The sequence below is a fragment of the Pelobates fuscus genome, chromosome 5 (genome assembly GCF_036172605.1).
Source record: "Pelobates fuscus isolate aPelFus1 chromosome 5, aPelFus1.pri, whole genome shotgun sequence".
Taxonomy (NCBI): Eukaryota; Metazoa; Chordata; class Amphibia; order Anura; family Pelobatidae; genus Pelobates; species Pelobates fuscus.
Window position 1 is genome coordinate 32,213,090 of NC_086321.1, and position 72,089 is coordinate 32,285,178.

The window sequence follows — 72,089 nt, forward strand, 5'->3', positions numbered from 1 at the left end:
GAGTCCCGATCGGTGATCCAATAAAGAATCTCTTCCTTCCTGAAGAAACCTGTGTCCATCTCTCTGTGCTTGGCTTCCGTCAGTTTCTCCGGTATCACCAGGACATCTTTTTGTTATTTTGATTTACCATTAGGGTTTAGTAGTCTCCATAGTTTTAAAAATCCTTTTTTTTATTGATAAATGCTAATCCGGTTTTATATTCTGGAAATGCTTTTGCAAAGTATAAAGATTTATTTAACATGTAATTTGAAGGTGAATAGACTATTAATGATATTGAAAGTTTTTAAAGTACATACTTGGCTTCGCAATGCCTTCACCAATGTAGTGTGGCCGTCTTTTCATGTTTCCTCGCATTTCTTGCTTTAATGCCAGCATATAATTCATATCATCCCCACTGTGAAGCGGAAAAGGTCTGAACTCTACAGTCTAAAAATAGATTACATAGACTCATCATCCATAAGGTTAATCTAACATTTTGATTTTCCATTATTACCAAAGTTCGGGATCAGATTTAACAGTGTCCATCATCCAAAAAAGGAAGCACATTGTTGTGGTCACATTACCAACAGTCTGTATGCACTATCCCCGGTAACTAAACCAGGCGTGCAAAGCTTGTTGCATCATACCCAAAAAGACATGAGGTTTCAACTAAGTACTGAATTAAGGGTCTGAATACTTAACCCCTTAAGGACCAAACTTCTGGAATAAAAGGGAATCATGACATGTCACACATGTCATGTGTCCTTAAGGGGTTAAAGGACCACTATAGGCACCCAGACCACTTCAGCTTAATGAAGTGGTCTGGGTGCCAGGTCCATCTAGAATTAACCCTTTCTGCTGTAAACAGAGCAGTTTCAGAGAAACTGCTGTGTTTACAAATGGGTTAATCCAGCCTCTAGTGGCTGTCTCATTGACAGCCGCTAGAGGCGCTTCCGCGCTTCTCACTGTGATTTTCACAGTGAGAAGACGCCAGCGTCCATAGGAAAGCATTGAGAATGCTTTTCCTATGGACTGGCTGAATGCGTGCTCGGCTCATGCCGCGCATGCCCATTCAGCCGATGACGGGAAAGAAGGAGAAGATTCCCAAGGGAGCCCAGCGCTGGAAAAAAAGGAAAGGGATTAACCCCTTTCTCACCCTAGAGCCCGGCGGGAGGGGGGCCCAGAGGGTGAGGGGGACCCAAGGACCCTATAGAGCCAGGAAAACGAGTATGTTTTCCTGGCACTATAGTGGTCCTTTAAGTCAATGTGATATTTCATTTTTTTTCTTCTTGATACATTTGCAAAGTTTAAAAAAAAAAAAAAAATCTGTCTTTTGCGGTGTCATTATAGAATATGGAGTGTAGATGCATGAAAAAACAAACAAACAATAGTTTAAACAAATGTAGCATAAGGCTCCAACATTAAAAATGTGAAAAAAATGAATTTACAAATGATATATATATATACATACACACACATATATACACCCCCCCCCCCCCCCACCCCCCCACCCCCTCATTCTGTTATGCGAACAAATATTTGTGTGTTTCCAAAGACAAAGAAAAATAAACTAATTTGCTTACTGGAAATGTAGCTATAGGTTTTAGCTGACTCTCTGGCAGAGATTCTCCTTTTGAGAAGCCAATTGCTTGAAGATCAAATGTAAAAGATGAACCTCTCCCCCTTCCCCTTCCAGCCATGTCTGAAACATGAAGAATGTAAAGCAGGGCAACTACTACACAAAACACAGTAATGAATCTACTATTTCAATAAAAAAGCAAGGGGTTGCAGCAAGCAATGATGATGTAAATACATGATAATTGGATTGAACGACTAAAAACTTCAATATCACTAGCCAGTGCTAGTATTATGATTTAATTTCTAACACTTGCAGGCACAGAGTTAAATCAGCCATACATACATACATGTGTGATATACGTAGATATTATTAGCCATACATACATACATACTTGTGTGATATACGTAGATATTATTAGCCATATATACATACATATTATTATTAGCCATATATACATACATATTATTATTAGCCATATATACATACATATTATTATTAGCCATATATACATACATGTGTGGTATACGTAGATATTATTAGCCATATATACATACATATTATTAGCCATATTTACATACATGTATGATATACGTAGATATTATTAGGCATATATGCATACATGTGTGATATACATACATAGTATTAGCCATATATACATACATGTGTCATATATGTAGATATTATTAGCCATATATACATACTTGTGTGATATCTGTAGAGATTATTAGCCATATATACATACATGTGTGATATACATACATGTGTGATATATGTAGATATTATTAGCCATATATACATACATGTGTGATATACATACATATTATTAGCCATATATACATTTAGTGAATGAACCCCTAAACAGTGAATTTAAAAACTAATTGCAACATTCTGTCCAACATGTTTTTTTTTAAGCTAAAATTTTGCAATATACTTTACCATTTACCACAATACACTGGTTAGTGAATAAGTCCTGAAACCTTCTCAAGCTTAAGGCTAAAGTCTTGACTAAATAATGAGCTTCTTATTATAGCATTTTACATATATGTTTTTTTATTAAAAGGTGATTTAAAGGGTTACTCCAACCCTTTTGCACCATCATTTTTTTTTTTATTATTTATGCTATTAAAGGAACACTATAAAAGTCATAAACACAAACCTGCCCCATAAGTGTTAAAAACACAATTTAGCCACTCACTATGCACGAAGACACCAAGCGTCATGTAAAAAGATATAGGAAAGAATTATACAATGGTTTTCTATGAGGGAATTCTTAATGCAAGTGCAACCATTGCTGCGCATGTGTCTTGGGTCTCTCCCACCAGCTGACGTCGGTGAGGGAGAAGTTGACGCGGAGCCTGAAACAGCGTAGAGGAAGGTCAGCGCTGGACTCAGGTAAGTGTCAGAAGGGTTTTTGACTCCTTCTGCACCATGGTAGGCTTTGATGAAGGGGGGCAGTATAGGGAGCCATAGTGCCAGGAAAACTATTTTGTTTTCCAGGCACTATAGTTTTCCTTAAACAACACTCTGGACATCCTCACGCTTTGCATGAGAACACCTAGCTTCAGTGATACAGTGATAATCCAATAGGAAAACATTGATTCAATGCTTTACTATGATCAAGTCTTAATCGCAGGGCTGTCCAACCTGCGGCCCCCCAGATGTTGCTGAACTACAACTCCCATGATTTCCTGTCTATCTGTTTCATTGAAAGAATCATGGGAGTTGTAGTTTGGCAACATCTGGGGGGCAGCAGGTTGGACAGGCCTGGATGTGATTGCATCGCTGGCCCCATATGCACATTATGTCACCCCCGTCGGATGACATCTGAGGAGACAGAGTGCCAACCCAGCGCCAAGGGACACCGGTGCTGGAATCGGGAGACTAAAGGGTTTTTAATCCTTTATGTGCCATGGGACCAGAGGGCACTATAATGTTACGAATACAACTTTGCAAAAATGACTGGAGAAAATTAGATATGTTTCTCAATCCGTTTTGTGAACGGCGAGCTACTGACTGACTTAAAGCATCAGCTGATCGGTGTCACTCTCCAGGGCTGTGCGAGGCTTCAATTTTTAAGAATCCAAGAGCAGCAGAAGGACAAGGGGCAGCAAAGCGAAATAACACTGGATACAAGGCGTGAATGGTTTAACCACTAAAAGTAAGCCAGTACCAGGGACCTCCTGGCACTATAACAACTTCATTTCAATTATGGTTTTATGGTACCCCTCAGAGTGTGCCTTTAAGAACCACCTCATACAGCCATGCATGATGATCAGTATTTTGTAGTGTTGAATTAAAAGTGCTGCCCTCTACAGTATGTAAAATACACGTGCAGCTTGAAGGAAATACGGTAAGTTCATTATTGCAGAAAGATTCTAAAAAGAATGTTTAAATTTAATTGTCTCCCTGCTGCATAGTATATTCATATCACTGACACGAAGAGGTGCCGTGTTCAAAAAAACATGGACGATGTGGCATGCCTTGATGTGCCAATGGCATTTAAACCAAATCTGTGTTTTTATTATATTACCCATAACCACTCACAGGTTACAGAGCAGACCTTTACTTCCTAAAACGTTCTCTAAATATATCTACTCTATTAAAAAAAATTATTTATACTTAACATTGAAGAGGAACACTGAAAAAAAAAGTCAAAATGTCTTATGTATGACAAACAAATTAGGCTCCAAAAAATTGTTTCTTACCTGCATTTACAAACTTCTTCAGCACTCAAACAATACAGCTGATTCCCATTTACTCCTGATGAAATTGTGTCTAACCTAAATCTATGCAGGTGATTAAGCCACACTATTGGTAATTGCAACTGTCATTGGTTAAAGCAGCCCAGCCATGTATTTGTTATAGCAATATACAAATATTTTTGTTACCTTAAAGACAAACAGGGTTTTTCCACTAACTTTATTTACTAATGTGAGAATTCAAAGAATTTAAAATTAAAAGTCAAAATAGCTGAATTAGAAAAAAAAATCTCTAAGTCACCTGTGCTTCAAGTTTGGCTACTTTAGCTTAAAATTTGAAATTCCTTTTGAATTCTCACTTGTGAGAATAATCGTGTAATTTGTAACCTCTAGGGAATTCAAAGTGAGGTTTAATTTTGGGCCACAACAGCTATTTTCTGCTAAAAGTTCACTTTGAATTCCTAAAAAGTTTGGGATAAAAAAAACACATATTTTTAATGCATTATATAGGTATGGGATTAAAATGCTTTCCCAAAAATTAAGTTAATAAAAGTCACATATCCCTCATACACCAGGATGAGACACTACAGTCACGAGCCGGTCATTCTAATTCTGAGACTGATTTTATCCCATAAACTCTTGTCAATCAAACGTTTGAATCCCAGTGCACAGTGTGATTACAGCCGCTATTCGTTTATGCACAGCCTGGTTCACGGTTTACTCTATGGAACTGTGTTTACTATCAGGAAAACCAAGGACTGTGCATGCGCAGTTTGTCCAGTGGGGAGAGACACCCTTCGTTATTCAGATTCAACGTTATCATCACCGTACAGTGTACATACAAAAAGACTATGAAACACAATTGTTATTGTGTGTGTGTGTGGCACATGCAGCGTGTACAATCTGGACAAAATATACTGGGAGATTGCACAAAACATTATTGCCAGCCCTGATACTCTGTTTTATAGCAGCAGCAATTTTTCAGATCATTGACACTATCAAACATAGGAGTGGGTTCAGGGTGTTATAAAAATATTGAGCTTAGACCGACTGTTTAAATCCCAATCACTGGTTTTGGAATATATTTATAGGAAGCAATACTGCAGTACGTTTCTGTAAATTCTATTATAAATTTGTGCTGACTATTCGCTATATTTGTTATTCTGTTCAGAGTGTCTGTCATTACTTATGCTTATGAGTCACAGCCAACTTATAAACGATTTATGGAACAAAAACACTAAATAATAATGCATTAGGGTCTATGTCACCTCTTACCGGAACATTTATGGAAAATAAATTCTATAGTAAAATCCTCACTATCGTGCAGGATGTGCCTATTAGAGAGCTAATTAATCAAACAGCACGGATGGTATTCCTATAAAAACAAGTTGCTCAGTGTCGTTTCTAGTATCTCACGCATCATGTTTTCCTGGATACAAATCACTTGTACATGCGGATGTGTAATATTTAATATTAACTGGCAGATTGCAAAAAAAAAACCCTAGCATGTAGTATTCATACGCTGCAAAGTACAAGTAACATTTTCACCCTATGCTTTTAATGCATGTCATAGATAATTGCATTGATAAAAATTGCAAAATATAAAAAAATGACAAATTTAACTTTTAATGTATTTCTTGGTGCACTGCTTAGTAGGACTGTTAGCAGCTGCCCTGAACCCTGTAACCCTATAAGAGAGCCCTGAATCTTGTATCCATATAATAGGGCCATGGATCCTGTATGACTATATAATACAGTAATACAGCCCAGGACCCTGTATAATACAGTAATACAGCCCTGGACCCTGTGTGACCATATAATACAGCCCTGCACCCTGTGTGACCATATAATACAGCCCTGCACCCTGTATGACCATATAATAGAGCCGTGTACCCTGTGTGACCATATAATACAGCCCTGGACCCAGTATGACCATATAATAGAGCCCTGCACCCTGTATGACCATATAATAGAGCCCTCCACCCTGTGTGACCATATAATACAGCCCTGCACCCTGTATGACCATATAATAGAGCCCTGTACCCTGTGTGACCATATAATACAGCCCTGGACCCAGTATGACCATATAATAGAGCCCTGCACCCTGTATGACCATATAATAGAGCCCTCCACCCTGTGTGACCATATAATACAGCCCTGCACCCTGTATGACCATATAATAGAGCCCTCCACCCTGTTTGACCATATAATACAACCCTGGACCCTGTATGACCATATAATACAGCCATGCACTATGTATGGCCATATAATACAGCACTGCACCCTATATGACCATATAATAGAGCCCTGCACCCTGTATGTCCATATAATACAGCCCTGGATCCTGTATGTCCATATAATACAGCCCTGGACCCTGTGTGACCATATAATACAGCCCTGCACCCTGTATGACCATATAATAGAGCCCTCCACCCTGTGTGACCATATAATACAGCCCTGCACCCTGTATGACCATATAATAGAGCCCTGGACCCAGTATGACCATATAATAGAGCCCTCTACCCTGTGTGACCATATAATACAGCCCTGCACCCTGTATGACCATATAATAGAGCCCTGTACCCTGTGTGACCATATAATACAGCCCTGGACCCAGTATGACCATATAATAGAGCCCTGCACCCTGTATGACCATATAATAGAGCCCTCCACCCTGTGTGACCATATAATACAGCCCTGCACCCTGTATGACCATATAATAGAGCCCTGTACCCTGTGTGACCATATAATACAGCCCTGCACCCTGTATGACCATATAATAGAGCCCTCCACCCTGTGTGACCATATAATACAACCCTGGACCCTGTATGACCAAATAATACAGCCCTGCACCCTGTATGACCATATAATAGAGTCCTGGACCCAGTATGACCATATAATAGAGCCCTGGACCCTGTGTGATCATATAATACAGCCCTGCACTTTGTGTGACGATATAATACAGCCCTGGGCCCTGTATGACCGTATAATACAGCCCTGCACAATGTATGGCCAGATAATACAGCCCTGCACCCTGTATGACCATATAATAGAGCCCTCCACCCTGTGTGACCATATAATACAGCCCTGCACCCTGTATGACCATATAATAGAGCCCTCCACCCTGTGTGACCATATAATACAGCCCTGAACCCAGTATGACCATATAATAGAGCCCTCCACCCTGTATGACCATATAATACAGCCCTGCACCCTGTATGACCATATAATAGAGCCCTGCACCCTGTGTGACCATATAATACAACCCTGGACCCTGTATGACCATATAATAGAGCCCTCCACCCTGTATGACCATATAATACAACCCTGGACCCTGTATGACCATATAATACAGCACTGAATCCTGTATGACAATATAATACAGCCCTGCACCCTGTATGACCATATAATAGAGCCCTGTTCCCTGTGTGACCATATAATACAGCCCTGCACTATGTATGACCATATAATACAACCCTGCACCCTGTGTGATCATATAATACAGCCCTGGATTATGTATGACCATATAATACAGCCCTGCACCCTGTATGACTATATAATACAGTAATAATGCACTATGTGTGACTATATAATACAGTAATAATGCAGTATGTATGACCATATAATACAGTAATAATGCACTATGTGTGACTATATTATGCAGTAATAATGCACTATGTGTGACCATATAATACAGTAATAATGCACTATGTGTGACCATATTATACAGTAATAATGCACTATGTGTGACCATATTATACAGTAATAATGCACTATGTGTGACTATATAATACAGTAATAATGCACTATGTGTGACTATATAATACAGTAATAATGCACTATGTGTGACCATATTATACAGTAATAATGCACTATGTGTGACCATATTATGCAGTAATAATGCACTGTGTTACCATATTATGCAGTAATAATGCACTGTGTGACCATATTATACAGTAATAATGCACTATGTGTGACCATTTAATACAGTAATAATGCACCATGTATGACCATATAATATAGTAATAATGCACTATGTGTGACTATATAATACAGTAATAATGCACTATGTGTGACCATATTATGCAGTAATAATGCACTATGTGTGACTATATAATACAGTAATAATGCACTATGTGTGACCATATTATGCAGTAATAATGCAGTATGTGTGACTATATAATACAGTAATAATGCACTATGTGTGACTATATTATGCAGTAATAATGCACTATGTGTGACTATATAATACAGTAATAATGCACTATGTGTGACTATATAATACAGTAATAATGCACTATGTGTGACCATATTATGCAGTAATAATGCAGTATGTGTGACTATATAATACAGTAATAATGCACTATGTGTGACCATATTATGCAGTAATAATGCAGTATGTGTGACTATATAATACAGTAATAATGCAGTATGTGTGACCATATAATACAGTAATAATGCACTATGTGTGACCATATAATACAGTAATAATGCACTATGTGTGACCATATAATACAGTAATAATGCACTATGTGTGACCATATTATGCAGTAATGATACCGGAGAAACTGACGGAAGCCAAGTACAGAGAGATGGACACAGGTTTCTTCAGGAAGGAAGAGATTCTTTATTGGATCACCGATCGGGACTCAGAGGGACTAATGTCACTAAAATACAGCAAGTTCTGAGCCCCGGACAATAGTGCAGGCTCCTTATATAGGCACATAACTCCTCCCATATTAAGCTCCACCCGCACATTCTCTTGACCAATCAATACAAATAAGAATTAACTTCCTGCTTGACCGCATGGCCTGTCCAGCACAATGGAGGAGGGGAATACTATATCCTGTATTCTTGCACATGCTCCGTACACTACTGATCGTATCTTGCCTCGTGCAACCAACTGATCGATACGTCAGCAAATGCACGTACACATGCCACGTGGTAATCTCGGCCTACTAAATTTATTTTTACCGAGATTCCACCACATTCCCCCTGTGGCAAACCTAGCCACTTCTGACTTATATGTATTGTAGGTTGTCCATAGGCTGAATGTATACTGTAAGTCTTTACCTGTGATAATGCTATGTTACAGCCGTTCGCATAATGGCCGCCGTACCCTACCCGCATACAAAGCATTCGTTGACGGAACATGGCTATCCCGGCCGTTCGCCGTACGAATGCGGGCTCCCCAGGTAGACCACACATTCACCAGTCGTGTGGCACCAAGTAACCGATTGCACCAATGTTGCAATCGGTAATTAAGGGCTCTCCTAGGTGGCCGCCGATCGGCTACCGACCATGCGGCGGTCGGCCATCTTGGATCCTTTGTCTCTGCAGCGGTGTTCGGTCGTCGAGAGCCTGGAACCGAAACGGCTACTCAATGATTCGAACACCGCTGGACTTCCAGAGCGTTTGGGAGTGCCGCGTTTAGTACATTATGTTCCCCATAAATGTTCGGTACTTTTAGACCGAACTCAATGTTTGAATGTATTTTGTGCGGCGTTCGGTTAGTTTAGCTGGGATCGGAGCGGTATTCTCACTAAATGTGCCCGCCGACCCCAGCTATCTACCGAACGGTCATTCGTCTAAAAGCGAGTAGTAATGTATAAAATATGGATTTCTGTATAAATTGTCGGTTTTGCTCCACGAGGGGATAATCCACTTAATCGTCCATTTTAGTGGGAGTATCCCTCTCGTGCAGCAATGCCTGTTGGGATAATTACAATGCCTGATGGGAGAAATCCCCTGTAATAACTGTAAGGAAACCCCTTGCACGGGGAACTGCATGAATACGGAAGTCTGTGAATAAAGCGAGTTAGTTGACTCCCAAACTGTGTTTCGTCCGGTTATTGGGAGGATGGGGAATATTGCCGTGCTTTCTGTCCTGACTGTGGATTTCCTGAAGATACCAACGGATATCGTGGACTAATATACTGCGTTCCGTTACAATTGGTGGCAAGCGACGGGATCCAAACCGTACAGCCGAAAAACGGAGTTCGTGTAACTGGAACTACCGAACGAGGAAAGCAAAGGCAATTCGTATGGAGATTGATTATACCATACTGAAACGACAGACTTTAAAGGAACTACTGGAAGCCAGAGGGAAAGTAGCCAGCAGCAAAACCCCAGCGACAATAATTGCCGAGCTGATGGAGGGAGACCAAGCCCGCAGCGCTACACCCCCAGTAGTTATGGAGGAAACGCTCTATGAAAGAGAGATGAGGACCAGGCTAGCGTTTTTGCCGCAACCGATATCAGATGCCATGTTGAATATGGTAATGGCAAATGTGCAGGAATATGTTATGGCACACAGCCCGCAACACACCCTGACTCGAACCGGGTCCAACACAGGGTCCCTCTACAACCCAGTAAAGCCCAAGATCCCGTACCAGGCCTTCAGGGCTTTTTGCGAGGAAAAGGACGAGATAGACGGGTACTTGCAGGACTTTGAAAGACTGTGTGATCTGCATGAGCTAGAACGGTCCGTATGGGTGCAACTGCTAGCAAGCAAACTAGCAGGTCGGGCAGCCGAAGCGTACCGTGCTGTACCCAGTGAGGACAGCAAAGACTATGCCAAAGTAAAACGCGCAATCTTGGAGAGGTATGCCATTACCCCAGAGGCATACCGGCGCAAGTTCCGACACTTACGCAAACCAGAGCGAGATTCGCACGCAGAATGGGCACACAAATTGGATCAAGCCTCCCAAGGGTGGATCCAGGCCAGCAACGCCACCACCATGGAGGAATTGCGCCAGCTGATGTTGCTGGAACAATTTTTAAATGGATTATCCCCGGAGACGCAAGAATGGGTGCGGGACAGGAAACCCCTCACCCTAACGGAAGCGGCTAGATTGGCCGATCAACACTTTGATGCCCGGAGACCCCAGGGACCTGTAGCCAAAAGCTACTCCCGACCCCCAGGACTACCTAGCGCTACACCACCTCTAGCGCCCACCGCTGCCCCGTTCCGTCCCTCACAAGGACAGATACCGCCACCTTCCAGATACAACGGGCGGGCCAACATCCAATGCCATTCCTGTAAACAATGGGGGCATATGGCAGAAGAATGCACCCAGAGAATGCACCCAGAATCGCAGCAGGCCCACCTGGAATCAGGGCCGTCCAAACCCCGCACCCAGGGCGGCTGCTCACCATTACCAGAGGGAACCCGCCACTCAGGATTTATGGAGTGTGCAGGCGGAGGAACCTCTGGGTATCTTACACGAAGTCATGTCGGTCCGAGCCACTGATAACCGGCAGCATCACCGACAACTGGTAACACTTGAGGGAAACGAAGTTCAGGGACTGCGGGATTCGGGAGCTACCTTAACCCTGATAGCCCCCCATTTGGTTTCGGAGGGCACGCATACCGGCGGATCTGTGGCTGTTCGGGTAGCCGGGGGAGCTGTATACCGACTACCCACGGCGAAAGTACATTTGAACTGGGGTGCGGGAGAGGGGACAGTAGAAGTGGGGCTAATGCAGAACTTACCAGCAGATGTTGTGCTAGGGAATGATTTGGGTCAGATGACCTCTGCCTTTGTTCCACAGGCCCCCTACCAGGAAGCCCATCCAGTAACCACACGGCAACAGGCGCGCACCACGGCTACACCGATACACTCTGAGGCTCAGGTAAGAGACCACGACCCCCACCCGACTTCCATATCCTGGGATACCCCGACTACCTTTATCACTGAAGTACAGACCGATCCCACTCTACAAGTCTATAGGGACCGGGCACAAGCTGACCAGGCCGGGCTAGAGGGGGAGCATTACACGTGGGAAAAAGAGTTATTGTACCGTATCACGGCCAAGGACGTGGGGGGGTCTGTCACCTTGACTAACAAACAGCTAGTGGTACCACGGAAGTATAGGCAGGAGCTGCTCAGAATTGCTCACGATATCCCCTTGTCAGGACACCTAGGGATGACCCGTACCCGGTACCGCCTAACGCACGCGTTTTTCTGGCCCGGAATCTCACAGGATGTACGACAATATTGCACCTCCTGCGACGTCTGCCAGAGAGTAGGTAAACGAGGGGATCGCCACAAGGCCAAATTATGCCCCCTTCCCATTATCGCCGAACCCTTCAGCAGGGTAGCAGTAGATATAGTAGGGCCCCTGCCAAAACACAGTCCCTCTGGGGAAAAGTACATTTTAACCGTGGTGGATTACGCCACCCGATATCCCGAAGCGGTAGCCCTCTCTAACATTCACGCTGAAACCGTGGCGGAAGCTCTAATAAAAGTATTTTCCCGGGTAGGGTTTCCCCAGGAAATAATATCCGACCGGGGCACCCAATTTACTGCTGAGGTTACCCAACAGATGTGGAAGGTGTGTGGCATTAAGCCAATAGTCAATTCAGCCTACCACCCCCAGTCCAATGGACTATGTGAACGATTCAATGGGACGCTGAAGCAGATGCTTCGGACGTTCGGGGAAACCCACAAAGACTGGGAGAGGTTCCTACCTCACCTGCTCTTTGCGTATAGAGAGGTTCCCCAAGAATCGACCGGGTTCTCCCCATTCGAACTATTGTTTGGGAGAAGAGTACGGGGACCCTTAAACTTGATTAGAGAGCACTGGGAGGGGGAGAGTACCGCTAGCGAAACCCCTATCGTATCGTATGTACTGGAGTTCCGAGACCGACTGGAGGCGCTAACCCAGGCTGTGCACACCAACCTCCAGGCGGCCCAACAACGTCAGCGGCGATGGTACGATAGGGGAGCCAGGGACCGCAGCTTTCAAGTGGGGCAGAAGGTTTTAATTTTAAAACCTGTCCGCACAGATAAGCTGCAGGCCATCTGGCAAGGCCCATACCAGGTAGTGGAGCAGCGATGCGACACTACCTATGTGATCGGCCCCTGCTCAGGGGTGGGGAAGAGACGCATGCTTCACGTCAACATGCTCAAACCCTACCACGAGCGGATAGAGGATGTGACGGCAATCTGTGCCTCCGCCATAGAAGATCAGGAGAACTTGCCACTACCTGATCTGCTAGAACAGGAAGAGCCGGTAGAGCCCTCCCGGGGAGTTCAACTGGGGGAGCGGCTAAGCCCTCGCGAGCGTGCCCAGATACAGGCGCTGATCGTAGCTAAAGGGGCTACGTTCTCCATTTACCTGGGTACACTCCGCTGGCCACCCACCGAGTTGAAACCCCGGGACAGCTACCTATGCGACAGGCACCATATAGGGTTCCGGAATCAGTCCGGACCCATATGAAGGCCGAGCTGGATGAAATGCTGCAGTTAGGGGTTATCGAACCCTCAGATAGCCCCTGGGCATCGCTGGTAGTCCTGGTGCCTAAAAAGGACGGCACGACCCGATTTTGCGTTGACTACCGGAGGCTGAATGACAAGACAGTGTCTGATGCCTACCCGATGCCCCGTATAGACGAACTGCTAGATAAGATGGCACGGGGTCAGTATCTCACTACCATTGACTTATGTAAGGGATACTGGCAGATTCCTTTAGCCGATGATGCCATCCCCAAGTCGGCGTTTGTCACCCCGTTTGGCCTGTACCAGTTCAAGGTCATGCCCTTCGGAATGAAAAACGCTCCGGCTACTTTTCAGCGGATGGTAGATCGGCTACTGGACGGCTTCCAGGACTATGCCTGTGCCTACCTGGACGACATAGCCATCTTCAGCCAGACCTGGGAAGATCACCTCCAACATATAGGGGCGATCCTAGACCGTATTGGGGAAGCCGGGTTAACGCTAAAACCAAGTAAGTGCCACGTAGGGATGGCCGAGGTGCAGTATCTAGGACACCGAGTAGGGTGTGGGCAGCAGAGACCCGAGCCAGCCAAAATTGAGGCCGTAGCTAAGTGGCCTACCCCCAGGACCAAAACCCAGGTGCTAGCGTTCCTAGGAACTGCAGGGTATTATAGGAAATTTGTACCCGACTACAGCACCCTGGCCAAACCCCTGACGGACCTGACCAAAAAGAACCTTCCTCGACTGGTTGTCTGGGCCCCAGAGTGTGAGCAGGCATTCCAACAGCTCAAGACCGCCCTAACTAATGCTCCTGTGTTAACGGCTCCTGATCCAACTAAAAGATTTCTTGTCCACACAGACGCTTCAATGTTTGGATTGGGGGCAGTGCTGAGCCAAGTGGGAGCCGATGGCGGAGAGCATCCCGTAGCATACTTAAGCCGCAAGTTATTACCCCGTGAAGTGAGCTACGCCGCCATTGAGAAAGAATGCCTGGCCGTGGTGTGGGCCCTTAAAAAGTTACAGCCGTATTTGTATGGACAACCTTTTTCCTTACTCACAGATCACAACCCGTTGGTGTGGCTAAACCGTGTATCTGGAGACAATGCCCGGCTGCTGCGCTGGAGTTTGGCACTGCAGCCCTTTGACTTTACCATCCACTACCGGCCAGGAAAACAAAACGGTAACGCCGACGGGTTATCCAGACAGACTGAATTAGAAAAATGATCTGTGAGTACTCCCCCGGACATCCCCAAGCCGATCCGTTGGGATCAGACTGTGTATGCCGGCTTGGTTCTGGGGGAGCATTGTGGCAAACCTAGCCACTTCTGACTTATATGTATTGTAGGTTGTCCATAGGCTGAATGTATACTGTAAGTCTTTACCTGTGATAATGCTATGTTACAGCCGTTCGCATAATGGCCGCCGTACCCTACCCGCATACAAAGCATTCGTTGACGGAACATGGCTATCCCGGCCGTTCGCCGTACGAATGCGGGCTCCCCAGGTAGACCACACATTCACCAGTCGTGTGGCACCAAGTAACCGATTGCACCAATGTTGCAATCGGTAATTAAGGGCTCTCCTAGGTGGCCGCCGATCGGCTACCGACCATGCGGCGGTCGGCCATCTTGGATCCTTTGTCTCTGCAGCGGTGTTCGGTCGTCGAGAGCCTGGAACCGAAACGGCTACTTAATGATTCGAACACCGCTAGACTTCCAGAGCGTTTGGGAGTGCCGCGTTTAGTACATTATGTTCCCCATAAATGTTCGGTACTTTTAGACCGAACTCAATGTTTGAATGTATTTTGTGCGGCGTTCGGTTAGTTTAGCTGGGATCGGAGCGGTATTCTCACTAAATGTGCCCGCCGACCCCAGCTATCTACCGAACGGTCATTCGTCTAAAAGCGAGTAGTAATGTATAAAATATGGATTTCTGAATAAATTGTCGGTTTTGCTCCACGAGGGGATAATCCACTTAATCGTCCATTTTAGTGGGAGTATCCCTCTCGTGCAGCAATGCCTGTTGGGATAATTACAATGCCTGATGGGAGAAATCCCCTGTAATAACTGTAAGGAAACCCCTTGCACGGGGAACTGCATAAATACGGAAGTCTGTGAATAAAGCGAGTTAGTTGACTCCCAAACTGTGTTTCGTCCGGTTATTGGGAGGATGGGGAATATTGCCGTGCTTTCTGTCCTGACTGTGGATTTCCTGAAGATACCAACGGATATCGTGGACTAATATACTGCGTTCCGTTACACCCCCCTTTGATGCCTCTTGATATTTCACAATTACTTGAGGCATCACTTAACCTTAGTTTGCATACACCGCAAGTTACCTTGAACCAGACCAGACTTATCTTATGATGTGAATCTTCAACACTCATCTTCCTGCATTGGTTCTCCCTGATCTAGAGCCTTATATTTATAAATTGCCATTATCTGTGCAGCAGCCTTCCTCTCTGCTATATTTTCTATCAGGCTTTGCACAGACCTAACTACTAAGGGTATAAGACACGGCAGGAGTAGACACAACATTAAAATCAGTAGGACTCCACCTACCACTGCCTTAAGCCCTCCAAACCACTCATACCAGCTACCAAACCAACTGCTTGGATTATACCCTTTCCATACCTGAGTAGGCACATGCGCTAGTTTAACCATATGGCTAGTAAGCTCAGCTATTGCTTGCCCTTCGTCATCTATTTGAAGACAGCAATTGCTCAGGTTAAACTTCCCACATACACCTCCCTCTACTGCCAAAAGGTAATCCAAGGCTAATCTATTTTGGTATACTGCTGTCCTCATCCTGGTATTATGCTTCGCTAGAAGATTGAGCGCTTGTGATGTCTCGTTAGTAATGATCTCAACCACCGCCTGTAATCGTATAATACGGTTGAGCATATAAATAGGGGTTCTATAACCAAAGGTACCATCCTCTGCCCACGTGGCTGGCCCATAGTAATCTATAATACGCTGGGGAGGCCATTCATTATCTTCCCAGGCGCCTATCTCTATGGGTCCCCTTTTCTTCCTATGATTCACATCATACACTTTAACACCTAAAGTCTCACCTGTTTCAATAGGTAACAAATAGAAGGATGGTTTGAGCATACCCAACACACATGTCCCTTCCCAGTCCTGTGGCAACTCCGAATAGGCTTTCTTACCACAGATCCAGTACAAATTTGCTGGGGCTCTCCAGGTAGATGTGATGGATAGGTCAAACCACACATCCTTTAAATTGGCGTATCTAGCAAACGGGTTAGATGGTTCTGAGACATTTGAAGCCGACCACCAAGTTGTATTCTTTGTATCATCATCATAAGCTTTTTGCCCTAGACAAGTTAATTCTCCTACAGAAGTATTATACATCATTCCTTTCCTTGCTATGCAAACATAACCTATGATGGAGGTCTTTAATCTCCACTCAGATTTACCTCTAACACTCATATGATAATCGGCTTGTGTAGATATTAATTGGTCAACTGCCTCAGAACCTTCAGAGATATGGAATCCCAGATATTTGACAGTTGGCAAACACAACTGAGCCTTCTTTCTAGACACCTTGTATCCTGCCTTCCAGAGAATGTGTAGTAGATCATGTGTTGCCTGCTGACATATTTCCTTTGTAACTGCTGCTATCAACAAGTCATCTACATATTGTAACAATACACACTCTCCTGGGATGGACTCGAAATCCAATAAATCTTGACTTAGAGCTGAACCAAATAGGGTAGGTGAATTTTTAAACCCTTGGGGCAGTCTTGTCCAGGTCATTTGGCGTTTTGAGCCCGTTACAGCGTTTTCCCATTGGAAAGCGAAGATACATTGACTTTCTGCGGCAATTCGGAGGCAAAAGAAGGCATCTTTGAGGTCTAAGACTGTAAAATAAGTAGCCCCGCCCGGAATTAAAGCAAGCAGGTTATATGGATTGGGTACAACTGGATGTATACTAACAACCACATCATTGACTGCTCTCAAGTCCTGCACAGGTCGATACTCATCTGTACCGGGCTTTTGAACAGGCAGCAATGGGGTGTTCCAGGGGGAAGTACAGAATTTTAGGATACCATACCGTATGAACTTATCCAGATAAGATTGGATGTTCTTCTTAGCCTTCTGCGGGATGTGATATTGTCTTAGGCTCACTGGATAGACCCCAAGTTTTAGTTTGATTTTAATAGGTGGAATATTGCGGGCCAGTCCTGGTGGGTTGTTCTCTGCCCAAACTCCTGGTATGTTGAATAAGGACTCATCACTCCTAGGGTTTTGGCTAGTCAACGCTGTATAAAGTCGCCACTCTTCTTCCTTTGGTACGGATAATGTCATAATACCTGAAGGTCCATTAAACTTTAAGGATGTTGTTCCATTTGGTAGGAACGTAATCTGCGCTTGTAACTTAGATAGCATATCACGTCCCAGCAATTGGACTGGACATTCAGGCATATAAAGGAATTGATGTTTTACTACGTGGCCTCCCAATGTACAGAGTCGACTTTTAAGAACCGTTTTTTCAGCACTTCTTCCAGTTGCTCCTATTACAGTAATAGTTCTTCCAGATGGAGGAGCAACTAGGTCAGTCACCACCGAATGTTCAGCACCAGTGTCGATTATGAACGCACTCCTTTTTCCCCCTATTGATACATCGACCATAGGCTCCGCTCGACTAAGGGGGATGGAGCCCGGTCGGTATCAATAGTCCTCCATGACCGTGTCAGCCAATCCTACAAAGTCCCTACCTTCTCTATCGCGGGACCTTTGCGCTGCTGGAAAATACCTATCTTCCCTAACACTTCCTCTGTTCCCATTGCTCCCTCTATTACCATTACTCCCTCCGGGGCCTCCTCTACCTCTCGCTCTGCCTCTAAAGTTTCCGTAACCTGCCCTGGGTTGGTCTCTCTCGTACTGCTCTCTTTGTGGACACTCGTTCCTCCAATGCCCTTCTTCCTTGCAATACGCGCACTGATTCCTACTCAAAGGCTCCCTATTCCATCTACTATCGCCTCTATCTGGGCCCCGTCTATCTACGCCTGCGATCGCTACCGCTAGCATATCAGCCTTTTTACGCATCTTGCGCTCTTCCTCTTTTTTACTTTCTGTTTCCCTATTCATATACACTTTATTCGCTACCTCCATTAGTTGGGTGATAGACATTCCTGCAAACCCTTCTAACTTCTGTAGCTTGCGCTTAATATCTCTGTAAGCTTGGCTGACAAAGGCGGAGTTCACCATTCGGGAATTATCTGCGTCTTCCGGATTAAAGGGGGTATACAAGCGGTATGCCTCCAATAATCGGTCATAAAAGACACTGGGCGCTTCATCACTTTTCTGAATCACCTCAACTGTCTTCGACATATTAATGGCTTTCTTCCCTCCGGCTTTCATGCCAGCAATTATAGCGTCTCTATAGGCTCTGAGTTGAACCATATCTGCGCCATTTACATTCCAGTCGGGATCGGTATTAGGGTAATGTGTTGCGGCCCATGCTGCTGGATTGGCTTGATTCAAAGCACGGGCTCTATCCTCTAGCGCTTTAATGGCCGCTTGATTAATCCTTGTCCTTTCCTCATTATTGAACAAAGTCATTAATAACTGCTGGCAATCAGCCCATGTCGGGTTATGTGTCTGAACTATCGAGGTGAACAGATCGGTCATAGCTTGTGGTTTCTCAGTGTACGAGGAATTGTGGGTCTTCCAATTCAAGAGATCGGTAGTCGTGAACGGGACATATACGAAGACTGGGTCAGCATGTGCCATTTGACCTGCGGCATCGATATAGGCTGACCCAGGATTCAGACGAAGAGGCATCTGATAATGTTTTAATTGTTGGGTACCGGTCAGTTGTCGGGTTAGTATGGGGCTACGTGGAGGGGCGTCAGTTAGAGGTTCCGGTCGGGGGGTAATAAAGCATGAGGATGTGGGAGCTTGGTTTTGGGAAAAGTTAGTAAATAGAACACTTCGAGCCGAGCTAGAAGAAGCTTGACCGGAAGTCTGAAGTGGCGCCAAATCAGGATATTCAGATCTAATGGGGGTTGGTTCTGGTTCCGGAAGGGGAGATTTAGTACGAGAGCGGGTGGATTCTGTACTGGAGGAGGAAGCGGAAGTGGATGGGGGCAATGGGGGAAGGGGTGCAGGACTTCCTGCATTCGCGTCACTTCCTCTTAAAGGAAAGTAAGGGGGCGGCAAAGGGATCTCGGACTCAGGGGGCGTGTCCAAAATGGGCCTAACACCAGTCCTAGTGGACAAACAAGTCCTAGCCACCATGAGGCGACATTGCTCCTCGTGGCATGTCTGAATCCATTTTGGCGAGTCATTTACGGCCTGTCTCCAACAATCAATATAAGGAAACTGCCCGTAAAGTTCAGGCCTACCCGATACAGCCACGTGTACGCGCTGTACCAGAGTTGGATCCAAACTGCCACGTGGCGGCCATGCCGCAACCAAAGTAGGCCACTCCCTAGTACACAAAGTGACCAAACGTACAGGAGACATTTTAACCCCAAAATCACATGTTTTGAATCCCTTTTTAAAATTCTTTACTATACAACCTAAGGGATCCGGAATCATTGACTCCGACGCGCCCATACTTATCAATGGAACGTCGTTGACAACGAATACTATGCACGCGTACTATTCAACAGTCACACCCGTTTCCTCTGGCAACAGCACCACGTGGTACGGTTACCAAGTGAAACGTACACAATAACACAATAAACACTCAGGGAATTCCCGTACACGCACAGCTGTTACACGAGTCACTAAATAATCAATATTATGCCCTTTGGCGTAACTATACAGTCACCCACGCTATAATTCTCTATATATGAATTACCCGTCTATAACACACCCCAGTAACATCGTCTTTTACAAATAGCGGTTACAGTACGGTTAGCATAGGTCAAAGCACAATTTAAGGTCACAATACAATTATTAGTGGTTATGGTGTTAAACATGCAATAGACGACAATGATTAGTACTTATATACAGTGTCAGTAAATATACAGGGTTATGGTACCGTGCACTATGATACAGCAACACACTATTAACACTCTCGCTAGACGGCTGAGCTCGCGCTATCTAACAAGATATACACTTTACTAAACAATCTTTAACACATTTACAATCCCAACTAAACTATTGGCCAGTACCTTGAATGGACTACCTAAAACTATGTACACCCGTTTTGGTTAGCCACACTGCCCAAGCACCACATATAGCGAGCTAGAGGACCGAATTTACACAGGCGCCTCTTAGTCGATTACTATCAAAAATCTAGTGGGTTCCAAATTTACACGCCTTCCCACTTAGCCAAGATAGGTTGAGAGCTAGCGAACCGAATTTACACAGGCGCCGCTTAGTCTCCCGGTCCCTCCGACCTAGCGAACGTAATATACACCCTAGAACGCTAGTCTAGACAAGACACCAGTGTCCGGCTAGGGCTATTTACACCAGAACCCCGCCTGACTAACCAAATCAAACGGTCTGACTAAAGAGCGTTCGATTGAGCGGTGCGCCTTCGCTCCTTCCCTCCGACAGAGGGGGCAGATTCCATACACAATTCAAACCCCTTATGGGCCTACCGCACAATCGGTATACCCCTAGTGGGTCTGCCGTCTAAAACAGCAGTTGTCTTACCTCCTCGTTCCTGAACCTGAGTTCACACTCATCGACGGGGACACCCCAGCACTTCTTACGTAGAGGCCGATGATCTCCTGGACAACAGACCAGTGGCGCCGAGACGAAGGGAGGTCCACGCAGAAGTTCAGGGGTGCAGCCGTAGAGAACGTGGGCAAAGATAGACCGTCTCACGCCTCTGCCTCTCAGCTACCGTTGAACGATGAGCTTCCCGGCCAATGCACCAAATGATACCGGAGAAACTGACGGAAGCCAAGCACAGAGAGATGGACACAGGTTTCTTCAGGAAGGAAGAGATTCTTTATTGGATCACCGATCGGGACTCAGAGGGACTAATGTCACCAAAATACAACAAGTTCTGAGCCCCGGACAATAGTGCAGGCTCCTTATATAGGCACATAACTCCTCCCATATTAAGCTCCACCCGCACATTCTCTTGACCAATCAATACAAATAAGAATTAACTTCCTGCTGGACCGCATGGCCTGTCCAGCACAATGGAGGAGGGGAATACTATATCCTGTATTCTTGCACATGCTCCGTACACTACTGATCGTATCTTGCCTCGTGCAACCAACTGATCGATACGTCAGCATATGCACGTACACATGCCACGTGGTAATCTCGGCCTACTAAATTTATTTTTACCGAGATTCCACCACAGTAATAATGCACTATGTGTGACCATATAATACAGTAATAATGCACTATGTGTGACCATATTATGCAGTAATAATGCACTATGTGTGACTATATTATGCAGTAATAATGCACTGTGTGACTATATAATACAGTAATAATGCACTATGTGTGACCATATTATGCAGTAATAATGCAGTATGTGTGACCATATAATACAGTAATAATGCACTATGTGTGACCATATAATACAGTAATAATGCACTATGTGTGACCATATTATGCAGTAATAATGCACTATGTGTGACTATATAATACAGTAATAATGCACTATGTGTGACCATATTATGCAGTAATAATGCACTATGTGTGACCATATAATACAGTAACAATGCACTATGTGTGACCATATAATACAGTAATAATGCACTATGTGTGACTATATTATGCAGTAATAATGCACTATGTGTGACTATATTATGCAGTAATAATGCACTATGTGTGACTATATAATACAGTAATAATGCACTATGTGTGACCATATTATGCAGTAATAATGCACTATGTGTGACTATATAATACAGTAATAATGCAGTATGTGTGACCATATAATACAGTAATAATGCACTATGTGTGACCATATAATACAGTAATAATGCACTATGTGTGACTATATTATGCAGTAATAATGCACTATGTGTGACTATATAATACAGTAATAATGCACTATGTGTGACCATATTATGCAGTAATAATGCACTATGTGTGACCATATAATACAGTAATAATGCACTATGTGTGACCATATTATGCAGTAATAATGCACTATGTGTGACCATATAATACAGTAATAATGCACTATGTGTGACCATATAATACAGTAATAATGCACTATGTGTGACTATATAATACAGTAATAATGCACTATGTGTGACCATATTATGCAGTAATAATGCACTATGTATGACCATATTATGCAGTAATAATGCACTGTGTGTGACCATATAATACAGTAATAATGCACTGTGTGTGACCCTATTATGCAGTAATAATGCACTATGTGTGACCATATTATGCAGTAATAATGCACTATGTGTGACCATATTATGCAGTAATAATGCACTGTGTGACTATATGGACATTAAGGGGTTAACCCTCTCTCTGCTCTGACAGGTGTTTGTTTACATTCTCATAGTAGGCGGGTTCTGGTGGGAAAACCGTTGCTTGTCACGGTGATGGCATTCCCATTGGTCGGTGAGGTGATGACGCGCGGTGAACTGTCCTCCTATTGGTCAGTGAGGTGATGACGCGTTCCGAGCTGCCCTCCCATTGGCTGAGGCGGGCTGTGAAGCCACGCTCGGCTGTCAGTAGTGTGGGCGCTGCCCGAGGTGCTGACAGGGAGCGGGCGGCCCGCCATGGCCGCGCTGGACTGGTACGCTCACAAGGCGCTCGGCGACGGCATCTTCTGGATCCAGGAGCGCTTCTACGAGTCCGGGAACCGGGCCAACATCTGGCTGGTGCGCGGCTCCCACCAGGACCTGGTCATCGACACCGGGCTGGGGCTGCGCAGTCTGCCGGACTACCTCACCTCGTCTGGACTACTCCCGCACGGGCCGGCCGGGGGCGCCGGGCGCAGGCCTCTCATGGCCCTGGCCACACACGTACACTTCGACCACGCCGGCGGGCTGCACCAGTTCGAGCAGGTGGCCGTGCACCGGCGGGAGGCCGAGGCCCTGATCCTTGGGGACAACTTCGAGACGGTGACCTGGCTGTCGGACAGCGAGGTGGTGAAGGCCCCGAGCCCGGGCTGGACTGCCAGCCAGTACAAAGTGCAAGCCGTGAAACCCACTCACATCCTGGAAGATGGTAAATGGCCACTGCTAGTCCTGGGGGGCGAACACCTGCGGAGTTAACTGGTCCCCCATAGTAAACAACCCTCTCTACATGGGCAGCAGAGGAAAGGCGAGCTAGTATATAGCGTTCATATGCTGCCAAAGGGGGACCAGTGGAGTAATCAAGGCAGGTTCTCTCATTGGATAGTGCCAGTGGATTAATCAAGGCAGGTTCTCTCATTGAATAGCTCCAGTGGAGTAATCAAGGCAGGTTCTCTCATTGAATAGTGCCAGTGGAGTAATTAAGGCAGGTTCTCTCATTGAATAGCACCAGTGGAGTAATCAAGGCAGGTTCTCTCATTGATTAGTGCCAGTGGAGTAATCAAGGCAGGTTCTCTCATTGAATAGCGCCAGTGGAGTAATCAAGGCAGGTTCTCTCATTGAATAGTGCCAGTGGAGTAATCAAGGCAGGTTCTCTCATTGAATAGTGCCAGTGGAGTAATCAAGGCAGGTTCTCTCATTGAATAGTGCCAGTGGAGTAATCAAGGCAGGTTCTCTCATTGAATAGCACCAGTGGAGTAATCAAGGCAGGTTCTTCATTGAATAGTGCCAGTGGAGTAATCAAGGCAGGTTCTCTCATTGAATAGTGCAATAGTTCTACATAGTAAAGGCAGCATTATGTAAAGCCAGGTTACTATGGAGGATCTCTGGGTACAAGCAGATATTTATCCTGGGAAGTATGTGGTTAAAACACAGGCTATGTATTTTTAGGTGCACTGGATGCATAGGGCAGTAGGTATTTCAATCTGCAGTACTCACTGTATGCATTGAATGTAGCAACCTGCAATACTCTCTATATCCAATGCATTGAATGTACCAACCTAGAATACTTACTGAATACATTGTATATAGAAGCCATAACTTTGCTCATGTTGTACAGGGCATTGGGTAGGGCTGTGAAAAGCATCAATTTGCTTAATAGGGCTCTGGATATATCGGCCCATTTGCTCTGTATAGCATTGGGGTATACCTCCTGCACTACCTGCTAGATGTGTATCACTTTGGGTGTAACAGCTGGCACTTCCCTCTTGCTTTACAGTACATGGGTTTGCATACCATGGAGTATAAAAATTAGCACTACTCAGGATGTAAACTGAAGCTTGCTTTGGGCACTTCACATCTGCACCTAGTCAGGGAATACTTTAGTTTTATCGTGTTGATGGTTGAAATTTTACTCCATATGGTGTGGTCTAAATGTTGTAATGCTCAGTCAGTCTTTAGCCTCACCCATTCAATATTGTTGAATGGGTGAGGCAGTGGCTGAGTGACAGTCAATGGAGTATATTCGAAGCTTGGGCTTGTCACCAGTGGGGTACCTCAGCGATCTGTACTTGGACCCATTCTCTTTAATATTTTTATTAGTGATATTGCAGAAGGTCTTGATGGTAAGGTATGTCTTTTTGCTGATGATACTAAGATATGTAACAGGGTTGATCTTCCAGGAGGGATATGCCAAATGGCTAATGATTTAGGTAAACTAGAAAAATGGTCAGAGTTGTGGCAACTGACATTTAATGTGGATAAGTGCAAGATAATGCATCTTGGACGTAAAAACCCAAGGGCAGAGTAGAGAATATTTGATAGAGTCCTAACCTCAACATCTGAGAAAAGGGATTTAGGGGTGATTATTTCGGATGACTTAAAGGTAGGCAGACAATGTAATAGAGCAGCAGGAAATGCTAGCAGAATGCTTGGTTGTATAGGGAGAGGTATTAGTAGTAGAAAGAGGGAAGTGCTCATGCCATTGTACAGAACACTGGTGAGACCTCACTTGGAGTATTGTACGCAGTACTGGAGACCGTATCTCCAGAAGGATATTGATACCTTAGAGAGAGTTCAGAGAAGGGCTACTAAACTGGTTCATGGATTTCAGGATAAAACTTACCAGGAAAGGTTAAAGGATCTTAACATGTATAGCTTGGAGGAAAGACGAGACAGGGGGGATATGATGGAAACATTTAACCCCTTAAGGACCAAACTTCTGGAATAAAAGGGAATCATGACATGTCACACATGTCATGTGTCCTTAAGGGGTTAAATACATAAAGGGAATCAACACAGTAAAGGAGGAGACTATATTTAAACGAAGAAAAACTACCACAACAAGAGGACATAGTCTTAAATTAGAGGGACAAAGGTTTAAAAATAATATCAGGAAGTATTACTTTACTGAGAGGGTAGTGGATGCATGGAATAGCCTTCCAGCTGAAGTGGCAGAGGTTAACACAGTAAAGGAGTTTAAGCATGCGTGGGATAGGCATAAGGCTATCCTAACTATAAGATAAGGCCAGGGACTAATGAAAGTATTTAGAAAATTGGGCAGATTAGATGGGCCGAATGGTTCTTATCTGACGTCACATTCTATGTTTAGAATCATGGGGGATAGAACACAAAAGTGCACGTTAAACATCACCAAAGGCGAACCCAGCTCTTTTAATTAAAGGTGGGAAGGAGAAATTTGTGGCAGGTGAGATTACTTGGCAGTGGTAAAGTAGAAATATGCTTTAAATCTGAACTATTGAGTGGTTTGTTGTGAGGGATTTGTAAGGGAGATTAGAGATAAAGAAGGCTCTGCTCATACAAGTTTACAATATGGGGATTTGAGGTAGGCGGATATGTCATTAGGTGTCTTGTCCAAGGACATATATTGGTAAAAAGATCTGACTGGGATGTGAATGTCACTTAAGCAAGCATCATAGCGAATTAAATTTAATTGTCAGAACATGCCTTTACCAATGCTTACAGAGGTGCATGGAATTTTAATAGATGTCTGATCTTAATGGCATATCCGTCAGACATTGGGAAGTGTCAAGGCTACTCGATACAATTTTTTCTTTTTTTTTTTATCTCGTTAATTGTAGGCAAAGGGGAAATGCATACTATGTCATAGAGGGCAAACACTCAGTAGTGACGTGAAGCTGTGTAAATTTGGCTCCCCATATTTCTAAAAGGTAAATACAATTTGTGCCGCAAAAATTAATATTTGTGCCACTCTGGTTTCAGAAATATTGCGCATTAGATTTGCTCAAACCGCGCCTACTTTGCACCTCATGTTATTACATTTTAAAAACAAATATGCCATTTCTTTGTGCTGATTTGTGCCGCATCAGGAACATTTGTGCTTCTTTGGTTTCAGAGATATTGTATACTATATTTGATCAAACCCAGCGTATTAAGCAAACCATGTTATTAAAATGTGAGTCCAACATGATCATTCAGTAATTTAAGTGGTTATGGTGCCAGGAGTCTTTGTGTGTAGAATTTCGCTATTTAATAACTTAGGGTTATCTTCAAAACCAAAGCAGCACAATATTCGTTTTTGCAGCACAAATAAATGGTGTATTTATTTTTAAAATGTAATAGCATGGGGTGGAAAGTGGGGGTGGTTTGATAAAAATGTAATAGCATGGGGTGGAAAGTGGGGGTGGTTTGATAAAAATGTAATGCACAAACGTTCATGTTCACAGATCATTACAAAAGCAACACAAACAAATTGTGTGTTTGTTTTTAAAATGTAATAACATGGGGTGGAAAGTGGGCAGGGTTTAAGCAAATCTAATGCGCAATATCTCCGAAACAAAAGCGGTGCAACGTTTCATTTTTGTGGCACAATTTAACACAATGGTAATTTTATTCACCTAATAATATGGGAAGCCAACTTCACACAGTTGTGAATTAAGATCACCATAATGAAGTTATGTCATTTCTTTTCTTGTTATTTAATTATCTGCAAAAGGTGCAGTATACCATTACTAGTGATGTAGTTTGAAACCACATTTTCTATTTCTTATTTATAGGCCCCTTAAATCTAATTTATTGCGTGTAGTATAATACAGCTTGCTGTCCTTCCAAGGCAACCATTATTTAGGAAGAATTACATCACTTTATGCTGCATTCAATTTCATGTTTTCTTTTATTTGTGTTTTTTGTTGTTGTGTAAATAAGGCAGTGCGCGTACTAAACTATTTTATGTTCTCAATTACATTTAACACTAATCGTAATAAATTATTAAATTATTCAAATAGTGAGTAGTCCATAAATTGCACAAATATATTTATAAACTAAAACTGTGTGTGTGCTTGTTGGCTGATACTCTGAATATAAATAGTAAAATGTTCTTTTTTTTTTTTTTTTAAATTCTTTATTTTTATTGTGTATGAGGTAACAACAGGCTTGTAGAGCCACAACAGCTGCTACAGGCTTTTTCATAACATTTTAGTATCTTAAAGTGTGGCAGATTAAACAGCACATTTTACTTTTAGGAAAACATGAGAGTAACTAACTACATAGCATCGACGAGTTGGTTTAGACATGCTAAGCTAGACAAGTGTATGAGGAGTTAGGTCACGTTTACAATTATGTTAACTACATGACTTTGCGTTCCTGAGGGGGTCAAACAGGTATACTTATGCCTTATTTACAACTGCTTGGGTACTCGCTTTAATTAAGGATCCAGAGGAGCCTGACAGGAAAGGGGGGCCAAGGGATAAACACAGAGTGGAAGGGGTGTCATAGTATTATCAACGTTATGGTTCAAAACATAGCTGTAGGTTATACAGTACAGTAAATTCTCGGGTGATTTGCTTCAGGGATGACTATGATGGTCTAATAAGCGATCCAGTTCGCAGGTGACCGCAAGGCTGGCATAAACGTAGAAAATAAAACTAAAATGGGCGGTAAGAAAGTAAACAAAGAGTCCCCAGGGTCTTAAGTAGTGCTGCCGTCAGCCGATGCCTTGCGGGGCAACAATGACGTCCCGGTATGGTGCTCTGTGTCTCGCTTTCGGTGATCCGAGAGAGCAGGCAGGAACAGCTGTGTCTTCCGTGGGGTGGTGTGGTTCGTACATTGGGTAAGTCATAGTCCCGGTCGTAGGTCGTACTTTTGGCTGTAGTTGTGAGCCGCTGTGGGTCTGCTGCAAGTGCTCTGGGGTCGCTGCTTTTTCTGGTTTTACCGGTCGGCCATATTGTGCTAAGATTCTCCGGGGTTGTGGTATCGCCATTGTTTGTAGGCAGTGTGGCCTTTGCTGTTTGCAAGCTTGCGTTGCCTTCTTTCGGGTTCTTGCTCCCGTACCACGTTTGCCCCTAGTGTGTCTCCGAGCAGCAGCCTGTAATTCAGCCTCTCTCCGTTGCCTGGGCGCCTTAGTAGGGGAGTTCGGGAGAACTTCCATGCCCCTTTCCCTGGCCTTCTGTGCCCGACCCCTTGGTGTGCCGTCGGGTGTTGTTGCCGGTTCCGGGGGTCTCTGAAGTGCCTCCAGCTTGGTCCAGAATGCTTCAAAAATTTTGTTGAGTCTGAGCTCGGTTTCGCTGGCGGCGGTGCAGGAAATGGTGGTAAGCGAGGCGTCCGCCATATTTTGGGCCTTAGGTGTGCCGCCTAGACCTTGTGGTCGTTCTGTGTGCGGTCGGCTTGTCCGCGGGCTCTTGTGAGGGTGGCCCGGGATAACCCCCGCCGGGCCATGGGGGGGGGGGGAACGAGGGCTCCTGGCCATGTTTCCAGCCGCTTTTGGTGGCAGGAGAGCGGCCGCCTCTCCCGCGCTTGCCATGCTTGGAGGACGTTTCGTGCTATCGGGTGTACGTCTCATGGGATGTCGCTTGACAGGTATCTGTGTATTCCTCTCGTCGTGCCCCTACACCGGGTAACCTTTAGTTTTAGTTTAGCTGCTTATTTTCCTTTTTATTTCGTTTAATATGGTCCCCTGTGCCGGAGCTCTGGAGGCACGCGTCCTCTCTGCTCCACGGTCAGGCCCCGCCCCGTAAAATGTTCTTTTAACCCCTTAAGGACACATGACATGTGTGACATGTCATGATTCCCTTTTATTCCAGAAGTTTGGTCCTTAAGGGGTTAAAATGTTGTTTCGTGCAAATTATATTTTGTTGGACATGTGTTGTGTATTTTGTTGCACAACTGTATGCAGTGTTTTTATTTCTAGCGATAAAATATATATTACTGTGTCTGTTCACATGCAGTTCATTTTTGCAACTATACTTTGTTTCTCATTTACAGCTGGTAAGTACATGCATCCCATTTTAAGAAATAGTTTTACTTAAAGGGACACTGTAGGCACCCAGACCACTTCAGCACATTGAAGTGGTCTGAGAGCATTGTCACATATCCCTTAACCCTACAGAGGTAATTATTGCAGTTTCTGAGAAACTGCAATAATTAACTCTGAGGGTTAACTCCACCTCTAGTGGCTGTCAAAAAGATAGCCACTAGAGGAACTTCCGGTATCCAAACGGACCTATGTTCTTCCAGTGTCTGATTTTTCCCCATGGGAAAGAATTGAATAATGCTTTCTCATGGGGAGGTCTAATGCGCGTGCGCCCATTGCCGCTCATGGCATTAGGTCTCTCCCGCTGGCTGACGTTGGCGAGGGAGGAGCATGGGTGGAGCCTAACCCAGCGCAGAGGGACATCGGTGCTGGAATCCGGTAAGTGACTGAAGGGGTTTTAACCCTTTAAGCTGCGCGGAGGGGGGCACTGTAGGATTTTACAGTTCCAGTAAACAGTGCTTTGTTATCCTGGCACTATAGAATCCCTTCAACCTTTTCCCACCTTTGAGCCTTCCTCTTCTCTTCCTACGATGTTTTGGAAGAGGCATGGTCTCCTCTGCGTTTTTGTTTTGTTTTTTCCAATCCACTGCTCCTCATAGAGGAGTATTGGGGACCTTATGCGCATGCGCAGCAAGCACTATATTGTCTTTTTTTTTAACACATGCACAGGCAGGTTGCTACTGCAGACTGTGCCATTCCCAGACCAGGCAGTGTCCATTCACATAAACCCCTCTTTAGCCCCCATCTTCATTAACAGTCGTGTATGTGGATCGAACTAGTACCTCAGTAAGTGGTTCGGTCAAGCACTGGCTCCGTGTAACTCTTTGCAGTCCTGTTGGGGAGGTGTAAATATTGGACTCTCACTGTTAAATAAACCTACCATTAAAATTATAGACTGATCATTTCTTTGTCAGTGGGCAAATGTTCAAAATCAGCAGGGGATCAAGTACTCTTTTCCCTCGCTGTATCTTTAACAGTAACACACATGCATGCATATAATCCTCGATATTGCATCAAAACTTAGTACTTGATGGCAAATCCCTTGTTGGCAATCACAAAGGTCAGATGTTTCTTGTAGTTGGCCACCAGGTTTGCACACATCTCAGGAGGGATTTTGTTCCACTCCTCTTTGAAGAACCTCTCCAAGTCATTAAGGTTTTGAGGCTTGAATCTTCAGCTTCATCCACAGATTTTCTATTGGATTAAGGTGTGGAGACTGGCTAGGCCACTCCAGGACCTTAATGTGCTTCTTCTTGAGCCACTAATTTGTTGCATTGGCTGTGTTTTTGGTCATTGTCATGCTGGAATGCCCACCCACAACCCATTTTCAATGCTCTAGCTGAGGGAAGGAGGTTCCTCACCCAAGATTTGACGGTGCATGGCCCTGTCCATCGTCCCTTTCATGCGGTGCAGTTTTCCTGTCCCCTTAGCAGAAAAACACCCCAAGGCATAATGTTTCCACCTCCATGTTTGGTGAGGTTTTGATGCAATGCGGATATCTGATAAAATGACTGGGCTAAACGTAGCATGTTCCTCAATATGTGGAATGTGAGTAGATGTTAGTTTAGTGATATCTTAATCTAGGAAAGCCTATGTTGTTATATTTAAATCAATATCCCCCTGAAGTATGCCTTTTTTTCCCTTAGATTGAAATAGTATAGGTTGAGAATTAATAAATGGGGTTTGGATCAACATTTTAGTTGATTTGTGATATGGTCCCAGGTTATAGTTTAGCGTACTTCTTTCAGCAAATGAATGGCAAAGTGTGCAAAAAAAAAAACACATTAGCTGGCTGGTGTTGCTGCTGGCAGCCAATTGATTAAACTCTGTGCAGTTGTTCGAAGTGAAACGCTGCACATACAGACACCAGGCACTATGACCACTTCAAATCACTGAAGTGGTCATAGTGGTTGAAGTAACCTTTTAAGAGAGATTCTGGACTAATCTAAAAGAAGGTAAGTAAAGGTGATAAGTGGATTGTAAAACAAGAATTAGTCTTTGGCCACAAAGGTAATTCTCCATTTTAGTCTTCTAATTATTTGAAGCATAGTATATTAATAGTATAATTTCTTACATAAATAATAAAAATAAATTAACACTATAACACTATAATTTGATACAAAAACAAAACCGATCTTGACACAGCTTGCCAATTTATTGTGTTGAAAAAAAAAAATCAGGGCAAAATATTTTATTTTTATACATACACCCAATCGAGAATTGTACACTGACAAAGCCTGTAATTAAATACTCCCTTGAATCAGAATTAGAGGTTTGGGAGAGGCTGGAAGAGTGACTCACAGATCATCCTTTCATTGTGTTTTTTTTTTTTTTTTTTAATGTGACTACAAGGCTTGTATGTTTCCATTTTGTTCCAGCAAAATACACAAGTATCAATATTAAACCGGTGCTGTGTTGAGGTCTAGCTAAACACTAGTAAACCTTCTACTCACTCCTTCCTGTACATTAAATTAATGCTTCAAACACATTATGGCACCCCTTCCCCGCCCCCCCTACCCCTGTTATAAGTAGTCAATCTTTAGAACGGTTTCACTTCCTGCTCCCTACCTGCTAACAACGAACATCTGGAAGCTCCTAAGTTGGTGTCAGTTGATGCTCTCTGTCAATGATTTAGCGTCTGCACCGCTGGATTTGGCTCAGACAGACCTTATGGCTCTCTGTTGGAAGTAGTGCATGCAGGGAGTGGAATCCATCTCTCTCTTTTTTTTTTTTTCAAGAGATCTTATTTTTGCGTAGGCATGAAATTCTTTAAAAAGGCCATCATATGGAGGCGGGCCTGACCGCTGAGCCGAGAGGACGCTAACTTGTGCAGCTCCTGCTCCTCTGCGTGAATGCGAATTAAGTGGATTTCAGCCACAAAAACAGGACGTAAGCTACTCAAAAAGGCCACCAGGCAAGAGGTGCACACAATGGTACCACACAAGTGACATTTTAAGCAACACTCACTCTTGCGAGGCCTACATGCATGGTCAGCGTGTGGGAGACAGCCACTCCCTTGCTGACATCCATGGCTGGAAGAAGGTTACGAGACCCACATTCCCCTCCCTCTGGACCAGTGGGGGCATCCCGGTCCAAACTATGGAGACCTCGGCGCAACCTGGCGACAGCGCTTCTCTCAAAATGGCGAAGGCAGTGTGCTCCTTAAGCCCTAGTTGCGAGAAGTCCGAGGTGGAGCTCTGGCTGGACAGAGCCTTTCAAACTTTTTGGGAGAAACTGGGAGCACTTCTGCACCCAATAGCCTCTGAGAACAAGCCTGGAACCATACCACGTAATCCCTCTCGCATAGCCGAACGGAAGACCGCAACAACACCTCTGACACCGGCCCGCCTGGGAGGATATAGCCAACGGGAGACCATCACAAGGCAGGCGACTCGGGATACTTCAAGAGGCAGCAGGTGCAGGACGGCAGTCCCCTGGATCATGCAAGTACCCGTGCTGGCACACATGAGTCCACTCACCCTCCAACCTGGCAACGAGTGTCCATCTTCCAGTGGACTGACTAACCCGAGCTGCTGCCAATCGGTGCAGGTCTGTACTCTGCCCACACAAGGTGTAGGCTGACTAGCAACTTAGGAGAGAGTCTTACCCTGGCGTAGTGCACATGGACTGCCTGCTTCATGAACACTGTTTGGACATTTGCTTGACTATGCAGCTCTCCCTCCATTTAAGATCTAATTTAAATGGCAGGATTGTTTTCCCTACCGACTGCTTAAACCCCCTGGGTTGCTCTTTGCCATATAGCCTTCAAGGGGCCTCCTGGGGTCTATAATACCAACTGTCCCTAGCTACACGACCTAGCCTAAATAATAATATTATGCAGTGCATCTAGCGAAGTCTATTATTACCTAATGGCCCAACCTGTTAAGTTTCAGCTAAGAAAATACACTAACTCTTGTGTCTTTTCTATAAACCAACATGAATAATTAGATCTGTTTAACGTCAAGTTAGCATGTTCACCTGACCCATCTGCTTGTAACCTTGCACACCTTTACCCAAGATTACTCGGCAATCATAGATTTAGCCCTATAGTTTAGCCTGTTTAATAAATATAAAAAGTGCACTTCACTCACACACCATGACGCTGTATCTATATGTAAGATTACAATATGTCACAAGCCTGTATATTACGCTTTGCACAATAAAAAACAGAGCATTAAAAAAAGAAAAGGCCATCATATAAATGGTTCTTTCCTATCGGAAAACCTGAGTCTTCCTTTAACCTTTCAGAAGAGTGTTACCACAGTCATTCTCAACAATGTGCACAAATGGTTAATAATAGAAAGCTGTAGATGTAGTAGTTGCATTAATGAGGCAGTCTTGGGATTTGGGGCTTAGATATTGCTTGTAAACATTTGACACCAACATCATCAAAAAGGGAGAATGTATTATGCATGTGTGGTGTTCAGTGGAAATCTGTGCATATCTCATCAGGAGCCATAATTACTCTTGTGACTCAAAACAATGAGCATCAAAGAGTTTCCTGGAAGCTGAAATTGTTTGTAACAGTTACATCATTGATCGCCTAATGCTCATATTACAGTACGTTTAATGCATTTCTGTTTGGCAGCAAAATGTCCTGAGCTATTATAGAATGAGTAAGAGAATGGGATAAAAAAAAATAAAATTGAAGGAACATTCTAAGCACCATAAACACATTAATTTGATTGAGTGATTATGGTGCTAGGTTGCTACCCTTAAAATACATCTGTCAAATTTTTGCTGATTTTTATCTTTGGCACCTGAGCTGAAAGTGCCTCTCCACTGAAGTGATGATGTAGGGAGCCAACCAATATTTGTACAGTGCGAGCACACAAAGCCTGTTCTTGCATTCAAATTAGTTCTTGACTTCTAGCACTGTTCCTAAAAAAAGGAGACTGAGTTAAAGGGACACTATATCCACTGTTACTGCTTCATCCCATTGAGGTAAAATAAGTCAATGGGACCTGATGGAATACACCCAAAGCTATTAAAAGAGCTTAGTGGTGGGGCGGGGCCTGACCGCAGAGAGAAATGGATGCCAAACTGAATAGCTCCTGCTCTGAAGCGATAATTAGATAGACCCCAGCCAACATAACGGGACCGAATCGACCTAAAAAGGCCACTGGGCGGAAGGTGACAAGCAGGGGAACAAAACGATGCCACACAAGCGACTACCCCAGCAAAAATCACCTGTTCTTCCAGTGAGGCCTACAAGCGTGGTCGGCAGGAGGGAGACGGCCGCTCCCCCGCTGACACCCATGGCTGACAAGCTGAGACCGGACCCTCGCTCCCCCCCCTCTGGACCGGCGGAGGTTATCCCGGTCCGCCCTCGGGAGACCCTGGTGCAGCCCGGCAGGTATGCTGAGGTGACAGGGGGACCTGGGACAAACGGCGGCATTGCATCCAAGATGGCGGAAGCAGCATGCTCCTCCAGCACCCAGAGCGAGCAGCCAGAGGTAGAGACCCGGCTGGATAGAGCCTTCCAAGTTTTGTGGGAGAAGCTGGAGGCACTTCTGTACCCAAAGAACCCAGAGAACATGCCTGAAACCCGAATGCATGCTCACCCAAGTAGAGCCACACATAAGAAGACACAGCCACTCCAGGCACCGAACCACCCAGAGGGACAAAAGAAGCGGGAACATAACGGACAGCAGGCGACCCGAGACCCATCAGGCGGCAACAGGAACAAAACAACAGCCACAGGGAACCGGCAAGTAAACGCGCAGAAGCACTTCAGATAGCCATCCCACCAACCTGACAGTGATGGTCCGACACCAAGAGACAGGGACCACCCGACACACAACCCGCCGGCGCAAACTTTGCCCACACTAGGCGTAGGCTGACCAGCGAAACGGGAGTGAGAACTACCCCAAAACCCTGGTGGCACCTACCATCCACAAACCGATCGGACACTCATTTAGGACACACTACCATACAACTCCCTCATGAGAGGCTTACTATCGGTGACAAGACAGTGCCCCTGGGGAACACATACTAAACGGTGACCCTTATGATTTCTTATGAGCCTGAATGACACTCTATTGCTTAGCAACCAACATGATTACTATTACTCTGTAGAGTGTTGCTTGTTTATACCTAACACAAAGTAGTGCTACTTTCTGATCTAAGCAGTTATGGTCTAAACTAGTATGTCTTCTTCTATCTAGCTTCACAATCTTAGTTATTATGCTCTTAACTAACAGAGTAGTATTGCTTTATGATTTTTACACGTACGGTTTAAACTAGTATGTCTTCGTTTATATATCTTCACAATGTCGTTTATCACGCTTTCAAAGACACACACACAAAAAAAAAAAGAATGCCACGATGCTGTATAATATGTCTTATCTCGCTAGCTTGTACTCGCTATCGTGGCGACACAAGCATGTATGTTACTTCTATAGAATGTAAGCTCGATCGAGCAGGGTCCTCTTCAACCTATTGTTCCTGTAAGTTTATTTGTAATTGTTCTATCTATAGTTAAATCCCTTCTCATAATATTGTAAAGCGCTACGGAATTTGTTGGCGCTATATAAATTGCTGTAATAATAATAATAATAATACTAAACACTGCAAAAATAAAGAATGAAAAAAAAAAAAAAAAGAGCTTAGTGGTGTACTAGCAAAACCATTAACAGATTTATTTAACCAATCATTGTTAACAGGAGTAGTCCCAGAAAATTGGAAGTTAGCGAATGTTGTGCCCATTCACAAGAAAGGTAATAGGGAGGAGTCGGGCAACTATAGGCCAGCAAGCCTTACTTCAGTAGTGGGGAAAGTGATGGAAACCATGTTAAAGGATAGGATTGTTGAACATCTAAAAACACATGGATTTCAAGATCAGAGATAACATGGGTTTACTTCAGGGAGATCATGCCAAACTAATCTTATTGATTTTTTTGATTGGGTAACTAAAATTATAGATCAGGGTGGTGCAGTAGACATTGCTTACCTAGATTTCAGTAAGGCTTTTGACACTGTTGCACATAGAAGGCTTATCAATAAACTGCAGTCTTTGAGTTTGGATTCCAATATTGTTGAATGGGTAAGGCAATGGCTGAGTGACAGGCAACAGAGGGTTGTAGTCAATGGAGTATATTCGAAGCTTGGGCTTGTCACCAGTGGGGTACCTCAGGGATCTGTACTTGGACCCATTCTCTTTAATATTTTTATTAGTGATATTGCAGAAGGTCTTGATGGTAAGGTGTGTCTTTTTGCGGATGATACTAAGATATGTAACAGGGTTGATGTTCCAGGAGGGATAAACCAAATGGCAAATGATTTAGGTAAACTAGAAAAATGGTCAGAGTTGTGGCAACTGACATTTAATGTGGATAAGTGCAAGATAATGCATCTTGGATGTAAAAACCCAAGGGCAGAGTACAGAATATTTGATAGAGTCCTAACCTCAACATCTGATAAAAGGGATTTAGGGGTGATTATTTCGGATGACTTAAAGGTAGGCAGACAATGTAATAGAGCAGCAGGAAATGCTAGCAGAATGCTTGATTGTATAGGGAGAGGTATTAGCAGTAGAAAGAGGGAAGTGCTCATGTCATTGTACAGAACACTGGTGAGACCTCACTTGGAGTACTGTACGCAGTACTGGAGACGGTATCTTCAGAAGGATATTGATACCTTAGAGAGAGTTCAAAGAAGGGCTACTAAACTGGTTCATGGATTGCAGGATAAAACTTACCAGGAAAGGTTAAAGGATCTTAATATGTATAGCTTGGTGGAAAGACGAGACAGGGGGGATATGATAGAAACATTTAAATACATAAAGGGAATCAACACAGTAAAGGAGGAGACTATATTTAAAAGAAGAAAAACTACCACAACAAGAGGACATAGTCTTAAATTAGAGGGACAAAGGTTTAAAAATAATATCAGGAAGTATTACTTTACTGAGAGGGTAGTGGATGCATGGAATAGCCTTCCAGCTGAAGTGGTAGAGGTTAACACAGTAAAGGAGTTTAAGCATGCGTGGGATAGGCATAAGGCTATCCTAACTATAAGATAATGCCAGGGACTAATGAAAGTATTTAGAAAACTGGGCAGACTAGGATTACCATTGCTGGTAGGATTTGGTATGGCTAGAAGGAAGTGTGAAATCTCCACATTAGGGGGGGGGGCAGGGCACTATAACAAATTAATTGAGATGAAATGGTTATAGTGCCTAAAGTGTCCTTTTACATAGTGTGTGGTTACAAAAATTAATGGTAAAGTCAAGGCAGAACAGCTATAGATTAAAGGGACACTATAGTCATGCAGTAGTATCCCAGTCCCACTTAGTCCTGCAATATAAATCAGTGCAGTTTTTACATTTCAGGCATAAGACTGCCTCACGTGGCTTTCAATCAGAGAGCCACTAGAGGCACTTCCTGAATCTTAATGGACTTTTGGTAGCCTAACTGACGCTGGAAGTCCTTACTCTTTGCATGAGGACATTCAGCGTCCGTAAAATCCCCATATGAATGCATTGAAGCAATGCTTGCCTATGGGGAGGGCCATGCGCATCAGCCCCCTTCCCTCACAGGATCACAACGGAGGAGGCTCCAAGGGATTATGGTGTTTGGAAGCAGGAAAGTGACTAAAGGTTGTTTTTTTTCCCCTTATATTTTTAAACCCTTTAGCTGCCGTGTGAGGGGGAACCAGATGGCATTATATCGTTAATAATACATTATAACACTATAACAATATAAAATCCTTTTAATCATTATTCTGGATTTGCAATGCAGAAGAGAAAGCCATACAATCCTTCTCTTGTCATATGTATGTATTTGTTTTGATTGTGGTAGAATCACAATGACATCCACATGGTACTGAAAACAAGTCTTATGACTTTTTCACATTTTGAATTATTCTTATGTTGTGAGATAAAAGTGTAGTTTCATGTGTAATGTAAATGTTTCACTAAAGCAAACTAGTATTCTTTGCCGTTTAGAGAAGTATAACGTTCATTATATTTTAGAGTAAGTTTAAACACTGTAGTCACTGTAGCTCTTTCATCTCATTGAAGTCCGCTGACCTCTTCCTTTAGTGTAAAACATTTTTTATTGGATTAATGCTAAATGAAAGTGCCAAGCAGCTTATTCTCTCTGTGCTGCTTGGTCTAATGAGGAACTTGAGCAGCTGTGATTGGCTGAGTGTCCCTCACTGCTGGTATGAAATGGTATGACGAAGGAAGTGTGTAATCTCTGCTATAGCCATACCTACAGTGGGGGCTGGCCCTGGACCACAGGGACCATCATTCAGTTTTAAATTTCTTGAAAATAGTTTGACATTGATTCAAAGGACAGCAGAGGCGGCTCTCTAATTAGGCGGTTTAGGCGGCCGCCTAAGGCCTCGCGCTGGCTGGGGCCTCGCGGCCGCCTAAACCGCCTGTTGGCAGAGTGTGTCAGGTCCTCGGTCACTGACCGAGGACCTGACACCAGGAGGGGGCCCGGCGGCTTGCCCGGTATGCCGCCGGGTGCGAGGCCCCTCCTGGCTGCCAGGCCGGCCACCGCAGACACTGGTCTGCAGCTCCGCAGTGTGCAGAGCTGCAGACCATGTGACTCGCGAGAATTGGCCAATCAGAGCGTTGCCGCGGGTTACCACGGCAACGCTCTGAATCTCGCGAGATTACACGGTCTGCAGCTCTGTGGAGCTGCAGACCGGGAGCAGGGGCCACCGGACCACCAGGGAGCCCACTGGACCACCAGGGAAAGGTAGGCTCTCCCTCCCCATCACCCCCCACCAAACTCAGGCTCACCCCCGACCACCATCACCACCCACCACCCTCAGCCTCACCCCCACCACCCTCAGCCTCACCACCCTCAGCGTCACCCCCCACCACCATCAACCCCACCACCCTCAGCCTCACCCCCACCCTCACCATCACCCCCCACCACTCTCAGCCTCACCCCCACCCTCACCATCACCCCCCACCACCCTCAGCCTCACCCCCACCCTCACCATCACCCCCCACCACCCTCAGCCTCACCCCCACCACCATCACCCCCCACCACCCTCAGCCTCACCCCCACCACCATCACCCCCCACCACCCTCAGCCTCACCACCATCACCCCCCACCACCCTCAGCCTCACCCCCACCACCATCAACCCCACCACCCTCAGCCTCACCCCCCACCCTCACCATCACCCCCCACCACCCTCAGCCTCACCCCCCACCCTCACCATCACCCCCCACCACCCTCAGCCTCACCCCCCACCCTCACCATCACCCCCCACCACCCTCAGCCTCACCCCCCACCCTCACCATCACCCCCCACCACCCTCAGCCTCACCCCCCACCACCCTCAGTTTCACCACCCACCACCATCACCCCCACCACCCTCAGCCTCACCCCCACCACCATCACCCCCACCACCCTCAGCCTCACCCCCACCACCATCACCATCACCCCCCACCACCCTCAGCCTCACCCCCCACCCTCACCATCACCCCCCACCACCCTCACCCCCCACCCTCACCATCACCCCCACCACCCTCACCCCCCACCCTCACCATCACCCCCACCACCCTCAGCCTTACCCCCACCACCATCACCCCCCATAACCCTCAGTTTTACCACCCACCACCATCACCCCCACCACCCTCAGCCTCACCCCCACCACCCTCAGCCTCACCCCCCACCACCACCATCACCCCGCACCACCCTCCGCTTCACCCCCCACCACCATCACCCCCACCACCCTCAGCCTCACCCCACTACCATCACCCCACCCTCAGCCTCACCCCACCACCATCTCCCCACCCTCAGCCTCAACCCCCACCACCCTCAGCCTCACCCCCACCACCCTCAGCTACATCCACCACCACCATCAGCTTCACCCCCCCACCACCGTCACCCCCACCAACCTCAGCCTCATTCCCCACCACCATCACCCACCATCACCACCCTCAGCCTCACCCCCCACCACCCTCAGCTTAACCCTCAGCCTCACCCCCACCACCATCACCACCCTCAGCCTCACCCCACCACCATCACCCCCACCACCCTCAGCCTCACCCCACCACCATCACCCCCACCACCCTCACCCCACCACCATCACCCCCACCACCCTCAGCCTCACCCCACCACCATCACCCCCACCACCCTCAGCCTCACCCCACCACCATCACCCCCACCACCCTCAGCCTCACCCCACCACCATCACCCCCACCACCCTCAGCCTCACCCCACCACCATCACCCCACCCTCAGCCTCACCCCCACCACCATCACCCCACCCTCAGCCTCACCCCCCACCACCCTCACCCCCCACCACCCTCAGCCTCACCCCACCACCATCACCCCACCCTCAGCCTCACCCCACCACCATCACCCCACCCTCAGCCTCACCCCCACCACCATCACCCCACCCTCAGCCTCACCCCCACCACCATCTCCCCACCCTCAGCCTCACCCCCCACCACCCTCACCCCCCACCACCCTCAGCCTCACCACCCACCACCATCACCCCCACCACCCTCACCACCATCACCCCCACCACCCTCACCATCACCCCTCCCCACCCTTAGCCTCACCCCCACCACCCTCAGCTACACCCACCACCACCATCAGCTTCACCCCCCCACCACCGTCACCATCACCCCCCACCAACCTCAGCCTCATTCCCCACCACCATCACCCACCATCACCACCCTCAGCCTCACCCCCCACCACCCTCAGCTTAACCCCCACCACCATCACCCCCACCACCCTCAGCCTCACCCCACCACCATCACCCCCACCATCACCCCACCCTCAGCCTCACCCCCACCACCATCTCCCCACCCTCAGCCTCACCCCCCACCACCCTCAGCCTCACCACCCACCACCCCCACCACCATCACCCCCACCACCCTCAGCCTCACCCCCACCACCCTCAGCCTCACCCCCACCACCCTCAGCTACACCCACCACCATCAGCTTCACCCCCCCACCACCGTCACCATCACCCCCCACCAACCTCAGCCTCATTCCCCACCACCATCACCACCCTCAGCCTCACCCCCCACCACCCTCAGCTTAACCCCCACCACCATCACCCCCCACCACCATCACCCCCACCACCCTCAGCCTCACCCCACCACCATCTCCCCACCCTCACCCCCACCACCCTCAGCCTCACCACCCACCACCATCACCCCCACCACCCTCACCATCACCCCTCCCCACCATCACCCCCACCACCCTCAGCCTCACCCCCACCACCCTCAGCTACACCCACCACCACCATCAGCTTCACCCCCCCACCACCGTCACCATCACCCCCCACCAACCTCAGCCTCATTCCCCACCACCATCCCCCACCATCACCACCCTCAGCCTCACCCCCACCAGCCTCAGCTTACCCCCCACCACCATCACCCACCCTCAGCCTCACCCCCACCACCCTCAGCCTCACCCCCACCACCCTCAGCTACACCCACCACCACCGTCACCATCACCCCCCACCACCATCACCCCCACCACCCTCAGCTTCACCCCCGCCCACCCTCAGCCTCACCCCCACCACCCTCAGCCTCACCCCCACCACCCTCAGCCTCACCCCCCACCACCCTCAGCCTCACCATCCCCCATAACCCCCCACCACCCTCAGCCTCACCCCACCCTCAGCTTCACCACCCCTCAGCATCACTCCCCCCACCACCTTCAGCGTCACCCCCCTCAGCATCACCCCCCACCACCCTCAGCATCACCCCCCACCACTCTCAGCATTACCCCCCACCACCCTCAGCATCACCACCCTCAGCATAACCCTCCGTCACCACCCTCAGCTTCCCCCCACTCACCATCACCCCCTCCTTCTCACATCACCCCCTTCTCACTCTCACATTACCCCCTCACTCTCACATTACCCCCTCACTCTCACATTACCCCCTCTCACATTACCCCCTCTCACATTACCCCCCTCTCACTCTCACATTACCCCCCTCTCACTCTCACATTACCTCACTCTCACATTACCTCACTCTCACATTACCCCCCTCTCACTCTCACATTACCCCCCTCTCACATTACCTCACTCTCACATTACCCCCCTCTCACTCTCACATTACCTCACTCTCACATTACCCCCCTCTCACTCTCACATTACCTCACTCTCACATTACCCCCCTCTCACTCTCACATTACCCCCTCTCACTCTCACATTACCCCCTCTCACTCTCACATTACCCCCTCTCACTCTCACATTAACCCCCCTCACTCTCACATTAACCCCCCTCACTCTCACATTAACCCCCCTCACTCTCACATTAACCCCCTCACTCTCACATTACTCACTCTCACATTACTATCACCCCCTGCTCCCTCTCACATTACCATCAACCCCCCGCTCCCTTTCACCATCACCGTCCACTCCCTCTCACCATCACACCCCCCGCTCCCTCTCACCATCAGCTACCCCATACACATAGGGTCTCAGACAAAAACACAAACATGCTCACAGAGACATACATTCGCACACACAAGGATACTCTCTGTCAGACACACTCTCAGGCACATACACAGGTAGACAGTGCGTCAATGTGTATATGTGACACTTTTTTGTTAGTGGGGCCTCATGTTTGCGTTTCGCCTAAGGCCTCATAAAGTCTAGAGCCGCCTCTGAAGGACAGTGCCAGGAGACTCCCAGGCACTCTAACCAATTTAATGAGATGAAAAGATTACAGTACCTATAAGTGTCCCTTTTAATAGTGTTTGGGATGTATTGCCAATGACGGTGTGAATGCCTAAATCCTGTTTAGTGATTTCTTGTTAATGATCATAATGAATCTTTAAGACTCAAAAGGTAAAATGGCTTTGGTATACTGGGTTTTCTTAATTTCCTGAACATTATCTCCTATTAACCATTACATATGCAACTTTTGTTTTGCAGGTGATATAATAAGTCTTGGTGACAGACAGCTCACTGTATTGCATATGCCTGGCCATTCCCGTGGTAGTATATGCCTGCATGACAGAGACCGGAAGATTCTCTTTAGTGGAGATGTGGCATATGATGGATCCATGATCGACTGGCTACCATACAGTAGCATCCCTGACTATGTCCGCTCTTGTGAGCATCTCAAAGAATTGGTGGGCCGAGGTCTTGTGGAGAAGGTCCTTCCAGGGCATTTCAATACATTTGGTAGTGAACGGCTTCATCATTTGGCCTCCAACTATATATCGAATGCTGGAGTTTGTCACAAAGTTTCCACTTGTGCTGTCAGGTCTTTTGCTGGATTAGCTCTTCGGGTAACCAACTCTAGGAGAACAACTTAGTCGTAATGACGTGAACTTAGAAGAATAAAGAAAATAAGGATTTGCTATGCAAAAGGCTGAATTAAACCAAATCTAATACACACCCTAATGTGATGTGTTTATGGGGGAAGGAACCTGAGAAAAGGCTGGGTCAGTTTTTGTAATAGGTTTCAGACAAACTTACGGGGCGGTGCCTGATAAGTGTAATATTTCTGCTGGTACCTGAGATTTTGGGACATTCTATAAAGATTCAATAGATGTCCAATCTCTAGATATCTTAGAATCTGAATGGCTACCAGTTCGGTATAGTTGGATTTTAAAAAGCATATACAGGGAAACCGTAAAAATAAGTGCTTGTGTAGACTGTTCAATGGGCAATGAGTCCAGTATTTACAATCTAAAGGTCCAATGCTGAAAGTATATTGGGTGGCTTTTGCCTACTTGTACCTCGCATTAAGGCTGATCACATCTTTCTATATTCAGTTGCAAATATTGACTTTGCTCTGGTAGTGGGAAATATTATTAAAGTAAGTTTTAAGTTGATCAATGTTTGAACTTTGAAAAATTGTGTAAAAAAAAATCTGAACAAAAGAAAATATATTCATAACTCTGAATATAGGGGGAAAAATATTTTTTATATATATATTTTAACACATCAGCCTGAAAGACTTAGAACTGCAATGTTTTACATTGCAGCACTAAGTGCAAAAGTGACACAGCACCCAGACCACTTTAATTAGCTGAAGTGGTCTGGCTGCCTACAGTGTGTTTAATGGAGATGTACACAACATATGAAGTGTGGAAGCCTGCCTACCCCTGGCTTATAACGATGACTGACAAGAAGCAAAGATGGAGGCACCAAGTTTCAGTTTACATTTAAGTTGATTTCTGAACCTAACTTTGTCACACCTCACAATTACATTGGGGATAAGAACATATACTTTTAAAAGTAAAAATTCCCATTTAAGGTCAAATGTTCCCATTGTGTAGGAGCTCTAAAATGTGTTTTCTCACCCACAATATAATGTAAACTATTGCTAAATATATTTGTAGATAAACATGGAAAAATTATGGCTTATTTAACACGAATCAAACAGCGTAATATATTTCTGTGTAGCAACTTATCTGCTGCTCCCTTAAAAAGTATGTTTCTTAAAGCTTGTAGTTTTATTTTTATGATCTATGAATAATATTTAACCGTGTTTAGTTGTAATTGATTTTGCTTATTTTGTGTGGTTATTCTTTGTATCAAAGAAATATTTATGTAATGTGCATATTTTCAGAATCATAATGTTAGTTATATTTGCATATTCAGCAAATGTTTGTGGATGGTTTGGAGTTTAAAGGAACACTCTACACACAGTCTGCTGTAGTTGTTATGGTGCCTGTATTGCCCTGTTGCCATCTCATGGTTAGATATCAAACCATATGGGTGCCTGCGTCACATCTCAAACTTCTCTCTTACTGGAGAAGAGCGAATGTGCCTTAGGCACCCAGTAGGAACTGTGCTGATACGGTTTGACATGTTATCTTAAGACAGAACCAGAGCACTCTCGGGCCTGGCACCATAATCACTATAGTGGGTGGTAGTAGTTATGATGCATGGCGTGTGCTTTTCAATTAAACTATTTTTAACAGTGGAGACTTACAGGCACTCTAACTACTACATCTCATTGTTCCTTTAACCCCTTAAGGACACATGACATGTGTGACATGTCATGATTCCCTTTTATTCCAGAAGTTTGGTCCTTTAGGGGTTAAGCCACTCCTGCATTGGAGTGACTGGCGACATTAGTTTTGTCAAGTATAATGGCTGTTAGCTCTATATATTGCTCTACTATAGTTTATCATAAGTGGGATTAAGATGCATATCCAAAATGTGACACTACTTATAGTTTTGTTTGACATTCAAAATGATGTTTGGTGCAAGATATTCATCATGAAGTATTTACTCAAATTGGAAAGTTTATTCCAACAACTAAACTTTGATTTTTATCTTTTTTATTTTCGCCCATGTGGAGGTCATGTGCATTTCAATAAAGATAACAAATGTGCATCTACAACTTCAGAGTCCATATCTGTGGGTGGAAATTAGATTGACGCATATACTTAAAATGGCCACAACAAATCCTGTGTGTGTGTGTGTATTACACTGGGGATCCCTTCTTGTGCTTTTATTTTAATCATTTTTGGAGTATAGCTTCTCCTCCCTAATTCCATTCTGTCATCTTTGCTTACCTTTTATAACAGGAGACAGTATCCTAATCTGCAGCATGCATATTCCAGATCTGTAGATAAATGCAAATCTTGTCCAAAGTAGATATGTCGTGCCGTTGTCCAGCTCTCAGCATAAGGTATAGCTGCAGTTGCCGTCTTGGGCGTGTAATGGAAAACGGGCTGGGATAGAATTGATAAAAATAACATTTCATTTGACTCTGGATACAGCCCAGTACCATACTTCTCCAGGTCTTGTTCTCAGCCAATAACATGTTTTCAAACAAACAAAAAAAATCTTTATGAAATAATGCTATGATTTGTGTTTATGCTTATGAGATGTCTGCTTTTATTGCTGATTTAAAAGCTGTAACAATTAAAAAGTCAGTCGTGACAGCTTACTTTGCAATTACCTTGCCTTTAGTGAATAACTGGTTAGCTTTTCTTTTCCTGAAGGAAGCTATATGCAGGAAAAGTGAAACAAATGACTACAAATATGTGTAACAAAATGATCACCAAACATTTTGTGTAAAAGAATGTAAATGGAAAAAAGTCTTATTCTGTGGGAACTTTGACAGTCCTTAATTTTAAACGCCTGTGAAGAAAAATATTAACAGACATATAAGGGAAACAAAATTACATAGTGGCACTTTAATAGACTATGTAATTTCATCTATATATTGTGCTTGTCAAATTGCTAGTAACTGCATAGATTTAATTTATGCTCCGTTTATTTGTGATATTGTCTAACATACCTCTATACCTGCAGCATTGAGTTCAAGAACTACAATTATGGTGTGCGTTCAGCTGCTCTAAATGGTTTCATTTCATGGGTTATACTTCTATTATAACGTTTGATTCCATTAGCTGTGATATCGTTTCCAGGGATACACAATATTTAAAGCATTCCAGCTGCACATTCTGAACAATGTTTAGTTGCTCTATATATTTTAAATATTTGTTTCTGAAGACATATTGATGCAAAGCTAGTTAAAAATGTTTCACAGGTAACCTAATGTGCAGTGCATCCCTGTGCCATATTTCCACAGCACTATCAAATTCACTGTACAATTTATTATTTAAAGCAACACTCAAAAAGTTATTTCTGTTATATCAGTTTACTCATAATAAATGCGGGATAGAGTTGTATGACTTTTGGAAAATTTTATATTCATTGAAATATATATATTCTTAATATAAAATATTGAAATATGCACTTTGTTGTACTGTAAATGTTATGCTTGCAGCTGATATTCTTTTAAATGAGTTAAGAATGTATTTTATACAGATGTAAGAATCAGAGTTGCATTATGTGATGTACACTAATTTTTCAAAGTATATTTGTAACGCATTCGTGTTTTGCGAAAATACACATGCTAATAAAATAAATATGCTTCATTTTCTGGGTTTGTATGGTATTTTTTATATCAAATGTTTTCACAGATAATTTTGTAAATTAAAGGGGCACTCGAGCACCCACACAAATTGGGTGCAATTTGATGGTTAGATTAGTTATTTATGCTGGGTGTCTTTAAAAAAAAAAAAAAAAAAAAAAAGAGGAATAGTTTTGTTCTATAAATAATCGAAAAAAAGGAGAGCTAGATAAACTACTATACTCAACAAATGGGGATTAAACCTCTGAACTGGAATGACCACAAAAAAAGGAATAAGGCTATAATTCATAATTTCTCTTTGTTAATGCTACCTATACCACAATTAATACCTAATTAGTATCTAAAGACTTATTAACTCTATGAATTGGCTAAACGCCCAATATATGGCTATAACCACTGACCGATATGAGCAGATATTTGAATTGCTGGATACTTTCACACATTGGTAGAATTATAAGCAAACTTTTGACCTTGTAACAATGGCCTCTCTCAATAAGGGTCTAAAACGAAACCATATGAACAGCTGTGCTTAACCCATTGCAAAACAGTTTGCCCCAATTACAGCGAACTGTAGTGGTTATGATGATGCTTGCCCTCACCCTTGCTAAACAGTCTTACTTTTCCTCTCTAATTAGTTAATGCTCCCGCAATTCTAGGCATCTTTTTAATACCTTTTAACATTCTTTTTCCCCTGCTGTGGCCACCCTTAAACTAAATCTTTCAGCTGATAGCTTTGCTTGTTACTTTACTGACCATATTAAACCGTTAAGGAATTAATTCTCCCCCCTTCACTCCTCTATCTCAACCACACTTGGACTGTACCATCCTTACCCTACAAACCTCTCCAGCTACTGAACAGGAGGTGGCTGCGCTTTTCCTTTCCTCTCAATCCCATCCCGTCTCACCTAATCAGATCTCTCGCCCCTTGTCTTGTGCCGTCCTTAATGCACATCTTCAACTGCTCTTTGTTCTGGTGTAGTCCCTGCTCTCCTTAAAGGGACACTGTAGGCATCCAGACCACTTGAGCTCATTAGAGTGGTCTGGGTGCAAACTCTCATCACACTTAACTCTGACCATGTAATTATTGCAATTTTTATAAACTGCAATAATTACCTGCTAGCGATAACTCCTCCTCTAGTGGATCTCTACCAGACAACCACTAGAGGGACTTCCGGGTGGATAGGGGACATTTGGTCGCTTAAACGACGCTGGACGTCCCACACTATGCAGGAGGACTTCCAGCGTCACCGGAATCCCCACAGTAAAGCATTAAATAATACTTTCCAATGGGAAAATTCTAATGCGAGCGTGGCCATGCCACACATGCGCATTAGATCTCTTCCGCAGAGGTCAGAGGAGCAGGGGCGGAGCTGAGCCAGCGTACCACTCTAATGAATGCTGCCGCCAGACTGACTTTCCCCTCCAGTCGCTCCTCTCACACCTCACCCCTCTGTCAGTCCTTACATTGGCTTCCTGTATCCTATGAGTCAATTCAAAGTACTAATCAATATCTATAAAGCACTGAACAATTCTAGCCCCCCATGTCTTCTTAGATCCATAGGTATGCCCCTTCTCTGTCTCTCCACCCATGACCTACTCCTGTCCATGGCTCGCACCCGTACGGCCAACACATGTTTGCAGGACTCCTCGCGGGCAGCTCCCTTCCAGTGTCAAAGCCTGCCTACCACCTTCAGACTCTGACCCTTAGTCTTCAGTCATTTAAAAAGTGCCTTAAAACCCATCTCTTCAGGAAAGTTAATGGCCTTCCAGAGTAACAATCTACCTCACATACCTGTCCCTTGCTCTCTCCTAAAAGGCAGCACTCTTCTCCGGCTTTAAAGGGACACTCCAGGCACCCAGACCCCTTCTGCCCATTGGAGTGGTCTGGGTGCCAACTCCCACTACCCTTAACCTTGCAAGTGTAATTATTGCAGTTTTCATAAACTGCAATAAATTACCTTGCAGGGTTAACTCATCTACTGGCGGTCTACTAGACAGTCCCCTTATGTATAGAGGCAATTGTATAAGTTCTGATCAAAGCGAAACCTAGGATTTGAGCTATAGGTCTGTCCAACCATAAGTTTACCTCTTTCATGTTAAGTGCACCAACACATTTATTATATTATTTATATAGCGCCAGCAAATTCCGTAGCGCTGTATACTGTATAATTTTGTTCTGGAGAAATGGGGCTTTCATTTCATATAAAATATTTATATATGAAACACTACAGGGTCAGGTTTTCTATTATAAAGCGGTTTGTTCATCATGTTAAGTTGACACACACTCTCTCTCTCCTATTTACATTATAAAACACACCATAATAAGAAATTACTAGACAATGCTACCTTGGTGCACTATATGATGCAAGGCATCATGGGAGAGAATGATTTGCATAGTGTGCCAGGACAGCCCATCTATCAATATACAGTGATAATAAGAAACAGTAAAATAGTGATTAGCATAGTGTGCCAGGACAGCCCATCTATCAATATACAGTGATAATAAGAAACAGTAAAATAGTGATTAGCATAGTGTGCCAGGACTGCCCATCTATCAATATACAGTGATAATAAGAAACAGTAAAATAGTGATTAGCATAGTGTGCCAGGACTGCCCATCTATCAATATACAGTGATAAGAAACAGTAAAATAGTGATTTGCATAGTGTGCCAGGACTGCCCATCTATCAATATACAGTGATAAGAAACAGTAAAATAGTGATTTGCATAGTGTGCCAGGACTGCCCATCTATCAATATACAGTGATAAGAAACAGTAAAATAGTGATTTGCATAGTGTGCCAGGACTGCCCATCTATCAATATACAGTGATACTAAGAAACAGTAAAATAGTGATTTGCATAGTGTGCCAGGACTGCCCATCTATCAATATACAGTGATACTAAGAAACAGTAAAATAGTGATTTGCATAGTGTGCCAGGACTGCCCATCTATCAATATACAGTGATAATAAGAAACAGTAAAATAGTGATTAGCATAGTGTGCCAGGACTGCCCATCTATCAATATACAGTGATAATAAGAAACAGTAACATAGTGATTAGCATAGTGTGCCAGGCTGTGCCAGGACAGCCCATCTATCAATATACAGTGATAAGAAACAGTAAAATAGTGATTTGCATAGTGTGCCAGGACTGCCCATCTATCAATATACAGTGATAAGAAACAGTAAAATAGTGATTTGCATAGTGTGCCAGGACTGCCCATCTATCAATATACAGTGATACTAAGAAACAGTAAAATAGTGATTTGCATAGTGTGCCAGGACTGCCCATCTATCAATATACAGTGATACTAAGAAACAGTAAAATAGTGATTTGCATAGTGTGCCAGGACTGCCCATCTATCAATATACAGTGATACTAAGAAACAGTAAATAGTGATTTGCATAGTGTGCCAGGACTGCCCATCTATCAATATACAGTGATAATAAGAAACAGTAAAATAGTGATTAGCATAGTGTGCCAGGACAGCCCATCTATCAATATACAGTGATAAGAAAGAGTAAAATAGTGATTTGCATAGTGTGCCAGGACTGCCCATCTATCAATATACCCCACTGGGAGGATAATAACCAGCCCAGGCTGACGCCATCACAGCCTCCCATGTTTCCCGCTCTGTGTAACCGCCTCACATCAGATCTTCATCCTACCACTGACTCGCCCTATCGAGCGATCTAGCGTGACATCTTTATATGCGCCAGCCGTGACGTCATTATACGCGCGACAGCAAAGAAAGCGAAGTGGACCAATCAGATCGCGGGCTGTCTTCCAAGCCGGGCTCGTTTCTAAGGGGAGGGGTCATGCCCCCTCAGCCAATGGCGAAGGCGCTAAGTTGTTTACAGGGCGGAGCTAACTGTCTGTGTGCTGCTGTGTTCTCTCCCGGTGTCTGCATTGGATCCGGTGTCGGAAGGCGGAGAGGAGGGCGCCATGAGCCTGGCTGTGAGGTGAGTGCCGGCCCGGAGCCGCTCTGTTACCGGGGAGAATTATCGTTATAACCCCTGTGTGTGCTGTCAAGCCGATCAGGCCCTGACTCCATGGAGATTAATAAACCGCTTACAGCTTATCAGCATCAGAGAACTACAACTCCCGTGATGCTCTGCTAGCCTTTCCGCAGGTTTAGCATCATGGGAGTTGTAGTTCTTAAATATCTAGGCTCCTACCCTTTGCAAAACTGGGCAATGACCCCCAGGTTCATTCACTTTAATGGTTAATGTTCACTTTCTGTCTTTATATTTTAGGACAGACTTGGTCGTTGACAAAACCAAAAAGAAGAAGCGCAGAGAGCTGACAGAGGAGCAGAAGCAGGAAATCAGAGATGCCTTTGAATTATTTGATACTGATAAGGATAAAGCAATAGACTACCATGAACTCAAGGTAACATTTAATGTTTTTTTTGAGTAATTCTGAAAATAAACTTGGCTATAGAGAATGTAACACATAGTGTGAGATCATACACACACGATAGGATTTTGTGGTGTTTGAATCGTGTGTGTGTGTTTTATTTATGTTATTTATGTATTTTTCATGGTGACGTGAAATTTCATCCACAGGCACTACATATATTCTTTTTACTGACGATAATAATTATCAAACAGAAGCAGGTGCTTTACAAGAAATCACATCTTAAACATTAAAAATCACATCTAGTATGTGTTAACGTTTTTCTTATTTTCTTCTGTCCTCTCATGCTTTTATTCCCTTTTAAATTTATATCACAACAAATTGCATCACGATCTACCTCAGTCTATGCAGAGCCTGGGCAACCCTTCTAAATGAGAAGGAGGAATAGAGACATTTGAATTTCTTCTTTATTTTCTTTATGCTGACTGCCAAGTGTGAAGGACAGATCTTGTAAAAAGAACAGAGAGGGAGCTAGGAGTAACCTCCTAATGGAAAAAAGATATATGACCTGATTTAAGAGGTTCACTGACCACCCCTCTCCTTTTCGGCCAGCGTCATTCCTTCTTCACCATACCTTAGTGGTATCGGTAGAATCATAAACACTGCTGACGAACTAATCCACCTGATGTGGCGTAAATCTGATGCCCTGTCTTTGAGGCTTTGGTTTACTAGGATGGTGGATCTTCAGACAATGGAGGAGCTTGTTTTCAGCACCTCCGGTAGTATTGATAATTTGGATACAATGGATAGCCACTACCAAAACCGCTAATATTCAGAAACCTCTGGATAGCCCTCAGATTTTCTACAGTCGTCACTAATGACATCTACGGGAAACGACAAGCTTGACAAACTGTAGCTTTGCCTTTTGTCTAGTGGTGGAAAATACTAGTCCAAAGTAGCCAGTCTGGGGTTTAGTTAAATTCGAACACAAATATTGAGTATTTTTATAAAGACTTGATCTTTATAAAACACCAATTTTTGATGTGGTACTGACAGACGCTTTTAAAAAGCAATTTTTCTTTTCCTGACCTAAATATAGAAACTTGTTAAGCAGGTCTTATTGGCAACAATGCCAAAATCATTTAGGGTACCAAAAATATCAATATAAATAGTCTGAAATAACAGATCTCTTCCCACTACTCGTTTTCCTGGCATTATAGCTTTTCCCTTTGTCAGGCTCCCCACTTTCCCGTTGTGCAGAAGGGTGCTGCTGGAACTATTCATGCATAGCATGATGATGTCCAGTATTGTTTTAGGCGACCAAAAAGTCGCCTTCAAGCCCCACGGCCCCTCTAGTGGCTTTCCGGTAGACAGCCACTAGAGGAGGAGTTAACCCTAGCAGGTAATTATTGCAGTTTATAGAAACTGCAATAATTACAGGGTCAAGGGTGATGGGATTTGGCAACTTCAATGAGCTGAAGTGGTCTGTGTGCCCACAGTGTCCCTTTAACAATGTAACAATATATCAAGCCATACAAATATTTCCTGTATTTCCCTGAAGCATAATATATTGTTACTGTGTTATCACTCAGGTGTATACACTCACTAGGCTGGAAAGGTCTGGTATTTGAGACTATTTTTCTTGATATTTTCTACTAATTAATTAAGAAGGATAATCCCTGAGTAAACATAGTGCTGCTCCACTGGCACAAGGCACTAGAATTTCTGTTTGTGAAAAAAAAAATTCTGATATATATAGCTCTTTAACTGCTAAATACAATTTATATACTATCTGACAAAAACAACAATGTTTTAAATCTAGGAGATTAGGTAGCAAATTTCGTTCCATCTTGGGAAAGGGGATTAGAAAGGTTAAGTGCCAGCTGGGTAGGGGGATTGGGCAGATTAGGAAACAGGCTGTGGTCTTGAGCTAGTAGCCAGACTAAACATTTACTCTTAATTTAAAATGTGTATGGATTGTCAGGTTGTGTTAATGAATGGTTGTATATATTAATTTCCCCAATTGTGAGATAACAAACATTCCATGTTTTGTTTTTCACAGGTAGCAATGAGAGCATTGGGGTTTGATGTTAAAAAAGCGGATGTTCTAAAAATTCTAAAGGATTATGACAATGAAACAACAGGAAAAATAACATTTGATGATTTTAACGAAGTTGGTAAGTGTCCTTAAAGCTGCACTGTCATGCCGAACGTAACTTTCCCCAATCGCCTTTTCTTTTCTTCCTACCTGATCTAGTTTTCTTTTAAAACCTAAGACAAACTAGGGACATGACCAGCTTTGACCCACTTCCTGTGGTCATAGGAATTTTCGGTACTTTTAGTTTATTTCGAAATTAGAATGAATGAAATTCTTGCAGCCGCTTTTAGATAGCTCCCTAATTCCAACGGTAATAGGAAGCCATCTACCAAAAGGCTGAAAGACCAAAATTGGTCTTTAAGCCAACTTTACTAATACTAACTAAAGATCACTTAGTTTTTGTAAATAAGTGATACTGCCCCTACTTGCTATGCCATGAATAGTGACATGTCTACGCAACATGATAGGCGGGTGGGGGCCCGAAGTGACAATGGGGGGGGGGACCTATTGTCCTCCCCTGGCTTGTTACCCATGCGCGTTGGGTGGGGGCCCTAAATGGGGGAGGGCTTCAGTTTTTCTTTTTGCAAAACTGAGCAGCCACACGTATCTATCTCCTCGTAAGAAATAGAACAAACGAACACTGACATTCGGTCATGTGAAATTTCTATGCATTCATTCATCCTTCTGACAACTTAATAGATGAAATTCCCGTCTGAATTTAGGACAGTAGCGAATGCACAAGTATTTTACTGGGCATGCGCGGGAATTTCAAAGCGCTATTTAGTGTGGGCAGATGGCGTGTCCCACGGGGCCTTCATCTGCCCACACAAAGATGGCTGCGCCCAGGACCTAGGTCCCGGGACAAAATAAAGTTGAAATAAAAGGTAATAGGGGGTGCCTAGGGGCATTTGATGGTTAATTAGATGTAGTGGAGTTGGGAAGGGGGTTAATTTGCTTTATTAGCGTTTTTATTTATTTTTTTATGGCAGTCTCCCTTAATTTTATTTACCTGCCCAGATTTGTGTAATGGTATTAAAGATAATGGTATTAAAGACCTCTTTAATGACCATTAAGTTACCAAAATAGCTTTGAAGATTTTTTTTTTTGCTCTTTGCAAATGACAGTGTAAAGCTTATGTGTTTGTTACCAGAGATTATACTGCACCATAAAAATAAATCCCATACGTCCCTCATAAGCAGAGTATTCCCCTTTGCTTTACTTATTTTTTTTTTTTAAATGATGGTTTGTATAATTTCAAGAACAAAAAATGTACATTAATCTCATTGCTTGATATCTGTCTTTGCTTATTATTTAGTAACAGATTTAATACTCGAACGTGATCCACAAGAAGAGATGCTAAAGGCTTTTAAGTTATTTGATGATGATGACTCAGGCAAGATAAGCTTGCGAAATCTCCGACGCGTAGCTCGAGAACTTGGTGAAAATATGACCGATGAAGAATTACGAGCTATGATTGAAGAGTTTGATAAAGATGGTGATGGGGAAAGTAAGTTAAGTTTTTTTTTTAATTATTCTTTATTTTGGTTGTGCATATAGAAAAGAGTACAGGCAAACGTACTATGCCACAGCAGCATAAGCATGCAACAATAATAATGTTTAAAGCATTATTATGACATATGAGGGACATGCACATTTTTATAGTAATATAGAAGAGATATATGTGAGGGTCAATGCAAACAGTAAAAAAGTAAACTATGTTTGGTGCTCCAACAGGTTTATACTAAGCTTAGATTGATAAGTAAGCAAGAGTAGCTGTATTTTGGGAGTATCGAAAACATGTCAGAATTACATGTCTGTCGCTGAGTGGCTGAATACATAAGCTAATACATAGATATGTGTGTATGGAGCAAGATATATTAACCACTGGAGATATAGACTGAGATGGCTACCTAATGGGGTATTATGGTAAGCTGGTTATATATAGTGACAACCGATACAGTGTGCTCACGATTAGTATTGAGGCATGCCAACTGTGAGTAAGAATAGTGGGCGCTTCAGCCTATGCCCATTAATGGGAATTTCCTGTCACTGTTGGCCCCTCTGATGGAGCCCTCTGGATCAGCCCCAGCTTTATCACACGTCGGCAAGATGTTCTCCTGTTTATCAACGCGGCAGTCGGCTTCAGCCCGTAGGTGCAGAGTTGAGCATCGCTGATCAGAGGCCTCTGGGGCAGATGAGTTGTATGCAGGTTGGGCTTGCTTGTTGATACAGCTTTGGATCAACAAGAGCGAATGCGTGTGCCCAGGTAACATGGCACTGTTTCCCGCCATAACAATCTTTGGTGTCTTCTTTTCCGCTCTGGAGGCTCGAGGTGGATACCCATACAAGGGCGCCTGGTTGCAGGGCGGATCCAGAAAGCCACCGCTCTTACAGCAAGATCGTAGGTCAGTCCACGAGTGCAGAGCTTAGACCAGAAGATCACACAGAGCCGGTCAAAGGCCACTAGAGGATGCATGGGTGGCTGGATACAGGTGCTCTTTGTTGTTGGCCCCAACAGTGCAGCCATCTTGATTGAGCCTCGGCAGTCCAATACTGCAGAACAAATCCTTGTTGGTTCATGTTGTTTATTTAAATGGATAAACTGGGCAAAAGCTCCCTCTATTGGTAAGAGAGCATGCAGATATGTGACATTATGCCTGAAACACACTTTTTTGTGTGATTCTGCATATTCCACAAAGCATTATGGCAAAATTGTGGAAACTTGAATTGAAGGGAGGCATCTGTTTATATAGGAAAACACAAGCGGACGATAAAACATAACCAATAACTGATAAGATTTGATCAAGTAATCAATAACATGTTTAATTACATTACACTCACCCCTGGTGACAGAGTGTCTGAGCAGCAGTAACTCAAAGTGGCAGGCTGTACTGATTACAATTAATTTACTTACAAACAACAACAACACAACCTAAACCACCGATTTTAGAACATGTGATTCCCACCGGATTAACCCCTTAGATGCCTACTTAGTTTTCTGTGTCATACAAGCTTTGTTATTTTTATATTTTTGCTTATTAAATGCATAAACAAACACCTGTATAAGTTTGCTTATCTAGGTTATTGTAGCCCATACTGGGTTCCTTTTGGGTAATAAAGCTCCACTCACTTGTACACCATTGACGAAAGCATGTATCTGATCTGCATGCTAAACATTCTTCACAAGATCACAGCAGAGACTATCTGAAGCCACCATTTTCCTGCAGGCAACTCATTAACCCTCTTGTGCTTTTCTGTGAAATGGAGGCAGCGGTACTCGCTAGACATGCGCAGAATTTAGTTTTATGTGATTCTTCCGAATAAAATTCCTTGTAATCGATTCTAAATTGTTTTTACCTGTTGGGTCTACAGGTGAGATTGATTCAGGATCGGTTCATTCTGGTATTGATTGACAGGAATTTTATTTGGATGAATTAATTCAAACACATTTTTGCACAAGTATAAAAATCACTGGTAACCTGTTCCCTTCTCTGACAGAAAACCAGTGTTGATACACATCTCCTTCTGCCCTTTCTCCTCATGCTCAGGCGTCGTGTCACTCTTTAACCACCATTGAGACACCTGCATGAGTGTCCTTGCCATATAACATGCTTTATCCTATCTGTTCCCAAATCTCTTATCAAGACACACACAAACAGTCTGTGATTTTGACATTTTCCAGTTGTGTTGCAATAGGACAATGACCGAATCAGAGTCTTGAGAAGTAGGTTGGGTACAGTTACAGCATCTGATTGTAGAACCTACAATGGCAGTCTGTCCCCCAGCAAGTAAGATTAGAAATTACCTTTAAATAACATGTTAGATGACAGCAGCAACTCAAAAACGTCATGTGTGACTGGCTCCAGGAATCACGTACTCTTCTTAATTTGTTTACAAAAGTTTTATTCACAAATTATAATTTTTTTAATTGTATCAGCCCCTAGTAAGACAATGTATAAATATATATGAGAAAACTTAGATGACAGTTATGCTTTTGTTATAGAAATGCAAAAATATTAAGAGAAAATGTTATTTTTTTGTTTAAAAAGTTTTTTTTTTGTGTGTTCTTATAATGGCACCTCTTATATATATATATATATATTTTTTTTTTTTTTCCCTCCCTTTCCATATGTAGTTAACCAGGAGGAATTCATTTCCATAATGACTGGAGACGTATAGCAAGTCCGAAAGCAGATGTTGCCGTGATATCAACATGCTCTCCACGATGTTCCTGGAATGTGTAGTAGTGTTTTTTGTTTTGGGATTTATCTCCTTCATGAAGGACCAACATTTAATACTATTTAAAGTCTGTATGTTGTAGCGTATTATGTTACATTGTAATATTTCTCTTTTTTTTTATTTGTATAATAGTTTTTTATGCAGATTTTGGAAATAAATCATATCATTCTTTATGGTTTCTTTTCTTTGTAACAGCTGTATTTAAAGCATTATTGATTGACTTCAATGTTGTGAATAGGAGGAGAGATAACACTGGATTAACTCATTGATATTTATTATTATTAGTAATTTGACTGTACCTCACATTTAGAATGCAAAATTAGTTGCTTTTTTTTAAGCTAATCTATTCAAACCTGACCCCTCTTCTGCAAACAAAAATGTTATAATCGTTAAACCGTTTTCCTGCCACTGCAGGTCCCCTCTCCCTCCCATCCCGGGCTGCTGAGTGGGTTAAAACCCCTTCAGTGACTTTTAACTGTATCCAGCACGATGTCCCTCGGCGCTGGTTCAGGATCTGCCCACGCTCCACGGCGGGGGAGACCTATTGAGCATGCGCGACCGGCGGCGGGTGAGACCTATTGAGCATGCTCAGCCGGTGGCGGGGGAGACCTAATGCGCATGCGCAGCAATGCTGCGCACGCGCATTAGACCTCCCCATAGGAAAGCATTAAATAATGCTTTCCTATGGGGATTTCAGCGACACTGGAGGTCCTCCCATAGCGTGAGGACGTCCAGCGACGTTATAACACACTTTTCATGTTCTATAAACATGGAAGTATCCTCTAGTAGACAATATTTACCTTGAAGGGTTAAGTCCTCCTCTAGTAGACAGCCACTAGAGGAAGACTTAACCCTTCAAGGTAAATATTGCAGTCTATGAAAACTGCAATAATTACATTTGCAGGGTTTGTTGTAGTGGGAGTTGGCACCCAGACCACTCCAATGGGCAGAAGTGGTCTGGGTGCCTGGATTGTCACTTTAATAAAATAATGCCCTATTGGCAGAATTCGATATGTATCCCTTGGAAAACTCTCAGAGTATTTTAAAATACATTTTATTTGCTCTAATCCAGGGCCGGGCACAGCAGCCTGGCGCTGTTTGGTGCATCTACATCTGACGATACGGGAGCCGCGCTGAGGTCCAATCAAAGGTTTCTCATAGAGGGCAGTGCCTGTGACATTCATTGAGAAGCCTTTGATTGTACCATTTTACTGTTTCGAGGATATATATATATATATATATATATATATATATATATATATATATAATAATACCGTGCACTCAGGCTTCACTGTAGCCAAACCGGGTGCAACACCAGGGCTTGGATATCCAAATAGAAAAAATGGTTGGTGGCACTCACGGATTCCGTTAAAATATAACTTTTATTCCAGTAGGTTAAGACAGATCAACGTTTCAGTCCATCTTGTGGACTTTCATCAGGATCACAAATACACGTTAAAACCATATTGTTTATATAGGAAGTGCAATAAAGAAATATAACTCACCCCAGGTGCTGCGTGTAAACGTGTGTATCCCATTCAGGTGCTACGTGTGAAAACCGGCGTCCTGCTGGATCATTTGCGCATGTGCGTGATAATTCCGCCCATTTCCGTGTATGTGTTATAAGCTCCGCCCTCTTTCCGTGACGTCATCACGCGAGGTATGGAGTCGTCGCTATGGCGACGCGTGTAACCACGAGCATGTTGCCTTAGTGATATTCTGCTATGTTAGATCGCAGATACATACGAAGATATGGCAGAATATTCAAACAGCTTGTGTAGAAAAGAGACATAGCGTCCCTGGAGTGATGCATGGACCAAAAAATAGTGTGTAAACATATATAGTGGTAGAAATATAATTGCTCTATATTATTCTAGCATACAAATATCTTTTCTACACAAGCTGTTTGAATATTCTGCCATATCTTAGGTTTGGGCAGGGGTGCTGCTGATTGGCTTAGATCGGTCTTGCTGACACTCTAAACCTACCAGTAGCCCCCCATTCATAAAATGAAAAAAAAAAGTATAAGAGAAGGGAAGGACCATGTAGAATCATAGAGCTCTGCTCCAAAACAGTTTGACAGAACACAATGCCCATATGCTCATAACACTGTAATTACTACAATTGGCTGTAGTAGTTATGGTGGTTAGTGGGTTCCTTTAATAAGAAGAAAAAAAAAAGTCAGGATTATTCATTAAACTGAGAATTATCAGGAATTCAAACGGAATTTCACATCTGAGGCCAAAATAACTGAAATATAAAAAAATCTAAATCAAAATTATAGAACAAAGTAGCTGAAGCAGATATGGAGAATTTTTACATTTCTGTTATTCTGGCTTCAGGTGAAATTCTGAAAATCACGTTGAAACAAACCATTCTTACATTACTGAATAACCCTGTTGGTTTTGATGACTGAAGCCTAAGTAACATCACTCTAATGTGTACTTTGGATTGTTAGTATTGTATGAGTGCAGCTCTTGAAACTTCTTTCTATTTATGTTTTGGAAATTATTCTCTGAATCCTGAATTATACCAAATTAACCCCTTAAGGACAGATGACGGATATATTCCGTCATGATTCCCTTTTATTCCAGAAGTTGTGTCCTTAAGGGGTTAAAAGAACACTAAAGTCACCCAGACCACTTCCTCTCAATACAGTGGTCCTGTCATTTTAACTCTGCAAAGTAAAACCATCCAGTTTGGTAGAAACAGCAATGTCTATATTGCAATGCTAAGCACGCCTCTACGTTAGAGAGAGTTCAGAGAAGGGCTACTAAACTGGTTCATGGATTGCAGGATAAAACTTACCAGGAAAGGTTAAAGGATCTTAACATGTATAGCTTGGAGGAAAGACGAGACGGGGGGGTATGATAGAAACATTTAAATACATAAAGGGAATCAATACAGTAAAGGAGGAGACTATATTTAAAAGAAGAAAAACTACCACAACAAGAGGACATAGTCTTAAATTAGAGGGGCAAATGTTTAAAAATAATATCAGGAAGTATTACTTTACTGAGAGGGTAGTGGATGCATGGAATAGCCTTCCAGCTGAAGTGGTAGAGGTTAACACAGTAAAGGAGTTTACATGCGTGGGATAGGCATAAGGCTATCCTAACTATAAGATAAGGCCAGGGACTAATGAAAGTATTTAGAAAATTGGGCAGACTAGATGGGCCGAATGGTTCTTATCTGCCGTCACATTCTATGTTTCTATGTTTTTAGTAGAGGCGCTTCCGCTATACTGACCGAGTAAAACTCAGTCTCGTGACCTTGCAGCTTATATGGAAGGATTGAATTCAATGATTTCCTATAAGAAGCATATGAATGCCATTATCGCGGATAGAATTAAGTCTATTGTTGCGACGCTGATCCATCCAGATCAGATAGGGTTTGTGCCGGGTAGGCAAGTATCCAACAATATTAGGAGAATAATCGATACTTTGGACTGGGCTAATAGAAATGGGAGGCCCTTCCTGGCCCTGTCGTTGGATGCTGAGAAAGCTTTCGACAGGGTCGGGTGGGGCTACCTCAGTGAACTCCTTATCGCTTTTGGGTTCACGGGCTGGATACATAACGCCATTATGGCCCTATACTCCTCCCCCACTGCTAGAACGGTGGGTCCAAATATTACGGCAGGGTGGTTTGCACTCAAAAATGGTACACGACAGGGTTGTCCTCTCTCCCCCCTGCTGTATATATTGTCTATCGAGCCTTTGGCAATTAATATTAGGAATAATCCCCTAATCCAAGGTGTCCAAACGAACTTGATGGATATTAAGATATCATTATACGCGGATGATGCGTTACTCACTCTTACATCTCCAGAGTTCTCTTTAAAAACGCTAATGAAGGAAATTAAAAGGTACTCCAATTTGTCGAACTTTAAATTAAATGTAGCTAAAACCACAGCAATGTTTTTGAATTTCGATAGTGATATGGTAAACATCTTAACCCATTCTTATAAATTTATATGGACTGATGTGGAATTAAACTATCTGGGACTCCTCATAACCGCCAATGTGACAGACATAATGGAGAGGAATACAATGTTTTTCATGAGAAAGATGAATTTCAAACTTAAAAGATGGAAAAATTTAGAAACTTCCTGGCAAGGTAAAATCAATATTATTAATTCATACATTTTGCCTAAATGGCTATTTATGTTCTCTATGATGCCACTCAAAATACCGGGGCCTTGGTTGGCTATGATCCAAGCCAGTTTTAACAATTTTATTTGGAATAATAAAAAACCCAGAATTGCTCAAAAAATCTTAACTAAAAAATTGTCTAATGGTGGACTAAATTACCCTAGTATTACCTATAGTTATTACGCAAATATTATTAGACATATTTATCTTCTTCAGGATCCTGTGCAGGTCCTCGAACCATGGTATATTTTAGAGTCTGAAATGGTGCAAACTGACACATTGCAATTCGCGATGTGGACAGTTACAAATAATTCTTTAACCAATATGTTCAAGAAATCTACGATATTATTTCAAATTTTGGAAGAGTGGATAAAAATTAAGAAAAAATTAGGCCTAATGAATAAGATACCCAAGACATGTACACTAGATATACTGCAAAGCCTTATAATAGATTTTTCTTTAAAGAATTGGGCTAATGCAGATAAAATTAAGATATTACAAATTATGCAAGGCGATAACATTTTGTCATTTCAGTCCTTAAACGATACTTTTCACATTCCATCTAGAGAAATTTTCACATATTTGCGGATAAAAAACTTTATACACAAAAACGTGCTCAAATCGACGTCCATTTTTGCTAAAAATTTGGAATTTATGTTTAAGTTGCAACCTATTAAAAAGAGCATGTCTGCTGCCTCAGCAATGTTGGAATCCCTTAAGGAGTCTCCCTATAGAGTGATCAAGACGTGGGAACTAGACTTGAAAGTGCAAATTTCGATAGATGACTGGAACTCCTCTTTAACGCGGGTAAATAAATATATCCACTGTTTAAATCTGTCAGAATGCCACTTCAAAGTTCTCTACAGATGGTATTATACACCTGTTAGAGTAGCCAAAATGTTTCATTCTGTCGAGCCAACTTGTTGGAGATGTGGAAGCCATTTAGGCACCTACATACATATCTGGTGGTCATGTCCAGTTGTTAAAGTTCTTTGGTCCTGGGCCTTCAATATTTTTACATCTATGTCCGTAGATAGAATTCCGGAGAATGCCGCTTCGGCTCTTATACATTTGAATTTGCCTTTTGATTCTCAAAAAGAGATATGTCTGGCTATCCATTGTTTAGTCGCTGTTAAAATTATTATTGCGAGAAATTGGAAAATATCCAAGCCGTTTAATAAACGATCACTGATAGAACAAGTATCAATGGAATATGAAATGATCAAAAACGCGAATGCTACTTCTAGAAAAAACAATTGGTATAGGGAATGGTTAGATAATTACAGTTCACTATTTGGATAAATACCCCATAGATGGTTATCTTTCAATGCGATTTATACGAGATATATAGATATCTGTTGAAATAGAGAAAGACCGCTTGAATTGAAAATAGAAGTCAATAACCCCACTATAGGTGGAAAAGAACATATTTTGATTATGTGCTCTGAGCTGGTGGATGTTTTTTTTTTTTTTTTTTTTTTGTTTTTGTTTCTGTTGTGCCTTATTGTTGTTACTGTTGTTTTTGTTGGTATGTTAGTACTGATATGCCGGATTATGAGTGAATACTAATACGCGATTACTATTTGTGTGTTATGCATGTTAAACATAAAAGATCCATGTATTTATTGGACAGATGTGCATATATGCTAAGTATTAATTCCTGCATATTTGATGTATGTCAAAAAAATGAAAAAATGTTTGTCTAATAAAGATTTATTAAAAAAAAAAAAAAAAAAAGAAGCATATGAATGCGTGAGCTGCATGTGCATCAGTTTAGCATGCTCTCATATGAGGAGCATTGCAAGAGCCGAATGATGTTGCAGGAGGTGGTGTGGGTGGCAGGACTGTAGAAAAGCTAACTGAAAGAGTTTTCAGCTTTTTACTGGATTTTGGGGTGGGGAATCTAACACTGTTGCCGAGTAAACTAACAGAAGCCAAACACAGAGAGATGGATGCAGGTCTTCAGGAAGTATCTTTATTAACATACCGATCAGGTCTCACACTGAACTTGTGTTCAAAAGGTATGAGCCCAGAGCACATGGAGTACATTCCTTATATAGCAATATAGCTCCTCCCATTAATAGCTACGCCCACACATACCCTTAACCAATCAATGAGCAGAGTATATACTTGTTCATCTGGTCAGACCACGTGGCTCATCCAAGACAAAGGAGAAATAAGTGCAATTTCAGTTCCTGCATTCCTGCACATGCTCAGTACATTGATGACAGTATCCTAGCTACGTGTAGCTAACTAACTGACACAGCATACACATATGCCACGTGGAAATCTCGGCCTACTAAATTTACATTTCACTGAAATGCCACCACAACACTAACCCTCAGCTAGGGCACTATAGCTTTAATACAGGTTTATATCCCTAACACGATAGTGTTACTTTAAAAGCTGCATGATAAAAGTAACAGATTTGGAAAAATCTACAACTCTGCTATTTTGAGTGTGGAGAATATTTTCATGTAACAAATAATATATATAAAATAATGGGGGAAAGAGTATACAAGGGGGGTTTAGATAACAGGCACAAATTAGTTAAAGGGACACGATGGGCACTAGAACCACTACAGCTTACTGTAGTGGTTGTTGTTCTGTGGCATATAGCCTGTCTCTGCAGGCTGATCAATGAAAACTCTCCATTTTGTGAGAAAAAGCTGCGTTTACACTGCTGCCTAAGGCTACCTCTAGTGGCTGTCGCTCGGACATCCATTAGGGAGACTTCCTGGGTTTGGTTCTGCAAGCTTTGCAGGACCAACGTTTGGAGACTCTGAACACTACCCATAGAGATGCATTGAGTCAAAACATCTTAACGAGAAGATGCTGACTGGTGCAGTATGCACTCTAGCCTCCCAATGCTTCCTGATGATCTCAGCCGAGATGGTGCAGCAGCATGGAGACCGACGTACTGGGTAAGTACAACTGCTTTTTAAAATACACATTACAAGGCTGTTGGGGGACACATGTTAGAGTAGACATTAGGAGGGCGACACAAGGGAGTTATGGACCGAGACATGAGACAATAAGTCTATCTATCAGGCACCAGCTTTGCATTTTCCAAATCATAATAAATAGTAACATTTGCCATTTACTGTACAAAGAAATTCGCTAAACTGTTAGGCCACAGGGAATTTTGGTAAATGTGGGTCTCCTATTGACCGTTTTGCCACTGTGGCTGTTTTAGAAAACTAATGGAACATTGTTCTAAGGGAGTGGTAGAAACCTATAATCAGGGCTGCCATCAGAAATTTTGGGGCCCCTGACAAAGCACAAGGTCTGGGCCCCCCCCCGCCCCCTCCCTCCCGGGCCCGCCCACGCCCTACCTAGTCCGCTGACAATGATGCGGGACTGAATGTGGTGTGTATAGTGGAAGTGAATTCGAATGTGTGTAATGGATGTAGTGTTTGTGTGTATTAGATACTGTTTGTGCAGTGAATGCAGAGTGTGTGTTTGTGTAGCGGATGCAGTGTGTATAGTGAACGCAGAGTGTGTTTGAGTAGTGGATGTAGTGTGTGTACAGTGATGTAGTGTGTGTTTGTGTAGTGGATGTAGTGTTTGTATGTACTAGATGAAATGTGTTTAGTGGATGCAGTGTCTGTAGTGGATGTAGTGTGTGTATTAGACACAGTGTCTGTGTATAGTGAATGCAGAGTGTTTCAATTTGTGGTGGATGTAGTGTGTGTACTGTGAATACAGGATGTTTGTGTAGTGGATGCTGTGTGTACAGTTGATGCAGAGTTTATGTTAGTGTAGTGAATGCAGAGTGTGTGTTAGTATAGTGAATGCAGAGTGTGTGTTAGTATAGTGAATGCAGAGTGTGTGCATAGTTTAGTGAATGCAGAGTGTGTGTTAGTGTGTAGCGGATGCAGAGTGTGTGTTAGTGTAGTGAATGCAGAGAGTGTGTTAGTGTGTAGCGGATGCAGAGTGTGTGTTAGTGTAGCGAATGCAGAGTGTGTGTCAGTATAGTGGATGTGGTGAGTGTGTTAGTGTGTAGTGTATGCAGAGTGCATGTTGTATTAGTGAATGCAGTGTGTGTATTGTATTAGTGTATGCACTGCGTGTGTTAGTGTATGCAGTGTGAGTGTTGTATTAGTGTATGCAGTGTGTGTGTGTTGTGTTAGTGTATGCAGTATGTGTGTGTGTGTTAGTGTATGCAGTGTGTGTTGTATTAGTGTATGCAGTGTGTGTTGTGTCAGTGTATGCAGAGTGTGTGTTGTGTTAGTGTATGCAGAGTGTGTGTTGTGTTGGTGTATGCAGTGTGTGTTGTGTTAGTGTATGCAGTGTGTGTTGTGTTGGTGTATGCAGTGTGTGTTGTGTCAGTGTATGCAGTGTGTGTGTTGTGTCAGTGTATGCAGTGTGTTTGTTGTGTTAGTGTGTGTGTGTTATGTCAGTGTATGTTGTGTCAGTGTATGCAGTGTGTGTGTGTTGTGTCAGTGTGTGTTGTGTCAGTGTGTGTTGTGTCAGTGTATGTAGTGTGTGTATGTTGTGTCAGTGTGTGTTGTGTCCGTGTGTGTTGTGTCAGTGTATGTAGTGTGTGTGTGTTGTGTCGGTGTATGTTGTGTCAGTGTGTGTTGTGTCAGTGTGTGTTGTGTCAGTGTATGTAGTGTGTGTGTGTGTTGTGTCAGTGTGTGTTGTGTCAGTGTGTGTTGTGTCAGTGTATGTTGTGTCAGTGTGTGTTGTGTCAGTGTATGTTGTGTCAGTGTATGTTGTGTCAGTGTGTGTTGTGTCAGTGTGTGTTGTGTCAGTGTGTGTAGTGTGTGTGTGTTGTGTCAGTGTATGTTGTGTCAGTGTGTGTTGTGTCAGTGTATGTAGTGTGTGTTGTGTCAGTGTATGTTGTGTCAGTGTGTGTTGTGTCAGTGTGTGTTGTGTCAGTGTATGTTGTGTCAGTGTATGTAGTGTGTGTGTTGTGTCAGTGTATGTTGTGTCAGTGTGTGTTGTGTCAGTGTGTGTTGTGTCAGTGTGTGTTGTGTCAGTGTGTGTAGTGTGTGTGTGTTGTGTCAGTGTATGTTGTGTCAGTGTGTGTTGTGTCAGTGTATGTAGTGTGTGTGTGTTGTGTCAGTGTATGTTGTGTCAGTGTATGTAGTGTGTGTTGTGTCAGTGTATGTTGTGTCAGTGTGTGTAGTGTGTGTGTGTTGTGTCAGTGTATGTTGTGTCAGTGTGTGTTGTGTCAGTGTATGTAGTGTGTGTGTGTTGTGTCAGTGTATGTTGTGTCAGTGTATGTAGTGTGTGTTGTGGCAGTGTATGTTGTGTCAGTGTATGTAGTGTGTGTGTGTGTGTAAATGTGCAATCTGGGGGAGGGGGAGGGGGAGGAAGGGGCATTTTAACATAATAAAAAAAATAAAAATTAATTAAATTGTTTCTCCCCCTCCCTGCTTACCTGTGTCTAGGGAGGGGGGAGATTCCATCCCTGGTGGTCCTGTGGTGGAATCTCGGTAAAAATAAATTTAGTAGGCCGAGATTACCACGTGGCATGTGTACGTGCATATGCTGACGTATCGATCAGTTGGTTGCACGAGGCAAGATACGATCAGTAGTGTACGGAGCATGTGCAAGAATACAGGATGTAGTATTCCCCCTCCTCCATTGTGCTGGACAAGCCATGCGGTCAAACAGGAAGTTAATTCTTATTTGTATTGATTGGTTAAGAGAATGTGCGGGTGGAGCTTAATATGGGAGGAGTTATGTGCCTATATAAGGAGCCTGCACTATTGTCCGGGGCTCAGAACTTGCTGTATTTTGGTGACGCTAGTCCCTCTGAGTCCCGATCGGTGATCCAATAAAGAATCTCTTCCTTCCTGAAGAAACCTGTGTCCATCTCTCTGTGCTTGGCTTCCGTCAGTTTCTCCGGTATCATTTGGTGCATTGGCCGGGAAGCTCATCGTTCAACGGTAGCTGAGAGGCAGAGGCGTGAGACGGTCTATCTTTGCCCACGTTCTCTACGGCTGCACCCCTGAACTTCTGCGTGGACCTCCCTTTGTCTCGGCGCCACTGGTCTGTTGTCCAGGAGATCATCGGCCTCTACGTGAGAAGTGCTGGGGTGTCCCCGTTGATGAGTGTGAACTCAGGTTCAGGAACGAGGAGGTAAGACAACTGCTGTTTTAGACGGCAGGACCCACTAGGGGTATACCGATTGTGCGGTAGGCCCAAAGGGGTTTGAATCTGTGTATCTGCCCCCTCTGTCGGAGGGAAGGAGCGAAGGCGCACCGCTCGATCGAACGCTCTTTAGTCAGACCGTTTGATTTTGTTAGTCAGGCGGGGCTCTGGTGTAAATAGCCCTAGCCGGACACCGGTGTCTTGTCTAGACTAGCGTTCTAGGGTGTATATTTTGTTCGCTAGGTCGGAGGGACCGGGAGACTAAGCGGCGTCTGTGTAAATTCGGTTCGCTAGCTCTCATCCTATCTGGGCTAAGTGGGAAGGCGTGTAAATTTGGAACCCACTAGACTTTTGATAGTGCGACTAAGAGGCGTCTGTGTAAATTCGGTCCTCTAGCTCGCTATATATGTGGTGATTGGGCAGTGTGGCTAACCAAAACGTATGTAGATTGTTTTTAGGTAGTCCATTCAAGGTACTGGCCAATAGTTTAGTTGGGAATTGTAAATGTGATAAAGATTGTTTAGTAAAGTGTATATCTTGTTTGATAGCGCAAGCTCAGCCGTCTAGCGAGAGTGTTAATAGTGTGTTGCTGTATTATAGTGCACGGTACCATAACCCTGTATATTTACTGACACTGTATATAAGTACTAATCATTGTCGTCCATTGCATGTTTAACACCATAACCACTAATAATTGTATTGTGACCTTAACTTGTGCTTTGACCTATGCTAACCGTACTGTAACCGCTATTTGTAAAAGACGATGTTACTGGGGTGTGTTATAGACGGGTAATTCGTATATAGAGAATTATAGCGTGGGTGACTGTATAGTTACGCCAAAGGGCATAATATTGATTATCTAGTGACTGGTGTAACAGCTGTGTGTGTACGGGAATTCCCTGAGTGTTTATTGTGTTATTGTGTACGTTTCACTTGGTAACCGTACCACGTGGTGCTGTTGCCAGAGGAAACGGGTGTGACTGTTGAATAGTACGCGTGTATAGTATTCGTTGTCGACGATGTTCCATTGTTAAGTATGGGTGCGTCGCAGTCAACGATTCCGGATCCCTTAGGTTGTATGGTGAAGAATTTTAAAAAGGGATTCAAAACTTGTGATTTTGGGGTTAAAATGTCTCCTGTACGTTTGGTCACTTTGTGTACTAGGGAGTGGCCTACTTTGGTTGTGGCATGGCCGCCACGTGGCAGTTTGGATCCAACTCTGGTACAGCGCTTACACGTGGCTGTATCAGGTAGGCCTGAACTTTACGGCCAGTTTCCTTATATTGATTGTTGGAGACAGGCCGTAAATGACTCGCCAAAATGGCTCCAGACATGCCACGAGGAGCAGTGTCGCCTCATGGTAGCTAGGACTTGTTCGTCCACTAGGACTGGTGTTAGGCCCATTTTGGACACGCCCCCTGAGTCCGAGATCCCTTTGCCGCCCCCTTACTTTCCGTTAAGAGGAAGTGACGCAAATGCAGGAAGTCCTGCAACCCTCCCCTCATTACCCCCATCCACTTCCGCTTCCTCCTCCAGTACAGGATCCACCCCCCCTCGTACTAAATCTCCCCTTACGGAATCAGAACCAACCCCCATTAAAAACGAATATCCTGATTTGGCGCCACTTCAGACTTCCGGTCAAGCTTCATCTAGCTCGGCTCGAAGTGTTTTATTTACAACCTTTTCCCAAAACCAAGCTCCCACATCCCCATACCCTATTTCTCCCCGACTGGAACCTATGACTGACGCCCCTCCACGTAGCCCCATACAGACCCGACAGTTGACCGGTGCCCAACAATTAAAACACTATCAGATGCCTCTTCGTCTGAATCCTGGGTCAGCCTATATCGATGCCGCAGGCCAAATGGCACATGCTGACCCAGTCTTTGTATATGTCCCATTCACGACAACCGATCTCTTAAATTGGAAGACCCACAATTCCTCGTATACTGAGAAACCACAAGCTATGACTGATCTGTTCACCTCAATAGTACAGACACATAACCCGACATGGGCTGATTGCCAGCAGTTATTAATGACTTTATTCAACAATGAGGAAAGGACAAGAATTAATCAAGCGGCCATTAAAGCACTAGAGGATAAAGCCCGTACTTTAAACCAAGCCAATCCATCAGCATGGACCGCAACACATTATCCCAACACCGATCCCGATTGGAATGTAAATGGTGCTGATATGGTTCAACTCAGAGCCTATAGAGACGCTATAATTGCTGGCATGAAAGCCGGAGGAAAGAAAGCTATTAACATGTCGAAGACAGTTGAGGTGATTCAGAAAAGTGATGAAGCGCCCAGTGTCTTTTATGACCGATTATTGGAGGCATACCGCTTGTATACCCCCTTTAATCCGGAAGACGCAGATAATTCCCGAATGGTGAACTCCGCCTTTGTCAGCCAAGCTTATGGAGATATTAAGCGCAAGCTACAAAAGTTAGAAGGGTTTGCAGGTATGTCAATCACCCAACTAATGGAGGTAGCGAATAAGGTTTATATGAATAGGGAAACAGAAAGTAAGAAAGAGGAAGAGCGCAAGATGCGTAAAAAGGCTGATATGCTAGCGGTAGCGATCGCAGGCGTAGATAGACGGGGCCCAGATAGAGGCGATAGTAGATGGAATGAGGAACCTCTAAGTAGAAATCAGTGCGCATACTGTAGGGAAGAAGGGCATTGGAGAAATGAGTGTCCTCGAAGAGAACAGTGTGAGAAAGACAGACCTAGGATAGGTTATGGAAACTTTAGAGGCAGAGCGAGAGGTAGAGGAGGCCCCGGAGGGAGTAATGGTAATAGAGGGAGTAATGGGAACAGAGGAAGTGTTAGGGAAGACAGGTATATTCCAGCAGCGCAAAGGTCCCGCGATAGAGAAGGTAGGGACTTTGTAGGATTGGCTGACACGGTCATGGAGGACTATTGATACCGACCGGGCTCCATCCCCCTTGGTCGAGCGGAGCCTATGGTCGATGTATCAATAGGGGGAAAAAGGAGTGCGTTCATGATCGACACTGGTGCTGAACATTCAGTGGTGACTAATCTAGTTGCTCCTCCATCTGGAAGGACTATTACTGTGATAGGAGCAACTGGAAGAAGTGCTGAAAAACCGGTTCTTAAAAGTCGACTCTGTACATTGGGAGGCCACGTAGTAAAACATCAATTCCTTTATATGCCTGAATGTCCAGTCTAATTGCTGGGACGTGATATGCTATCAAAATTACAAGCGCAGATTACGTTCCTACCAAATGGAACAACATCCTTAAAGTTTAATGGACCTTCAGGTATCATGACATTATCCGTACCAAAGGAAGAAGAGTGGCGACTTTATACAGCGTTGACTAGCCAAAACCCTAGGAGTGATGAGATATTATTTAACATACCAGGAGTTTGGGCAGAGAACAACCCACCAGGACTGGCCCGCAATATTCCACCTATAAAAATTGAACTAAAACTTGGGGTTTATCCAGTGAGCCTAAGACAATACCACATCCCGCAGAAGGCTAAGAAGAACATCCAATCCTATCTGGATAAGTTCATACGGTATGGTATCCTAAAATTCTGTACTTCCCCCTGGAACACCCCATTGCTG

General features: G+C 43.8%; 3 protein-coding genes across 3 annotated transcripts in view; 2 read left to right on the plus strand and 1 right to left on the minus strand.

The window, feature by feature from the left end:
- Window positions 1–1,679, minus strand: part of POLR3G (RNA polymerase III subunit G) — a 20,065-nt gene extending 18,386 nt beyond the window's left edge. Inside the window, exons 1-2 of the mRNA XM_063456753.1 lie at window positions 1,563–1,679; window positions 297–426 (exon numbers count right to left, since the gene is read on the minus strand). Coding sequence (XP_063312823.1) covers window positions 297–426; window positions 1,563–1,679 — 247 coding nt within the window. The remainder of the gene's footprint in view (window positions 1–296; window positions 427–1,562) is intronic.
- Window positions 1,680–23,101: 21,422 nt separating this feature from the next.
- Window positions 23,102–45,329, plus strand: MBLAC2 (metallo-beta-lactamase domain containing 2). The gene is made up of 2 exons (XM_063453697.1): window positions 23,102–23,620; window positions 43,567–45,329. Exons 1-2 carry the CDS (start codon window positions 23,170–23,172, stop codon window positions 43,950–43,952), a joined length of 837 nt encoding a protein of 278 aa, XP_063309767.1. The 5' UTR covers window positions 23,102–23,169; the 3' UTR covers window positions 43,953–45,329.
- Window positions 45,330–51,381: 6,052 nt separating this feature from the next.
- CETN3 (centrin 3) lies at window positions 51,382–58,409 on the plus strand. Its single transcript, XM_063456754.1, has 5 exons — window positions 51,382–51,504; window positions 51,799–51,934; window positions 53,964–54,078; window positions 55,315–55,506; window positions 58,135–58,409. Exons 1-5 carry the CDS (start codon window positions 51,488–51,490, stop codon window positions 58,176–58,178), a joined length of 504 nt encoding a protein of 167 aa, XP_063312824.1. The 5' UTR covers window positions 51,382–51,487; the 3' UTR covers window positions 58,179–58,409.
- Window positions 58,410–72,089: the final 13,680 nt, after the last annotated feature.

Excerpts from the sequence above, each read along its gene's own strand:
- MBLAC2 (XM_063453697.1), top strand. The coding sequence starts at position 23,170 with ATGGCCGCGCTGGACTGGTACGCTCACAAGGCGCTCGGCGACGGCATC. Across the intron at positions 23,621-43,566 it reads CACTCACATCCTGGAAGATG|GTGATATAATAAGTCTTGGT; the intron begins GTAAATGGCCAC and ends TTTGTTTTGCAG.
- CETN3 (XM_063456754.1), top strand. Across the intron at positions 54,079-55,314 it reads TGATGATTTTAACGAAGTTG|TAACAGATTTAATACTCGAA; the intron begins GTAAGTGTCCTT and ends CTTATTATTTAG. Across the intron at positions 55,507-58,134 it reads TAAAGATGGTGATGGGGAAA|TTAACCAGGAGGAATTCATT; the intron begins GTAAGTTAAGTT and ends TTCCATATGTAG.